General features: G+C 36.0%; 3 protein-coding genes across 12 annotated transcripts; 1 reads left to right on the forward strand and 2 right to left on the reverse strand.

Moving 5' to 3' along the window:
* Window positions 1-22,259: 22,259 nt before the first annotated feature.
* On the reverse strand, window positions 22,260-24,891 carry LOC133778144 (uncharacterized). Its single transcript, XM_062217980.1, has 2 exons — window positions 24,436-24,891; window positions 22,260-23,132 (listed from the first exon to the last, which is right to left on the reverse strand). Exon 2 carries the CDS (start codon window positions 23,127-23,129, stop codon window positions 22,446-22,448), a length of 684 nt encoding a protein of 227 aa, XP_062073964.1. The 5' UTR covers window positions 23,130-23,132; window positions 24,436-24,891; the 3' UTR covers window positions 22,260-22,445.
* Window positions 24,892-25,245: 354 nt separating this feature from the next.
* Window positions 25,246-27,214, forward strand: LOC133778145 (large ribosomal subunit protein eL15y). The gene is made up of 4 exons (XM_062217981.1): window positions 25,246-25,346; window positions 25,965-26,131; window positions 26,508-26,705; window positions 26,813-27,214. Exons 1-4 carry the CDS (start codon window positions 25,343-25,345, stop codon window positions 27,056-27,058), a joined length of 615 nt encoding a protein of 204 aa, XP_062073965.1. The 5' UTR covers window positions 25,246-25,342; the 3' UTR covers window positions 27,059-27,214.
* Window positions 27,215-27,282: 68 nt separating this feature from the next.
* On the reverse strand, window positions 27,283-49,130 carry LOC133778142 (DNA mismatch repair protein MSH4). 10 transcript variants are annotated; one of them, XM_062217975.1, is made up of 25 exons: window positions 48,885-49,130; window positions 48,488-48,610; window positions 47,357-47,560; window positions 47,196-47,231; window positions 46,985-47,097; window positions 45,794-45,839; window positions 34,942-34,988; window positions 34,689-34,796; window positions 34,403-34,478; window positions 33,638-33,731; window positions 33,410-33,555; window positions 33,222-33,307; window positions 31,346-31,485; window positions 31,102-31,241; window positions 30,957-31,007; window positions 30,187-30,250; window positions 29,855-29,998; window positions 29,697-29,764; window positions 29,465-29,523; window positions 29,035-29,191; window positions 28,862-28,914; window positions 28,691-28,789; window positions 28,189-28,303; window positions 27,983-28,105; window positions 27,283-27,620 (listed from the first exon to the last, which is right to left on the reverse strand). In XM_062217975.1, exons 2-25 carry the CDS (start codon window positions 48,491-48,493, stop codon window positions 27,456-27,458), a joined length of 2,340 nt encoding a protein of 779 aa, XP_062073959.1. In that variant the 5' UTR covers window positions 48,494-48,610; window positions 48,885-49,130; the 3' UTR covers window positions 27,283-27,455. The 10 variants fall into 10 exon arrangements, 7 of the variants coding, with proteins under 7 accessions (XP_062073959.1, XP_062073958.1, XP_062073957.1 ...); XM_062217974.1 differs by lacking the exon at window positions 48,488-48,610 and having other exon boundaries at window positions 33,659-33,731; XM_062217973.1 differs by lacking the exon at window positions 48,488-48,610.
* Between the last annotated feature and the right edge of the window lie 22,959 nt (window positions 49,131-72,089).

The following is a 72,089-nucleotide window of genomic DNA, read 5'->3' on the forward strand; positions in this document are numbered from 1 at the left end:
TTAACGGTAGTAGAATATGCTCAGCAGTTCGACAGATTAGCCAAGTTTGCACCAGAGTTGGTTCCAACTGACTTTATGAGGCTGACCAAGTTTGTTAGAAGACTTAGACCAAAGATTGAATTAGGGGTTAAGCTAGCAAACCCAGGAAATACTACCTATGCCAATGCTCTGGAAACGATAATAGAAGTAGAAAGGATTCAGATGAATGTTCGTAAGGAGAAGAGGGATTAAATGATGGTTCCAGACCAAAGTCTTTGCCTTGACCCAGGGAGGAGCCCATGCTAGTAACAAGCAGTTATAGGTCAGAATCCTATCCTCGATAGTATATGTTCTAATATCACTTGATTTGGGAGTAACATACTCGTATATCTCGTTAGGAATGATAGAGAATTAGACAAACCTTGTAGAACTAGGTTTGTAATCGAGTTGCCTTCAGGCAAAGTAGTTCTATCATCACGAATTATACGAGGCGTACCAATCAAGATTGAGGACAAGGAACTAGAGGGAGACCTGATAAAACTGGTGATCAAAGACTTCAACGTCATACTAGGCATGGATTGGCTAGCACGGCATGGCACAACAATCGACTGCAGATGCAAGAAGGTGACATTCGATACTCCTAACGGCCAGAAACTATGTTTCATGGGACAAGCTTCAGAACTACGCACCCCGTTAGTGTTATCTCTCAAAGCTCAGAGAATGATGCCAAGCGTTCTTAGCCAGCATCACGAATGTGGAGAAGGAGACATCACTTAAGGTTGGAGATGTTCGAGTTATACAAGAATTTCCAGAGGTATTTCCCGATGACTTGCCAGGATTGCCGCCAAATCGAGAAATAGACTTCACGATAGAGTTAGTACCAGGCACCGAGCCTATCTCTAAGGCACCATACCGGATGGCACCTACGGAACTCAAGGAGTTAAAGACGCAGCTACAAGAACTCCTAGACTTGGGTTTTATTAGGCCAAGCCATTCACCATGGGGAGCTCCGGTACTATTCGTGCAGAAGAAGGACGGAAGTATGCGGATGTGCATAGACTATCGTGAGCTGAATAAAGTAACAATTAAGAACAAATACCCACTACCTCGGATTGATGATTTGTTTGATCAACTCCGAGGCGCGACTGTATTCTCTAAGATCGATCTACGGTCCGGGTATCATCAGCTCAAGGTAAAGGGAGAAGATATCCCTAAGACAGCCTTTAGGACTCGTTATGGACATTACGAGTTCTTGGTTATGTCTTTTGGTCTTACTAACGCGCCAGCCGTGTTTATGGACTTAATGAATAGGGTCTTCAAAGACTATTTGGATAAATTCATCGTTGTGTTCATTGACGACATTTTAATTTACTCCAAAAACGAAGTAGAGCACGAGGAACACTTAAGGTTGATTTTGATGCGATTGAAGGAGCATAAACTTTACGCCAAGTTCAAGAAATGCAAATTTTGGCTTTCGCAAGTGGCGTTCCTCGGGCACATCATATCAAAAGACGGAGTTGCAGTAGATCCATTGAAGGTAGAGGTCGTGAAGGATTGGCCTAGACCAAAGAATGCGTCAGAAGTAAGAAGCTTCTTAGGGCTAGCAGGTTATTATAGAAAGTTTGTAGAGGGATTTTCTAAGATAGCCACTCCACTCACCAACCTGACCCGGAAGCAACAAAATTTTAACTGGAACGATAAGTGTGAAGAAAGCTTCCAGTTGCTTAAGGATAAGCTTTGCTCAACACCAGTACTTAGTGTCCCAACACCCAACGACAAGTTCGTTGTCTACTGTGATGCATCAAAGCTAGGATTGGGATGCGTGCTGATGCAAAACGACAAAGTGATAGCCTATGTCTCACGTCAGTTAAAGGAGTATGAGCAACGCTATCCAACTCACGATATGGAGTTGGCAGCGGTGGTCTTTGCGTTAAAAATCTAGCGCCATTATCTTTACGGAGAACGGTGCGAGATTTACATGGACCACAAAAGTTTAAAATACTTCTTTACGCAGAAGGAGCTCAACATGAGGCAGCGCAGGTGGTTAGAGTTAGTAAAGGATTACGACTGCGAAATCTTATACCACCCGGGAAAGGCAAATGTAGTTGCCGATGCACTCAGCCGGAAAAGCTATGGGAATTTAGCAGCCTTATCCGGAATTGAAAAGCCGTTACAGCAGGAGCTTATCAATGCCGGAATAGAAGTGATTGTAGGCAAGCTGGCTAACTTGTCTATCCAATCGAATCTGCTAGAGGACATACGAATTGGTCAGGGACATGAAGACACACTAGCAGCACACATGGATGTAGTCTGAGAAGGCAAGACTACAGATTTCTCAATATCCAGTCAAGGTTTATTGAGATATAAGGATCGGTTATGCGTGCCAGATGATCAAAGTATTAGAAGATGATACTAGAAGAAGCGCACAATACCCCGTACTCAGTTCATCCAGGGTCTACCAAGATGACTCATGACATCAAGGCAGTCTATTGGTGGCCAGGGATGAAGAAGGAGATAGCAGAGTATGTATCTAAGTGTCTTGTATGCCAGCAAGTGAAGGCGGAGCATCAGCGGCCTGCAGGATTATTGCAACCGCTTAGCATACCAAAATGGAAGTGGGACGATATAGCCATGGACTTCGTGACGGGTCTGCCAAAGACGAATAAGTAGCATGATTCTGCTTGGATAGTCATAGATAGACTAACCAAGTCGGCTTATTTTCTGCCTGTTAAGACTTCATATACGGCAGACCAATATGCAGACATCTACATCCAAGAGATTATACGATTGCATGGAATCCCCAAGACAATAGTGTCAGATAGAGGATCAGTATTTACGTCAAGATTTTGGAGAAGCTTACAACACGCTATGGGTACTAAGTTAAGCCTTAGTACAGCTTTCCATCCTCAGACAGATGGGTAGTCTGAGCGTACAATTCAGATCTTAGAGGATATGTTACGCGCATGTGTACTTGATTTCGGAGGATCATGGATCAAGTACTTACCACTGATCGAGTTCTCGTACAACAACAGCTACCAGTCGACAATCGGAATGGCACCTTATGAGTTGCTATATGGAAGAAGGTGTCGATCACCGTTGCACTGGGACGAGGTAGGAGAAAGGCAGCTTCTAGGGCCCGAAGCTGTTAGACAAGCACAAGAAGCGGTAGCGCTTATTAGACAGTGTATGCTTGCTGCTCAAAGCCGTCAGAAAAGCTATGCGGATGCCAAGCGACGCGATGTGGAGTTCCAAGTTGGGAATCAAGTCTTCCTGAAGATATCTCCTATGAAGGGTGTCAAGCGGTTCGGGAAGAAAGGAAAACTTAGTCCCTAATTTATAGGTCCTTTTGAGATATTGGACAAAGTGGGAGCAGTTGCGTATAGATTAGCCCTACCGCCAGCTCTAGCAGATAGTCACAATGTGTTCCACATCTCGATGCTGCGTAGATATGTGTCAGGCCCATCTCACGTCCTCAAGTACGATATGATAGCACTCCAGAAAGACTTGAGTTACGAGGAACGACCGGTTAGCATCCTGGATAGAGGGATGAAGCAGTTATGGTCCAAGAGTATTCCAATAGTCAAAGTCCTATGGAGTAATAGTTCTGAACAGGAGGCAACGTGGGAGTTGGTGGATGACATGTTAGCCCGGTATCCGGAATTGTTTGATAAGTAAATTTCGGGGACGAAATTCTTTGTAGTAGGGGAGAATTGTAGAGTCCCAGAATTTACTTAGCTAGTTAGATAGTAGTAATAGTAGTAATAGCTAGTATTAGTTGTAGTATGTTTGTTACTGTGGATTTTTGGTTCAGACCGGGAATTTTTTTGGACACTCATAGTAGTACTTGTAGATTTTCTAAGTTTAACCTATAGTTTAAGAATATTAATTTTAACCTAAGGTTTGATTAATATGACTGATATTGATGATGATATTTATTATATTATAAGGTTTAGATAAACCCAATAAGATAGTAACACTTGTCTTATGTATGATTATTAAGGAATTATTATTTTAATGATAAAATAAGAGAAATATAAGACTTAGTATTCACCAAAATCTGATAGGAGCATGATAATTGTCACAATTTTATTTATTTGTGAATTAGGTTGTAAATAGATTTTTCGTAACTTTAGGGTACTGTAACTTCCGACCTGTTTTTGACCCAGTTATATTAGGAATTTAGAAAAATAATATTTCTTAAAAGTTGTAGATAATTTAATGAGATTTCTAACGGTATAAAGAGAGTCCAAATCGGAGTTCTACAGCGTCAGATATGTTGATTTTACTGAAGGGGAGTTTAGAGTTACGAGATTTAGGGAGTTAGAAGTTAGGATTCTATTTGTTTTTATTATTTTAAAAATCAAGCTTTGAATCCTTAAATCTCTCTGAAAAATTTGAACAATTCCTAAGCCTTTAGCTGAAGGATATTCAAATATTTTCAATTAAATTTATTATTTTTATTCAAAGCTAAAAAGAAGATTTTTATTTCTAGAACTCTATAAATAGGACCTAGTACCCAGTCATTATTCACATTTTACTCTAAGTTCAGAGGCTGCAAGATTGCTAGGAGAGTGTGAGAGTTAAACACCTGGGTTGGGGAATCATAAGCTTGATCATCATAAGTTTATCAAACACTTTGGGAAGTAAGGTTTTATGGTATTTCGGTTTGAGGTGTAGATTGGTCTTACAAGTCTTTGAGGGAATCTAAGTTCTTAAGCACATAAGTTGTGGAGTGTTCCAAAAGTCCCAACTCAGTCCATCATATCCCGGTAACTTTGGTAAGGAAAATAGGATAGAATCTATATGTGTATTGCTTATGTTATCTTATGTGTTATGTTATGAAATATGATATGTTATGAATATGTTATGAATGTGTATGTTTGTAGGCTTGGGCTTATGCCCTATTTGACTAACAAGACCCCAAAAAGATTATGGGCATATGCCTACTTAGCTAGTAGGACCCCATTAATCTCATGGGCATAAGCTTGTTTAGTCTATGGGACCCCAAGTAATAATGGCCATTATAATAAGTGTGTGTATTAAGTGTTATGATATGTCTTTACGGTTATTATGAAATTTATGTTTATGACTATGTGTTAGATTTTCCTTGCTGGGCATTAGGCTCATTCCTTTTTGTTTTATGTGCAGGAAAATAGCTTTAGAGGCGGTAAGATTCGTGACGCTTAGAGGATGTGTATCGATGGTGAATGGAGTCAAGGGGCCGAGCGTTATTCGATTCGAGGATGTAGTCTCATTTTACCTCTTTATGGTTTTATATGTATTTTCCGCATTTCTTATGTAATTATTTTCATTTAAATCATGTTTTTTTTTAAAGACAATGGGATCCCATATCCTTCTTAGTATTCTATTTTGTAAGTAACTCTTATTTTCACAAGTTACTCAATAAAATTATGGTATTTCCGCAAAATTGTAAGTTTTATGTATAGTTTCGTTAATGGTCCAAATAGTCTAGAGTAGTGGGTCATTACACAGTATGTTAAATTTATAGAAGGACAAATTGATTATGGTGCAGTGATAAATCGTTTGTGTAAACTAGGATCTCAATGGGTTATGTCTAATGGTCAGCCTCATCATTTAAAGAAAGCAAATATGACAAAAGAAGCCACTGCTTGGACTTATTTTGTGTGTGCCAATCTTCTTCCAGTTTCTCATTTATCCTCTATTACTACTGAGCGTGCACTACTTGTTTATGCCATTATGGAGGGGTACACAATTGATGTCGGCAAAGTGATTAATAGTAGCCTCAAACGATTTGGACGGGGAAGCACAACAGGAGGCTTGGGGCATGTTGTAGCGCACCAAAAAAATTTTTTTAGATTATTTAAATTTTTGTGATTTATTTTATTTAAATGTTAAGTGTGATGAATTGTTTTATTTAAGTGTTGTTATTTTATTTGGTTGATTATTTGTTTTATTTGATTGTTTATTATTTTATTTAATTGTTAGAATTGTTTGGTATAATCTTTTGAATTTAAATTTGTTAATTGTTTGTTTGGTTAATTAATTTCATAAGTGAATAATTGTGTAACATGTTTATTTTATTATTAGTGTTACATTTTAGATAAGTGTGACAATTGAGGTAATTATGTGAGATTTGGTTGAATGCACTAAGGTGCATGGTAGATAGTGATGCACCCTAGTGATTTAGTGTGTGCTAGTGCATGGTAGCATGGTACACATGTGTAGATTTTCTACACACTTTATATTTCCTTATTTTATATTTTATTTGAATTAATTTATAAAAAATAAAAATAAAAAATAAAAAAGGGAAATGGAGAGGTTTGGACGTGTGAACCTAAATGGGAAAGGAAGTGATCATCTTTATTTTTCCACCTATTGTGATATAATTAGATAAATATGAATTAAGATAAATCTTGGAAGAGAATAGGAAAGTTACCTTTTTCTTTTATTGAGTCATTATGGGAAAATTAGGATAAAGAGGGAATGAGAAAAATGGAAGAGCATTATGCTCTTGGGGCTACCGAATTATAGAGAGAAGAGAGAGAGAGAGGGGGCGTGACCTAGAGAGAGAAGGAGAAGAAGAAAGAAAGGAAGAAGAAGAGGAATAAAGGGTTCAAGCTAGGGTAAGGTTTTTGGTTGTTTTCCTTATGATTAATCTAGTATTATGATTGGGTTATCTCTAACCTTGTTCATCTTCTTCTCCATCTTGATTATTCAAAATATACAACCCCCTAGGGTTTGAGCAAGGAGGATTATTGGACTCTTGGTTGGATTTGATTCTTGATTTTCTATCAAGAAGAGGTATTGAAATCCCCCCTAAATTTTGTGATGGTTTTGATGAATAGATTATTAGAGGGATTATGGTTAAAAGGGGATTCATGTTTTGGGTAGAAAAAAAAATGGGTACTTTGTGTTCTTGATATCTTGTTGATAATAAGTTGTTTGATTTGCATGAAGGGTATCATGGTTTAATGCATAAAAGGGTTATGATGTTGATTTTTCTATGTATAATGATTAGTGGTAATTTATGAATGCAAATATGGGGTTTCGGCCTAGGCATACCTAAGGATTATCTTGATAATTTGTTTGATGTTGTATGATTTTCAATATATTAGATCCATGTTTTAGGACCTATGTAATATGGGTAAGATGATAATTGGCAATCTTGATATTTGGATCCATGAAATTTTGATAGGATGCATGTTATATTGTGAATGAATAAATTATAAGATGCATGAAAATAATGATAGAAACATGTTAGGTTAATATAAAGGCATATGTGAATATGGTGCTTATGAATTAATGTATGTTACCGTTATGGTTATTGTTGTTGGATTTCATGTGTAGATTCAATGGAATAGAAAAAGATGGTTTTATGAGATTTCATGTGAATATGTTAGTAATATTATAATCATGTATATAATAAGAGTATGATGAGATTTTGGACATGTATGATTTTATGTGAAATTTTTGGGATAAAAGATGAGTTTCATGAGGAATTAAGCTTGCTGATTTTTGTAAATAATTGGGTAAAAGTTTGATAAAAAGATGATTTGCATGCATAAGTAATTTCCTTGATGTTATGTTAATTTTATGAAATTAAAAAGGGGATTTTAAGTCTCATTAAAATGATATTTTACTCAAATAATTACCTACAGAATTTTTATTGATTTTTGAGAAAATATGAGCTTTTAAATTGAATATGGTGATTTTTAATGATAAAAATAGTTGCTGGAATTTTTGTAAGAAAATATGAAGTGAATTTCACTAAAATGAATTTGATGAGTTTTTGGAATAAATTATTTTTCCTAAGTTATGGTAATATTGAAAAATGGTATTTTTAATGGTATGAATGCATATTTTGATAAGTTATGATTTTTCCTTTGTTTTGATTGAGAAAAATATTTAGATTCTATTTATTTGTGATTTTTGGAGAAAATAAATGGTGGCTGAAAGTTTGTTTTGAAAAGGTTAAAAATTGTTATTTAATTGTCACATGTGGATTTTGTTACATAAAACTAAGTCTTAAATAATTTAAATAAAAATATATTTTTCCACACTTAAAAATATATTTTTCACATCATTTATGTAACACAATGATAAAATTTATTTTTCTAAAGAAACATATTAAAAGTAGGCATTTTAATTAAACCCAAGCTTTTTGGTTAATTCTTTGTAATTTGAGATTAATAAATGAAAATGTCACATATTTTATTTTTGAGCTAAAATAAAATAATGTTTTGAGAAATTCAATCAACTTAGAAATTTTAAGAAAAATAAAGCATGTAATATGTCTATTGATTTTAAAATAGTAAAAGTAAGAAATGTAGAATTATCGTTTTTTTGAAAACGTCTCTATTACACAATGTTCCCACGTATGCATGTTACATGCAACTCCACTTTTACGTCCAAAATTATGTTTAATATTCAACTATGTGGTTTTTATAAAATGATCATGCATGTAAAATGGGTAAAACGAGCATTATTCTTTTATGGCGATAATTGCATGTTTTGTGTAACTGATATTATGTGTGCATGGCCCATGCACACATGAGTTGTGTGGAAGGGCAAAAATAGAAATTTTATGAACCTAAGAAATGTTATTTTGATTATGATATAGGCTCGTTGAAAGATTGTGAAAATTCTTAGCTTGGACCTGAGGTAAGGAAGTTAGATAGATTCTATGATTTTATGCTATGAATGGTAAGATTGTTGTATGAATGAATTGTTATGAATTATGAATGCCATAACGTGATGATATGTTGAATGTGATATGTGTATGGATGTTAGATACATTAAACAGATTACGATGTTAGATACATCAAACAGATTACGATGTCAGATACATCGAACGAGTTACTAAGGACATTGAGACGTAACTCCTAGGGCGGACGCGCCGAGGTTATTCAAGGACCAGTGATCTCCTGTTTACCTCATAGGGTGACATGGACAACTAGCGATCCATGCTCATCATGTATGCTGCATGTTTGTAATATGATGATATGTCATGATTATGTTATGATATGATGATATGTTACGATTATGTTATGATATACCATGATGTTTTAGATGAACGTTAGTGTTTGTTTTTGTTGTATTCTTACTTGCTTATTTGTTTGTACTTCCTTACTGGGCTTTTAGCTCACCCCTTTACTTTCCTTCCAGGTAGCAAATAGGATTTCTTTATGGCACGCGTGGTGACGTGAGGAGTTCTTTCATCATGGAGTGTATGGCGTGGGGTAATCCTATGGACGAAAAAACGATCAACGTAGAACGCCATTTAAATCAAGTTTTGTTTTTAAGAGACTTCCTAAATTATCAGTGGGACTCAGTTATTTAATTTTTGGTTTCTTTGAACTTTGCATAAAAATCTATGTTTTATTTTAAAAACTTGTGACGCCAACTTGCATGGTTTTAAACAAGTCCCCCTGAGACTTTGATAATGAATGGTATTCTTTTATAAACTATGTTATGCGAATGTTTTGTAAGTATTAGTCTAGGGCGTTCTTTACACATGTAACCACTATGACCTTCATGTTAAGCCTCTACCTGTTATTACTGCTGCTATGGTCAATGAATATGGTGAAGAAACTTCCAAACGGATAGCAAGAGCTAATTTATCAGGTGCCATACCAGAGGAGAATGAAGAAGAAGAGGTTGAACCTATGGCAGAGGATTCATATCTTCCTATCAATCCCCCTATAGATCCATATATGCAGTACTTGACTCAACAAAATTCCCATATCATTCTACAAAAAGATTATATATATTGACAAAATTTGCATTTGATGCAGTACTATGCACATCGTAGTCAATATGATGCGGATCATACTAGTCACGTCAACTCTTGGCTTACTAGCCTTAAAATTGAAACCTCAATGCGTAAATGACTTAAAATTTAAACCATTACGCTTGTGTTATATTTAAACAACTAATCTTTAATGTTAAACCTCTAGGATTTTATATCTTAAAATTTGAACCTCTAGATTTAAAAGATAATCCAATATCCTTAATAATTAAACCACTATGCTTTATATTTAAAACTATAACACTTAAATTAGAATGTTTATAATTTAAATTATGACTCTTAAAATCTTAAACTACAAGCCTAGAAATTTAAACCACAAGTTTTAAATTTTAAAGTACTACCTTTAAAATTTGAACCATTATGCTTAAAATTTAAACTACTAGCCTCAAAATTTAAACATCTAGGTATAACTGTTAAACCATTAGCCTTAATATTTTAACAGATATACTTAAAGTTTAAACTAAAACTCTTGAACCATTATATGTAAAATATAAAGCAAAAATACAAATATTAATAATACAAGGCTTAAAAGTTAAACCACAAGTATTAAAAATTAAACTATCATGTAAACCACTAGTCTTCAAATTTAAACAACTAGGCTTAAAATTTAAACCAAAATTCTTTATTGGTTAAAAATTTAGACAACAAGTTTTGATTGGCAAAAAAAACATTATTGATAAATGTGTTTACTACGCACCGCGGCCCATATATTTGCGAGTCGCGGCGCGCAGTTACATCAAATTGGCATTATTTTTCTCGCCGCGGCAGGGTAATTAGAGTCCCAGTTCAACATTTCCCCATAATATTGATTTCAAAATATCATTTCTACCTCATTTTGAAATCTTTTTATATATATATATTGTATTTTTTAATTTGTTGTATGAAGTGTAGCGATTACAATAATAAGTAACACTATCGAAATTTAAACCATGATACTGTAAAATGTAATCTTGAAGGATTAAAATTTAAAACACAATTCTTTAAAATCTAAACAATGACAATTTAAAATTTAGGCTTAAATCATAAACATACTCTCTTTAATCTATATAATGTAATGTGTGAGTCTAATCCGAAATCTTTATAATTTTAAACCAAATGGCATCAAATTTTGAACCACAAGGCTAAATGTCATCAAATTTAAACCACAATTTATAAATTTTTATCCATTTAAGCTTAAATTATCAATCAAGTATCTTTAAACCCCTAGGATTGAAATTTAAACCACTAAGCTTTAAATTTAAACCACAAGGCTTAAAATTTAAACCACTTGCCTTAAAATTTAAACCGCAAGCCTTAAATGGCTTAAAATATGAACCCCTAAACTTAAATGGCATCAAAATTTAATCCACAAGGTTTAAGTTCTAATCCTTTAGGCTTAAATCATAAACATACTATCTTTAATCTATATAATGTAATGTGTGAGTCTAATCCAAAATCTTTATAATTTTAAACCAAATGGCAACAAATTTTGAATCACAAGGCTAAATGACATCAAATTTAAATCACAATTTATAATTTTTTATCCATTAAGCTTTAATTATAAATCAAGACCATTTAAACCACAATGTTTTAAATTTAAACCACTAAGCTTTAAATTTAAACCACAAGGCTTAAAATTTAAACCACTTGCCTTAAAATTTAAACTACAAGCCTTAAATGGCTTAAAATATGTACCACTAAACTTAAATGACATCAAAATTTAATCCACAAGGTTTAAGTTTTAATCATTTAGGCTTAAATCATAAACATACTATCTTTAATCTATATAATGTAATGTGTGAGTCTAATCCAAAATCTTTATAATTTTAAACCAAATGGCAACAAATTTTGAAACACAAGGCTAAATGACATCAAATTTAAATCACAATTTATAATTTTTTATCCATTAAGCTTTAATTATAAATCAAGACCATTTAAACCACAATGTTTTAAATTTAAACCACTAAGCTTTAAATTTAAACCACTTGCCTTAAAATTTAAACCGCAAGCCTTAAATGGCTTAAACTATGAACCACTAAACTTAAATGGCATCAAAATTTAATCCATAAGGTTTAAGTTTTAATCCTTTAGGCCTAAATCATAAACATACTCTCTTTAATCTATATAATGTAATGTGTGAGTCTAATCCGAAATCTTTATAATTTTAAACCAAATGGTATCAAATTTTGAACCACAAGGCTAAATGACATCAAATTTTGAACCACAAGGCTAAATGACATCAAATTTAAACCACAATTTATAAATTTTTATCCATTAAGCTTTAATTATATTCCAAGTCTCTTTAAACCACAATGTTTTAAATTTAAACTACTAAGCTTTAAATTTAAACCACTAAGCCTTATATTTAAACCACAAGGCTTAAAATTTAAACCACTTGCCTTAAAATTTAAACCGCAAGCCTTAAATGGCTTAAAATATGAACCACTAAACTTAAATGACATCAAAATTTAATCCACAAGGTTTAAGTTTTAATCCTTTAGGCTTAAATCATAAACATACTCTCTTTAACAATTACGTTTAAAATTTAAACCACTAGCCTTTCAATTTAAACAATTAGGCTTAAAATTTAAACCAAATTTCTTTATTGGTTAAAAATTTAGACCATGAGTTGTGATTGGCAAAAAAAATATATTAATAAATGTGTATACTGCGCTCCGCGACCCATATATTTAAGAGTCGTGGCGTGCAGTAACATCAAATTGGCATTATTTTTCTCACCACCTGCGCGTCGCGGCTCTAATTTCCATAGTTCTTGTGCGCCGCAACAGTGGAATTAGAGTCCTAGTACAACATTACCCCATATTACTAATTTCAAAATATCATTTCTACCCCATTTTGAAATCTTTATATATATATTGTATTTTTAATTTGTTGTATGAAGTGTAACGTTTACAATAATAAGTAACACTATCGAAATTTAATCCATGATACTGTAAAATGTAATCTTGAATGATTAAAATTTAAAATACAATTCTTTAAAATCTAAACAATGACTATTTAAAATTTAGAGCACCTGTCACAAATGACAAATGTAATTCTTGAAGGATTATCTGTTGCTTAACAAATGACATTTTATTTTATTAAGATGTAAATCACAAAGATGAAAAATGTAAAACACTAATCATAAATTGAAAACTACTGGTCACAAAATGAAATGAAAACACATGAGATTTAAAAAATTGAAAAAAATATATAAAACATTAACACATTTAAGAAATTTTAAAATGAAAAAAATTACTTGAAGATTTATGTTCTCATATTTAATGCGTTACCCTTCTTTTAGAATTGGTTGGTTTTTACAATTCTTTCTATTATGTCCCAATATTCCACAATTTCCACACTTGATTGTTCGAACATGCTTGGAAAATTCTCCTGTTGATGGAATTATTTTTTTTCTTACGACGTCCTCGTTTTACTTTGAATTTTGGAGCTTTCATGCTATCTTCTTTAATTTCATCTGGGACACTCCAATCAACTTTATCTGGAACAGGATTAATTGAACCTGCATATGTCTCTTTCAAAATAGAATTTCTATACCAATTTGAGCAAAATTTGTACGTGTACAAGTACTTGCTTTCAATTGCTGCAATAGCATGTGCACATGGAATTCCCTCTAGTTGAAATTCATTACATGTGCACATATTTTGTTCCAAGTCAACATGTAGTGCACAAAAAAAAAAATTTAGTTATTAAAATTTTTGTGTTTTATTTTATTTAATTGTTAAGTGTTGTGATTTATTTTTATTTAATTGTTAAGTGTGTGATTATTTTATTTAATTGTTAGAATTGTTTGGTAGGATTTTTGTGAATTTATTTGTTAAATGATATTTATTAATTTATTTTGAAAATGTGATTATTTGAGTTTTGGTTGAATGTACTAAGGTGCATGGTAGATAGTGGTGCACCCTAGTGATTTAGTGTGTGCAAGTGCATGGTAGCATAATGCACATGTGTAGAATTTTCTACACATTTTATAGTTTCCTTATATTAGATTTAATTGATTAATTTATAAAAATAAATAAAAATAAAAAGGAAGGGGAAACCATGAGTTGGACATGTGTGTACTGGGAAATGATATTGGATTTTTCCATATTCTTCTTTAAGAAAATAAATTAAATTTGAGGATAATAGCTATTTTGGGTAAGGTGTGATCATATTCTTATCATCTATCAATTTTAATAAAATCAAATAAATAAAATTAAAGGGAGATACTATAAAATAGGAAACTTACCATTTGGTGTGTTAGACTATTTTTGGGCCATTTTAGAATAAAATAAAAGAGAGGAAAAATGGAGAGCATTATGCTCTTGGCTGCCGTGTGTTGGAGAGAGGAAGAGAGAGAGAGTGGCGAGCTAGAGAGAGAAAGGGGAAGGGGCTGCCATTTCTAGAGAGAAGGAGGAAAGAAAGAAGGAGAAGGAGAAGAAGAAAAGGGTTTCGAAAACCCTAGGTATGTTCTAATCTATTGGTGTTTTAAATATTTGGATAAGAGTCTTCTCTTCTTCTCTAATCTAAGAATATTTTTTGGTTTTCTTTCTTTGGTTGTATGGTGTTCGGAAAATCCTCTACAGGTGTCAAGGTTTCTCTTGCTAGAGTATTCTTGATTCAACAATCAAGAGAGGTAATGGTTTTTCTTAACCTATATCGGTTTGATGAGTCTATCCTTGGTGTTGGTTTTGTGGTGTTTAATGGTTTGGTCAATATAGGTTGGTGATGAGGTGATTATGTTTTGGTTTTATTTCTCATGAAAAGTATATGGTTTGTTAAAAAGACTCATGTGAATGTTTGGGAGATTATGTGTTTGATGAGATTTATATGAAGGTTGTATTTTATGTTTATGTTGCTATGATCACTTTAAAACCATTGATTTATGTAAGGATATGCAAGAATGATGATAGATGCATGCTAGGTTTCATGTGAATATAGATGAGAAATTTGTGATATTTTGTGGTGAATCTTGGGTGTTTCGGCCTAGGGGTGATGTTCAAGCATGATTGTTTTCCTTGTATGTGTTTAAAATCAATTCTGATTTCAGAAATATGATAGGGTGTATATGAGATTATGTATCAATAAATTATGGTATGCATGAAAAATGATAGGAACATGTTAGGTTTAATATAAAGGCATATATGAATATTGGTGTTTATGTTATTAATGCATGTTGTTATTATTATTTTGTTGGGTTGCATGTATGAACTCATTGGAAATAGAATAAGGTTTTGTAAGGTTGTAATTGAATATGTGTTAGTTATTTTTCTTTGAATTATTTGTATAATAAGAGCATGTTAGGATTTGTGATTTATTTGTGTTAATTAGACATGTATGATTTTGTATGAATTTTGTGAGGCATGAGGTAAAAGATAAAATTAATGATGATTATGCTTGCTGATTTTGTGATTAATTGGTGAAAAGATTGATGAAATAATGATATGCATGCACACTTAAAATGATATTTTTTGCTCAAATAAATACCTTCAGTTTTTTTTTTATATATTTTGATGAAACATGAGTCTTTAAACAAATGGAATGGTGATTTTTAATTATAGATATGATTGCTAGAATTTTTGTTAAAAAAAATGTGTGAAGTGTGTTTTAATAAAGAAATTTGATTAGTTTTTTAAATAAATTAATACCCTAAATTATGGTAATATTAAAAGTGGTATTTTTAATATAATATAGGTATTTATTTTATTAGTTATGATTTTTCTTTATTTTGATTTAAGAAAAAATGTTGAATTTGATTCACTTGTGATTTTTGATAAATTAAATGGTGGCTGAAAGTTTAGTTTAATAAGTTTAAAATAATTATTTGATTATCACATATGAATTTATGTTACATAAAATTAAGTCTTAAAATGATTCAAGCAAAGTATTTTTCCAACACCTAAAATTTATATTTTTCTCACATCAATTATGTAATTCTATTAATTTAAATTAAATTGATATTTTCTAAGAAAACATGATAATTATAAGTATTTTAAATAATTTCAAGCAATTGATATTTCTTTGTAAATTGGAAATAATAAAAGGATTTATTACGTATATTTTAATGGTTAAATAAATTATTTTTATAAAAATAATGTCTTGAGAGATTTAATCAACCTAGTAATTTTAAGAAGATAAATAATAGTAAACAAAGCGTGTAACAAGTTATTATTTTGAAAACGATAAAAGTAAAACGCGTAGAATTATCGTTTTAAACGCCACATTTACGCAACGTTCCCACGTATGCATGTTGCATGCAAATTCACTTTTACGTCCAAAATTATGTCTATTATGCAACCATGTAGTTTTTATAGAAAAATCATGCATGCAATATAAGTAGAATGTGCATTATTCTTTTACGACCTTATGTGTAACTATGCATATTTGTATGTTGTGAGTAACTCTCACCATGTGTGCATGGCCCATGCACACATGAGTTATATGAATGGGCAAAATATTGTCTATGTGAAGCTAAGGAATGTTATTTTGATTATGGTATAGGCTCGTTGAGAAGTTGTCGTTTTACTTAGCTTGGACCTGAGGTAAGGAAGTTAGATAGAATTTTATTTATTTATGCTGTGAATGGTAAGATTGTTTGTATGAATGAAAGTGTTATGATGCTATGCGCTATGAATTATGAAATGCTTTAATATGATGATATGTTTGGATTGTATGAATGTTGTATGCTGTGAATGGATGTTAGTGTAATGAACATGACACATCAAAAAGGGGTTGTTAAGGATATGAAGACGTAACCTGAGTTACTAAGGATATGACGACGTAGCTCAAAAGGGCGGACGCGCCGAGGTTATTCAAGGACCAGAGATCCTGTTTACCTCAAAGGGTGACATGGACAAGTTAGAGGGCTATGTTCACAAGGAAATGTTTATGATGATGTTATGATGTTTATGATATGATGATGATATTATGTTGGTGAATATGTTTATGTTTACCATTATGACAATGATGCTATGATGTACAAAGATGGATGAATATGTTTGTGTTTTGTTGTGTTTTGCTTGTTTGTTGTTTGTACTTCCTTTCTGGGGCTTTTAGCTCAGCCCCTTACTTTCCTTCCAGGTTGCAAATAGGTTTCTCTATGGCACGCGCGGTGATGTGGGGAGTTCTATCGTCGTGGTGTGTATGGTGTGGGGGCATCCTATGGACGAGAAACGATCAATTAAAACGTCATTTTTCTTTTAATAATGTCATGTTTAATGGGATTTTTCAAACTTATCAGTGGGACTTGAATTTTTGGTTGTTTTAGAACTTTGCATGAAAACTGATATTTTCTTTTAAAACTATTGGGCCCAACTCGCATGATTTTAGCAAGACCCCACTAGGATTTTATATTAAGTGGCTTTTCTCTCATAAACCTATGAATATGTGAATGTTTTACAAAGCATTAGTCTAGGGCGTTTTACACAACAACAAACACTCGATCACCATATGTGACAAGAGATTTCATTGCATCAATTGCATCTACCTTTGAAACAATTCAATTATTAAGCAATAGTTTTAAAAGCCAAACAAAAAGTAAATAAATGTGACTTTAATAACGTACCTTCATTCAAAATGCCACATCAAGTTTGATCTCCATTTCATCATTTTCCCATTTTGTCACTTCAATAAATTGGGTGATTGCTACTTCTTTTCTTATTGAAAACCATCTTTGAAGCATCTCTCTTACAGCTTCTATTAATGACGTTATAGGCAATTCTCTCGCATGCACAATTGCTGCATTTATAGATTCGGCAATGTTACTTGTAAGAATGTTATACTTTTTCGTTGGAAAGAATGGTCGAGCCCATCTTTCTGGTTTGCTTGCAAAAGATAAGTGGTCATTTCAGGGCTAATTTTCTGTAATTCAGCCATGGCAGAATAATATTCTTGAGCTAGTAGGCTCTTGAAGCAGTTTTGAATATGGCATGCACATGTAATCCCCTAAACTTAGTCCTTAGATTTTGCTTCAAATGATAAAGACAAACTACATGGTATACAGCAGGATACACTTGTTCAATTGCATTTTTTATGATTTTTTGCCTGTCAGACATTATGCACAAGTCTTCTCGATCTCCTATTGCTTCTTGTAGTCTTGTAAAGAACCATATCCATGCATTGTCATTTTCTGAATCCTTAATTCCAAAGGCAAGCGAAAAATTTGATTGTTTCCATCTTTAACACAAGATGCATATAGTGTGCCTCCACATTTTGTCTTTAAAAATGTTCCATCTACCACTATAACTGGTCTATAGTGTTTCTAGCCATCCAATGAAGCACCAAAAGCAAGAAACATATATTTAAACCTATAAAATTTTAAAAACAAAAAAACAAGCAATTTCTAGAAATGTAAGGTATGGATTGTGAACAATAAAGCCCTGAATATAGGAATGCAAAGCATAAATATTATTCATACCTGTTTTCTTCATCTTTATCTACTCTTGTGATAGTTCCTGGGTTGGCCAATTTTAGCATATGCAAGTATGAAGGTAACAATCCATAACTTTCCTCATTTGACCCTCTAACATCATCAACTGCAAATTCTTTTGCTCTCCATGCTTTATTGTACGTTACACTTACCCCATATTCATCTCTCATGTCTCGTATTATTTGCCTTGGTCGGTAGGTTGAACTTAGGTCACGAAACTTCTCTTTGAAGTAATTACTGATGACTTTTGCACTTGCTTGTCTATTCTCGAATTTTCTATGATTTAAGGAGCATGTGTGCTATTTATGGTACTTGATAACTCGAAAGTAGTCTGATAGTTTTGTGCTTCTTGCACGTATATGTAACGACCCGGATTTTCAAGACTCAATAATGCGGAAATATAAATGTTTTCATTTAACAAAATGTCTCAAAAACCCGTATAAAAATAAAACTTTTTAAAAAGTCGTATGGCCATACTTAACATTTAGTTACAAACATGTTTTATAAACATTAGAGTGAGCCTAGTTTAGGAAAATTACACAACATTTCCAAAAATAAAAAGGCTTCCCAAAAGGTCGGTCCACATGTACATTTGCAAGGAAGACTCTAGCGCTCACTGCTCTGCCTTGCCCTTGCACTTACCTACAACATGAAACAACTAGGTAAGCGAAAACGCTTAGTAAGATCAACTTTTAAACAAAGCATATAGAGAATTAGGGTTCCGGACCCATCCGGACCCTACACAATCAATTTCAAGAACGCTAAAGCGTCTTGGAAAACTTATGGTCATGCCTGATAACCAAGGATAAATTAATTCATAACTAGATAAAAATCCTGCACTCAGAAAATCCCAGAACAAGCAGATATATTATATCGCAACTAATTCTTATCAACAATTATATCCCTGCACTCAGAAAATCCCAGAGCAAGCAGATATATTATATCACCATATAATTCGAGACCAACGCTCGACAATTTCCAACAATTCATGCGTAACGCGCCCTCCAACATTATTGCTAATCTGTAAAAGAGAACCGAGTCCCCACACTAAGATCTAGCCAATAAATATTCTCATCAAGGGTAACTATCGTGTTACCTAGGGCATCGCTACTTATTCAAGAGTGTAATCCAATTTACACGGTTTTATGGAGACTTCTATGTTAATCAGTGGTGCTGGTGAGCAGTTGCCCCTAGGGTGTTCAGCCTCACTCAATCTTGGCAACCCCTAGTATCTCTAGGCACTCTCACTGAATGGCCAATATATACGGCTGCTATCCGGGAATAACTTATCAGAGCACTTGCTCGGATTCTAACCGTCCAATGATTAAGTAAGCATGAGGGCCCCTAGGTCCCATTTATCTTGGCGCCCCTAGGTTTAACCAGCTTATCCTCATCTCATGGCCACTCGTCGCGGTAATGAACCGGACATAAATAAAATCAAGCAGTATGACGGGGATCAACCGTCTAGGATATGACGGACTTCTACCGTTCATATTTTCTAAATCAGCACTCACTAGACTAACGTCTCTAAGCAACTTTCTATGACAACCTATATATGTGCATGTATCCCTATACTAACATACAAGACAATAATCATTTCATGTTGCAGCCATACAATATAAGTTGACTTACTTTGAGTCCTTAGCGCTCAACACGTTTTCACCCTCCAACGTTCAGTCCAGTTACGCTTAGCCAATACTGTAGTTATCCATACAGTATACTCGGATTAATTATGGCACTCATAATTCATTATTATTATTTTGGGCAGTTTGGTCATTTTAATAAAAGTCATTTGTAAGGATTTATAATCCTTATTTGGTTTTAAACCTATTAAGGAAAGTCATACAAAATATTAGAGACTAAACCCTAAGTCTTGGGGAGACCTATCCTAAGGTCTCGATACCTAGGCTCGGGTATCACAATGGTATTTCCCACAATCCGCTAAAAATCTTATTCTTTCAAGGTATCGCTATTAACCCGCACTTTCGACTAGTTGGTTAAAATATGTAAGATTTTAGCCAGTATTATATCCAGAAAATACAAATAAATTCCTTAATTATTTTTAAATAAAATAAACTCTTTAAATTTTCCTTTTATTTTTCTTAAGGTTTTAATATCTAAAAACCGATTTAAGAAAATTGCCTAATTTGTCTTAATTAGGAAAACCGTTATAAATTTCTCATCTTGACTAATTAATTTTCCAAAAGCAATTAATCAATTTTTACTTACTAGAAAAATAATTCATTTAATTATTTTCTCAAAATATAGGGTTTTAAACCCTCTTTTAATTTATTAACTATTAATAAATTAAATCTCTTATTTTTATAAAGAATAAAAACTCTTTAATAAAAATAATTCATTTAAACTCAAAGGGGTAATTTTAGTGAGAATATGATTTCAAGACTTACCAATTTATATCTTGAACTAAGCAAAATTTTACTTTTTACCTTATGTTCCAAAATCTCATTTTTACACTAAGTGTGAAAAGCCTATTTTTCACATTTTTAACTACATACTTTGTTAGTTCATAACTTGAAATTTACTTATCCAATTGTTACCAAAATTTCCCAATTCCATTTTTGTTATGCCATTTAGGTCTTTGTAAAATCTTAGGTCAAAATGAGCATTTTTTATTGGTGAAATCATTTTCCAACAATGAGGTAAAAATGACCTTATTTTCAAGTCCTTATTTTTTCCAAACTTTGACAGTTAATAACTTTCAAACCGTTTAATATTTTGTTACCAAATTTTACAGTGGACTAATAGGTTATGCCAGAAATATGTCCACAAAATTTTAGAAAAAACTGGGTTCATTTTCCCTATACAGTGGCTGTCCAAACTTGGTTCCGAAAATAAGAATACGAAAAAACAGCTTTTTACCTACACTTTGAAATAGCATAACTTACTCATTTCTAAACATTTTTTAGTGTTTCAAAAGCTCAATTTTATGTACTCAATCTCAACAACATCACAGTACAATTTAATTTTACAAAACCAATATACAGTGGCTGCTTGACCCCTTGGAAGTCACAGCTCAAAACATGTTTTGTTTTAGGGTATCCTACAAAACCCTTGGGGGTTTTGGTTCCCATTTTCAAAAATCAATACACATGCATCATAAAAAATATTAAACAACTACCATAACCTTATTACATCACCAACAAGAAACTTTAAGCATTAGATATACAAAATAATGCTTAAAACTAAAAACCCTACAACAAAATCATCAAAAGTAAACTTTTTACCTCTTTGGTGTTCTTGCTTAAGGTTTGGACCTTCCTATAAGCTTTGACTCCTTCAAAACCTTTCAAAAACCCTAACCAACTTCCCCCAACAACATAGGTAATTAGCTATTTGAAACTCTATGATTAAAACTTGACAAAAGTCTAGATTAATGAAACTTTACCTTAGGGAAAACTCTTCCTAGACCAAGACTTAGCTTCCAAGTTTCTTTGGTGTTCTTGGGGTTGAAAATGGAGAGAACACTTGAGATAGTCTTCAAAAATCAGATGAGAGTGAATGAGGGAGGGAGAGTGGTCGGATTTGGGGGTTAGAATGGCTCACACAACTCTTCAAAATATCACAAAACACTTGAGTGCTTTTCTACCCACTTGACTTCTTAATTAAATGGGAGTTAAACTTTATAAAATTGGGTTCACACCACTCTAAAATAGCACATGGCCGGCCACCCTTTGCCATATATGTGATCATTAAATTTTTTTTTTTTTATAAATGTTAATAAAAGTTTCATAAGAAGAAAAGTCCAAATTGGCTTTTGACACATTTTTTCACTCTTATTAAGTTTTAATCCCCAAACTTAATATTAATTAATTAAATTTAATGTCTCTCACATTTAAATTTAATTAATCACATAATAAAATTTAACATAAGGTCCATTCATGGAATAAAATTCCCCATTTCGGCAAAATTAGGCATTTACCACAAAATGCCTTAAAATTTCCATTTTCTTTTAGGTTTATTATTTTTGACCAAACTTTAACTTTTATGAATGTATTTTATGCCCAAAATATAATTGTCATGATTTTTCGTTTATTTTCCGAGATTTTTACCCGATCAGGGTTTTTGTGTCGGTCCAGGACCGAAAGTCTTATCTTGACTTTTAAAATCACAAAATTCATATTTAGGCTAGCAATAACTCATGGAATACTTCCAAACAAAAATATAATATTATTTAAAATAATATTCTTAACCCGGGGGAAAAAATCCCGACCCGAGTCGTTTAAAGGTACCCAAAAACGTAGGACGTTACAGTATATACCAGCCACAATTGTCATCTATGAATTTTGCCCAAAATGCCTCTGAACATGATTTTTCAATCCTATACTGAAAGTGTTTCTTGATGGCGATTTTCGCAAGTGTATATTTTAGATCAGTCTTATTCTTGAAAACATAATTGACTCTTATGTCTTCAATCTCCATATTTGGCAACACATGCAGAGGTGATTGAGCTTCTTGCCCGTGTTCCGTAATTTTGTGGGATTCTTGTGTTGAGACGCTCCTTATCTTACTAGTGCTTGCAGTAATCGTATTGGGGTATGTGATAGTCAAAGTGTGATTTGTTGCATTGCTTGCTAAAGCAGTTGGAATGCTAGCTTCTCTTGGCAAAGAAAGGGTTTGGTTTCCCTGTTCTACTTCAACGATGAGAGGACATTTTTTCAACTCTTCCATAGTCTTGTTCAAGTTTAGATAGACTTGTAAATTGTCATCACTTTCTATCTTCATTCCTTTGCTTGTATCCATTTTTGCATCAAAAAGCATATTTGTTGAAATCAAATTTTCATTCAAACTGAGCTCTTTGTATATCTTTTCTACCAATTCCAAGTACTTAATATCCTTTTCCACCATCAAAATTTTGACTTCATGATCAACATATTTGTTGTTTGCATTCCATCTTCCATTAAAAAATATATGCAAGATTATTTTGTGCATTTCCTGCAATAAAAAATAACACAACCAAGTGAGCTTATTCCTTGAACTTAGATAGAGTTTTTTTTTTTAAAATCAATACAACATACTTTTTGCATTAATTCCACTCAACTTAAGGCAAACACATTTTTGCAAAACTAGGTCTCAATAATATTTGTGACGCAATAAGAAGAATCAAACTAATGCAAATGATGTTTAGCATGAAGAGGTTAATGTTATTTTACAACATAATTTAAACCACAAACATTCAATGGCTAAAAATTTAACCATTAGTTTTATAATTTAAACTATTGGACTTAAAATTTAAACTTCTAGACTTAAATTTTAAACCACAAATCTTTAATGTCTTAAAATTTAAACTTTTAAGTTTAAAAGTTAATCCACTAGCCTTATTTTTAAAATTATATGCTTAAAATTTGAGTCTATGACTCTTAAACTATTAGGTTTAAAATTTGAATCATGACTTTTTAAAACTTAAAATAAATTCTTACAAATTAAAACCAGTGTTACAATGTTCAAGAGTTGAATATAACAACCAACAGAAAACATGTAAGAAACAGTTATAGGCAAAGCCATTGAGTTGCAGTCCCATTAGCTCACATATTTTATATATTTGTTAATCACAAGAATAATGCTTTTGTTCTGTATAAAGTGATCTTTTCTGTATTTGTGTTCTAAGTCAATATTTTCTTCAAGTTCTATTCTTATGCATTTAAATTTTATACCAAGAGGACATTTGTTAGTAATAAAAACATGTTGATTTCTATTCAATGTCTTATGCATAAAAAAATGGAAAGAAAGAAGTAAATGGTAGAGGCTGTAACCATAAGAGTATCTCCTCTTGTGAATGTAAAAGCCAACTAGATACCTGCCACCAACTAATCCGACGATGATAGGTTGTCAAGGAGTAGCTATCTAACATGAAGAACTTGCTCAAGGCCAAAGACAAATAATTGAGTTTCATTTGTATTGAATTTTATAAATATATGGTGATGATGGTATGATGACAACTATATTCATTATGTATAAGAGAGATATATATCAAAGACATTTTCACAAACACATGGCATACATCACAGTATATACTGTAAGAATTTATTTTGAATCAAGATGCAACCAAACATACATTAACAAAGGCTAACAATAATCATTTATATAGTACTGAAATCTAAACATATATTAAGCATAGTTCACGTGAAAAAGCAATCTAATGAAATATTAATAACATTCTACACAGATACACAAGACATTAATGAACCAAACTTCAAATAGCTCTTATGTCAATATCTCAGTAAAAAAAATCCTATACCTATAACTATACCACTAGTGGAGGCGCGGTGGAGGCGTGGTGGCTTCGTGGTGGAGCTGTGGTGGCGGAACCGTGGTTGTAGAACGTCGTAGAAGGTTATGGTGTCAATGACTCTATTGATGGCAATGGCAAAGTTGTGGCGGACATGTGGTGGCGTTGTGGTGGAGTTGTGGTGGCAGAGTGCTGGTTGTGGAGGCTGGGATTGATTGGCAAGGTTGAGAGAATGGTTATTGTCGTGGGGTACAAGGTTAGAGAAAATGGTAATGGTCAAGGGCATTTTTGGAAGTGTGGGGAAAAATGGGTAGAATTAAACAAAATATAATTAGAGGGTAATTTTAGTTAACTAATCATATAACTGGCTAATTTTCAACAAATCCCTAAATAATAAGACACTATAATATAACCTAAAAGTAAAACTATATTTTTAAAAATAACTATTCATCATCTAAAAACAATCAAAATTAACCAAAATGTATTTGAAATAGTACGATCTAAAAATGAAACTTTTTTATGACAAAGTAACCAACCAATATATCATTATCATAATTAACTAAAATATTACTTTTGAAACCCTAAAAAAATGAAAAATATGAGATTTCGGAATTTTTTATATTTTAGGTATATTATTTTAGAAATATAATATTTTATAATGTGACAATGTATTTTTGTAAATAAAATTTGTTAAGGTGTCTTTGTATTTTATGAATATTTATGAAAAATTCCCATTTTGTTACTGTACCCAGATTTTCTAATGGGCCAGGTTTACGTTGCGGGCTAAAGTTTATGGCCCATATTTAAAGTCCATGGCCACGTTCTACCTTTATAAAGCTCAAGTTCTTCTCAAATCCGAGCTCTCAGCGAAGCGAAAACCTCAGCCCTACTGCGTGCGCAGCTCATTTCTGATTCAATGGGTACCTTTTCTATCTTGTTCCGTCTCCTTAAACCCTAAACTCATTTTGATTATAATATTTGTTTCTAGCTGGAAATTGTACAATCCAGAGTTTGATTTGTGTGTGTGTATATATATATATATTTTAGAGAATATGTTTTCAGTGTTGCCGAACTTTTATCAAGAGATGTGTATTGGCTATGTCTGAATGATTGGTTTTTACATAATTTATTTTCTTACTGATAAAACCAGAAAGTAGCAGAACATAATGAATGATGAGGTTTCTTGTTTTTATTCTCATTAATTTTTTAAAATGAAGAAAGAAGTTGGGTCAGTTAATAGTTTATGCACTGGAGCGTTTTTGCAGTTAGGTTCGGAGGAAAAAGAAGAAAATAATTTCTCAGATCTGTTTATTTAGTGGCATTTTAGAGGAACTAAAATTCAACGAAGGTTTTAGTTTAACGAGTTTATTTATTTATTTTTGGTATTGATCTCTGTAAGATGCCATGGTGTTTTGTGCTAGCAGACTTTCAACATGTGTATTTAATTTATGCGTGAAGTGCAAAACAGCAAGGGCATTTTTCTTAATTTGAAATTTTAATGTTTAAGTTATAGCTTCTGATTGAGTTCGGTGATTTAGGGGCTTATAAGTATGTTTCGGAGCTATGGAGGAAGAAACAATCCGATGTGATGAGATTCTTGCAGAGGGTAAGGTGTTGGGAATACCGCCAGCATCCTTCCATCGTCCGAGTCACTAGGCCAACACGCCCAGACAAGGCTCGTCGCTTGGGTTACAAGGCCAAGCAGGTATTTTTGAGAGTTCGAATTCTTGAAATTTCATTTAGTGTGATCATGTTAATTATCAAATATAAATGCCCAGCTTATTCAAGATTGTCATTGTGTTGATCTGAATGATGGGTTTGTAGCTAGTAAGCTTGTTGTTTATGTTTTCTTTAACCGTGAAAACTACTATTTAATTTATTTTTTCTTTTAGCTCTTTAGGAATCAATGTTATTCTAGTGGTAATGTAGATATGTTGAAGGTTCTGTACTAGCTTTAGTTGTTGAAGTCCACCATAGTTGTTTTATTTTGGTGGTAAATCACTTCATTGGCTTTGGAACTAGTTTTGTGTTTGCAGTCAAATTATTATTTGGTTCTGAAACTATTTGATTGCTGATGCTAGGGGTTCGTTGTTTACCGTGTACGTGTGAGGCGTGGTGGAAGAAAGAGGCCAGTCCCCAAGGGTATTGTCTATGGTAAGCCCACAAACCAGGGAGTTACTCAATTGAAGTTTCAGAGGAGCAAGAGGTCTGTTGCTGAGGAACGAGCCGGACGCAAGTTGGGAGGTCTCAGGGTTCTCAATTCCTACTGGATCAACGAGGTCAATTTTTCTACCCTTAAAAGGCCTTGAAAAGAAAAGTCTTATTTTTTTTTCTTTTAGATGTTCTTCTATCTGTATTTTTGTGACTGAGTATAGTGTTGATGCAGGATTCAACGTACAAGTACTTTGAGGTGATATTGGTAGATGTTGCCCACAACGCAGTCCGTAATGACCCAAGAATCAACTGGCTCTGCAATCCCGTTCACAAGCACAGAGAGCTTCGTGGTCTTACCTCTGCAGGCAAGAAATTCAGAGGTCTGCGTGGAAAGGGGCACAGGAACCACAAGAACCGACCTTCCCGCAGGGCAACATGGAAGAAAAACAACACTGTCTCTCTTCCGCGTTATCGTTGAATTTATCAGTCTTTTTGGGTCATTTTCAGGACAATTATCTCGAGAACGTTGTAGTTGTTATGTTGCGTTTGAAATTTTGGAGATTGATATAAATACTTGAGTCATTTTTCATTTGAATGATTTGCTATCCAATATAATATATTAGTTTTTATGGCATTTGATTGGATAATTTTTTTTTATTTATACCTTTAGACGACATTTATATCAGTTATTATCTGGCCCTATTTGAAGCAATTTTTCCAAGTTTTTGCAAAATTAAAGAGGTATTGACATAGTTTTCCAGATCTACTTTGTCAAACACAATATTCGACTTAATTGTGCATTGCTGACCCTTTTGCTAAGCCTGAAATACAGCAGTTTGATAGTCTTCGAGTTGCAACAGCAATTTTACTGAGCTCTAAAGCTTTCCATTGATATAGCTCTCTTTAAGATTACACAATTCTTGTCTGATTGAATCCTCGTCTTGGCTCGAAAATTTTAGACATATAAGCCGTTGAGCAACATGGTAAGCCATTTGGATTGGATGATATTGCTGGCAGTTTACCTCCATCCGCTTCTTTTCCTAGACATCGAAAAATAGGTCACACCAATCAATCTTAAATTACATTCCGTTATCGTATAAGGCGCCTTCATTGATAAAATCAGTCTCGTAGTAAAAGAAGCTTTACCATGTTTTGCTATTAAAAAGTAATATCGTGTAATTGAGCTTTTCATCGCAAAAGGACAATCAGTGCAAGTCATGGTTTATGGCACTTTTCATAGATATTGATTCATATCGATTAAAGCTAATCTTATCTCCCATGTTCCAGGGTCTCTTAATTTTGGTACCAGTATGTTTTAGAATCGAAGTACTTGCAATGCAATGATTTTGAAAATTGTAGTGAGCATTCTACTACATAAACAGATCAAAAATAAAAGATTCACCTTTTCAGTTATTCTGGATGTGATGTTCCTGGCCGTCTCAACCACGGAGCTTGGTAAGCCTGCCACTTCTGCTAGTAGAAGTCCATAGTGCGGTATATGTCTTGGTCCATCTTTGAGATCAAACTACGTAAGTGGAAAGACTTTCAGTACGGAAGATGGCCAAAAAAATCAAAGATTACAAGGGAAAAAAAAAGTTGTACACTTACCTTAAAATCTAAACGATTATTTCTGATGTCAACATTAAAGTGAAGAATTTTCACATTCGGGTAAATGGTCGCCAGTTCTGACAAATTCTCCATATGAGTAGCAAATATTGTATACCTAAATTATATCGAGAAGATGATGATAAATTATAATGCAGAATTCAAAGACATGGTTTCGTTTCTTTTATATAAAAAGACTAAGATGGTCCCCAGAATCAACTTGTTTTTGTCCCTTGTTGCTTGCCCCTATTAAATTAAGAATCATCGAACCTCTATAGGATCATTTCCTGTAATGCTCTTACTTCAAACCACATTTAATTAGAAAATTGGTTTTGATTCATAATCATTTCGAGAAAATAATATTCTATTTTGAAATATAAATACAGTAAATTAATACTCTGGAGATTAAGAAGTAACAACCTTTATCCATAAAAAAACTATTCAACATCTGAAAACTTAAAAACTCACAGATTATTGGACAATAGAATTGAGTTTATGGCATTACGCTTTCAGTGACAAAAGATACTCGCAGCAGCTCCATGCAATTGCAAATCCATCAATTGAAGACGTAGCCCTTCCCAGTTCATCCATGACAATTAGACTCCTGTACCCACAATAACATTAGTACAAATGTTGCATATTTGGATTGTCAAAATATTGTTCTTAAGATCAATACCTTTGGGAAACATTTTGCATGACAAAAGCTGTCTCTTTCATCTCTGTCATGAACTGTAAAACCCAGATAACATGATGACAAATTCCTAGATATTCTTGTTATTTACTATTAAGGCAAAATGAACAAAAGGAAATAGAGAAACTATTTTTAAAAATGGAGGGAGGAAATTTTACCGTACTAGAGTTTGATTCCAGATTATCTACATTACCCATCCTAGTAAATATACGATCAACAACTCTAAGAGTTGAGAAGCGGGCTGGAATGTAACAACCAATCTGAGCAAGAATAACTATAAGACAGAGCTGCTGAAGATATGTGCTTTTTCCACTCCTGTAGCAAACAATAATAACTTAACCTCAAGTAGAATGATATTTTATTCACTATGTGTACTTTTACCTTCCTTATGTGTACTTTTCTATCCATGTCATAGGACAAGAAAAAAAAAAGTGTAAATATTTCATTCACTATTTTTTTTTTGTGTGTGTGTGTGGGTGTGAATACGTGTTAATTGTATATTCAACATATGCTGATTGAGAAAAACTAATTAGTAGTCTGTAGCAGAAAGAATAGAATCTGAAATAGCTTGAAATAAGCATGTCTTACATGTTAGGGCCCATGACAATCACCATGTTTGATGCCTCTGATAAGAAAATGTTGTTGGGCTGCAAAATACGAACTTAATCATCTTTATATTTTTTTTTCCTTGAATAGAATATAATTATTTCCCTCATTTGAAAAATAGAAGAAAAGACAGAAAGCACATGATAGCAATGCCATCTACTTCGGTAAAACTAAGAAAACATGTCAAATCACTGAAAAGAATAAAATTACTTACAACAAAGTCATTGTGTATGCTCTCTAGAATTGGGTGTCTTCCAGCATCAATTGCCATTGGGCCATCATCTATCGGCAAGCATGGTTGAGTCAGAAACTATTCCAGTTCCACTCCAAAAATGACCAAGAATCATTGCTATATAACAGCAAGTAACTTGCCTGTGAATTCTGGTCTAGTATAACGATCAACAGGCTTGGTAGAAATTGCATGAGCAAAGGAATTGACTATCATATCTAATAGGCATAGGACCTCCGCAAGCAGTGTGAGCACAGAAATATCCTCTCTTATGGCATCTACTAGTGCTGTATATGTTATATTACCATTGAACTTATAAACTTATAGAGGCATTAGAATAGTTAAAACATACCAGAAAGTAGAATCAAATGCCCAGGGCGTAAGAAAAACTAAATTCATACACTAATTTGTCCAAAAAATTTATGTCATCAATTGCCTAAGCCCTTCGTGCTTATTAAATTCCTTAAAGCCACACCTTCAAGGCAAAGTTCTGTTCTTGTATAGCATTCTGAAGCCGCTGACTTGTTTCTAACATTAAGCTGCAAGTTTCATGAGCAAAAGATGACTGAAATATGAATATACAAGTTTAGTATTTTGTTGATTAATATATATCATGCTCTTAAAAATACATAAAAGAACGATGGACCTTGTAGCACACCAAGAATACCATATATTTTCTAAAAGTCACAACTAAACACCAAACAATTATTCTTATTTTTGTTTATAGAGAAAAAGAACAAGAGATCTACTGTTGAACTCAACTCATCAAGAAACACTGGAAATTAATGGATATAAAAATGTTATGAGAACCAGAGTGTGAAAGCACTCAATAACATGGTACTCTATGGCAGAAATCATATCTGACTAATTGGAGTGTGTTTCATAAGATTGATTCTTGAATTTGCAGAGATGGAATGTCATAGAGAATGGTAATCCAAGGTTACAGACAAATGAAGAGAGAACTTCACAAAATTAAGCTACATATCAAATTCACCAATGCTGTTCATTTGAATTAGTTAGGTAGCAACCCTGAAAATGATCATAAATCGCAAGATTTGGTTTGACTAAAATTTTGTTGTGGGCTGTGTGACAGCTATTAATGTCACTACTCTATTTTTGTTAAAAGGTTTTATTTTAGTTAAGGCTCATTAACAAAAGCACGCATTTGATTTGATCGATACTTTGAGACATAATAGATTTGTAAATGACTGTTGCCAGGATAGCTCCTAATAATCAAATACTTACAGAAGCAAGCTCTAGAGTTGAGCAACGTATATTATTCCCATGTTTCATGACCTGAGATATAATGTTTAGAAAGCCGATCAAGAATTAGGAATAAATAACTCATGAGATATTAATTGATATAATATGCGAGAAAATTTATTGTAACCTGAATGAACTGGCTGGGAAGTTTTCCCTGAATATCTTTCTGCGGAATGCTAAAGTAGAACCCATGCCTACTGTTAAATGGGAGTTTTAAATTGGGCAATTTGAAATCTTGACGGTACTTGTTAGCAAGGTTATGAATAGCTGTCAGTTTTTTATCAACTAGCTTTAGTTTGGGTAAAAGAAAACAAAAAGCAGATAAAAGAAAAAGAAAATAATAGTCAAAATTAAATATGCATTGGAAGAACCTTCGCTAGTATCACAAAATGATCTCCTGGCAATATCCAAAAATCCATCAATTCCAGCCTTGACTGCAAAACACTGCTGCGTGCGAGCTACAAAAGGAACCCGTGCGTGCAACACATCTTCATCAATCACCTCTCCAATCCTGAAACAGAAAAGCTTCTCTGGTCATTCAGTGATGTTCACAATGGTCAAAGGGGACATCAAATGCAGAAATTATTTAGATACAGAACTGAAAGTTAGTAAATTTCTTCTACAGAGCACAACTGTAATTAAGGACAATTGGGCTAGAAAAAAATGTTGAGCGCCATGGGTTCTTTGTGCTCATCAAAATCATAATGCAAATTTGGTCCACGCACACAGGTGGTTGGATAATATTTGATACCAGCTGAAGCATCAAATATTAAATCAAGAAATGGTATTGAAAATCAAAGAAAAATGTATGAACAGCTTGCCGGGTCTGAAGTGACCTCCTTTTTCACATCACGAATGAGATTTTGTCTACACAAACTTAATGCTTGCTGAATAGATATCCTTTTCTTGTAAGAGAAAAAAAAATATTATGATGATTGATTTTAACATAGCTTCAGAAGGAGTAAAATGTGGCAAAAAAAAGTGTTTAGTGTGTATCTTTATAAATATATGAATAAATAGCATTTTTCCTCCTTGAACTTTTGACACTACCAAATTGCGCCCCTAAAATATAAGGCCAGTTAAAATTTTTCCTGAACTATTGATACTATTAAATCGTGACCCATGTTATGATTTACATAAAATAATTAATATTTTTACTTCCGAACTTTGACAACTATCAAATTGTGCTTCCTTTAATCATAAATATTTAAAATCTATTTTTCTATTAGTTCTTAAAATAATTTAAAAAAATTATTGAAAAAATCAATAAAAGACTAAAATTATTTAAAATTCCTTTTAAGTACATTTAAGTTTTAAAATATTTTTTAAAAGAAAAACCAAATTGTTACAATTAAACAAAAAATATTCCCTTCTTCTTCTTTTTTCTTTTTTATTAATTTTTCTAAGTACTTTCTATTCTTTCATTTTTCCCCCTAAAATCATTTTAAAAATTAAATATATTTAAAATATTACAAATTTAAAATGTACTAATTTTAAAATAAATATATAAAACTTTATTAATTAAAAACATCAGGAAAAAAATAAAAGAATAGAAAGTAATTTAAAAATATATTAAAAAAGAATAAAAAAAGAAGGGAATATGTTTTTTTTATTTGTAACAATTTAGTTTTTTTTTTTTAAATATTTATAAACTTAAATGTATTTAAAATGAGTTTTAAATAATTTTACTCTTTTATTGAATTTTTTTTAATTTTTTAAGAATTAATTAGAAAAATAGATTTAAAATTTTTATAATTAAAGGAGGCACAACTTTGTAGTTGTCAAAGTTTCTGAGTAAAAATGTTAATTATTTTATGCAAATCATAACAAAGGGCACGATTTGATAGTTTCAATAGTTCAGGTAAAAAATTTAACAGACTGTATATTTTAGGAAACACAATCTGGTAGTGTTAAAAGTTCATATGTAAAAATGCTATTTATTCTAAATATATATATAGAGATATTATATTTATATAATAGTAAGTTTATGTAGTAAAATAGGTGAGTGTGAGTGCTCTTGGAGAAAAATTTCTCAGTAAAAGCAAAAATTAGCTAAGCATACTGAATCCTTCTACCTATGGATGAACAACTTGTGTCACTGTCCTCACACTACACCAAGAATATTCAGGTCTATGATTTTTACCCTAGAAGTCAAATATGAAAGAAACACATATGAAGTCCCAATTACTAGAACATTGTATGAAAACAAAATTAAACGATTCGACAATAGCAGCTCAGTAAATGTACCTCTTTCTGATAAGAGCGTATTTCTCATTTTCACAGACAGACTTGTAGATATTTGCAAGAAGAAAACTCTTGGCATCCTTAAGTACCTAAGAAGTTAAGAAGAAACTAATAATTCCGAACATCTTACAGTCTTGGGTTTTTCTTTTTTTGGTCTGGGTGTGTATGGGTGTAGGAATATTAATACACACCTTCGAGAGCAAAGGCAAGGCATCCAGAGCAGTTTTCAGAAGAATAACACTTGATATTAAAATTTGACTCTTTCTTGAAAAATCAACACCGGAGACTTTGTTTGTAACTTTCTTTGGCTTGAAGCAAAAGTGACAAAGCACCTTATCTGAAAGATGAACTTAGAATAGTTACCTATAGATATGTGAAAAGAAGGCTAACTTTCAAGAAGATTACATACATATCTTCACCTTCACGTTTCTGTGTCTTACCAGTCTCTTTTGGAAATTTACGTAGAACCTGGGAGAGTCCAAAGAAAAGCTGTTCGTTGCTTGTCAGTTCATCCTACGTCATATATTAAAAATTACAGTTATGAATTAAAAACAAGCTTTTGTAGGTTTCATCCCTTTTATTGTGTCATGCAGAAGCCATCATCTGCGGTCTAAAAGAAAATAGAGTGGACAAAAGTGAGGATGTGCATCTTGTTTCCTAAATTTCCATTCTTGGACCATTGTTAGTAAATGTGTTTCATCTTCTCCACCATACTTCAGCTTCTAAGAAGACCGACAAAATTGTTACAGACCGTGATAGACAAAACTTGAGGTGCAACATTATGACCATTAAGTGCACAATTGCCAGCTCTTAAAACCCTCTTTACAGCCTAAACATGGAGTAGTAATAAGACTTGCGCAGTTACAGAGATTGAACTTGGAAACTTGTTTTTCTCTTAAAAATACTATTTTTCTTAAAAGTTTATGTTAGTAGTAGATGGACAGATATTACTTTTTATATTCTAATAGATAGTTCAGACTACTTGATGACTGGTTATAAGTCTTTTGTAGTTACCGAAATTGAACTAAAGACAATCTACTCTATCATCTTCACCATCTTAATACACTACTTTTCTAGAAAGTAATAAGTTAATAAGGGATGAACTAACATTCGTTTTTATTTAGATCATCTGTGACCTTTAGTAGCACAATAAGAGAATTTTAAATGCCATATTCAACACTAACCAGGCAATCTAGACGTGCATTGATAGTTTCAATATCTTTTAAAGGCTGCAAAAGGTTGGCACGAAGTAGTCTAGTCCTGAAGAAGAAATTCAATACCACTGTTAAGCATAATCTACATAATGAACACTAACTTCTATACAGAATACGAAATGCCAATTTCTGTAAAGGCAGAAACCCCAATTTGATCACATATCCCTTGCTCAAATTCTGATGCAATACCAAGAGCTAGGAAACAATATGTAGGAAAACAGTGTTAAGACATGTATCAAACATCATATATAAGTACCCTCCAATAGTTTTTGTAGTCTTAAGCATGTGGAACAGACTTCTTTTCTTATTGCTTGTGCCCCACAATGTAGAATGGAATGGCTCAATGATCTCCAAATTTTGGACGCTGCCATCAAATTAAAGTTTAATGTAACTAAAAAAGACAATTTTAAAATTTAATGTCAGATAGGAAATAATTTTTAACATTTTCTAACTTCATGAAACCGATATAACTCTTTAAAATAAATTTCAACGAGTGAAAGAAAGAGCACCTAGTGGCATCAATATTCATATGATCAAAAGATCCATTAAAAGTGACCTAGAAAGTCACAGTTGCAGATGAAAATAAATGTTAGAATTTTCAACTAAAATAAATAAAGAGGAAAGAAAGATGAAAGGATTACACGGTGGAAATGATGGAGCTTTATATTAAATAAGACTTTCCAAAAAACGACATCAACTGGTTATACTAAAAAGTAGACTAGTTTAAAAACTCTCAAATTCGTAATAAAATCAACAAGACCATTATCCATCAAAGTGATAAGATTTTATTCAATGAAAAAGTGGAAAATGTGAGCTTTATCGTGAGACATAAAATTCATTAGCTTTTGCATATATATACATATTTTATTATTATAAGAAAATATTATAAATAATAAGGGCTTAAAAAGCAAAATGAATGATAAATTCCCAAAAAACAAAATTAACACTAGTTATACTTAAAATAGATTTGCGTAACTCCTAATCCTTAATAAAATTCACAAGACCGGTATCCACACATGCATTGCAAAGTCTTTAAGGGTGGTGATAAACGAGTTTTAGACTTGTTTTGTTTCGTCTTTTTAGGTTCTATTTTAGTTAATTAGGTTGTTTTGTGCGGTGTTACGCTTGTTTTTATGTTTGTTTGGTTTTAAGCATTTAATGACGGGAGGGAGTGGAATGAGGAGAAACGTGCTTAGCTGAGAAGAAATTGGCATATTTAACATGAATGTGATATTTGGAATAGTCCGTGGATTAGCCAAATAGAATTAGAAAAATTAATTATTGGTATTTAATTGATAATTCTCATGAGAACGATCTTGACTTAATCACTCTATTATTTGTAACGAATACATATACTTGCATACTGAAATTTCACAACATGTGGTAAAGAATAAAATTAAAAATATATATATTATAATGAAAAAAAGAAAGAAATATTCTTTGAAAAAAAGACTTTGTTAGAAGAAATGAGAATTGTTTGTTGGTAATGATTCTCTTTCATGTTTACTAAAATGAAGAATGGGAGAAGTTGGTAGGGTAAGAGGGAAAAGAATGAGAATGTTTCTCACCCCTCATTACCCTCAATGGCTTGTATTTCTTTTTTATTATTTTTACAAAATCAAAAGACACTTTGGTCCTTCAAAAATCTATCTCACCCAAACATTACTATATATATATATATATATATATATATTTAATCAAAAGGGACAATGAAGTCCATTTAAGCATTCCGGTTATGTTTCCACGTTATGTAAACAAGATAAAATTATTTTGATTCCCTCTTTCATCAATATAGTAAGCAACATAATATGATAATTCTAATTCATCTATATTTTATTCTCATTCATTTCTCTCTCTTTGCATATATCAATATCAAGGTGGATTGGGATTTGGTAGACTAGAAGTAAAAAATAAAGCTTTTCTGATGAAATGGAGAGTTCCTAAGGAGTGCAAGTCTCCATGGCACAAGGTTATGATGAGCAGGCATGGTGTTGCTGATAGAGGTATTTCCAGATTTAGCAATACTATCCTCTTCTAAAAATAAAAGTATTAAAGAGTTATCTGTTGAGGGTGGAGTGGGATCAATTACTTGATACACTCTGATAGTATATCACAGAAAATATAAAACAAGAATGAGGAAAATGAGAGAGAATTTTATTGAAATAACAAAGAACAATCCAGGATATTTGAGAGACCTGGTTTCTCTCCAAGAGCTAGCGCTCAATTACACAAAATCAGACATGCCTAACTCCTCATTCTCATCCCTTTTTATTCCCCTGACTTACCCAAACACGCTTGATCCCAAACAGGAAACAAACCCAAAACAGAAACTATTAAAATAGAAATAGCCATTAAATAAAAATCAAACCAAATCACTAAACTTCCATAAAGAATTCAACCAGCCATTGACCATTAATTGTGTTTCCTCCTAGCATAGGTGTACCGTATAGGAGGTTTATCATTACTCGCCGCCAAAACTTTTACCTTGTCCTCAAGGTGAAACTGAGGAAATTGTTGCAATAAGGTGTCGTAGTTCTCCCAGGTGGCCTCAAATAATGGCAGGCCCTTCCATTTGATTAACACTTCCAGTTTGTCATTGTTGCGAACTCCCAACACTTCAGATGGTTCCACCAGTAATTCCAGATCAGGATTGAGTTGCGGAGGTAGCACTGGCGAAGAGTGAGTGACCCCGTGAGCCCGACAAAGTTGAGAAATGTGGAAGACGGGGTGAACCGAGGAAGTAGCAGGCAGTTGCAACTTGTAGGCCACCTCCCCTACACGAGCCAACACTTCAAATGGTCCATAAAAACGAGGAGAAAGTTTCTCATTGCGCCTAGCAGCAAGAGATTTCTGTCGGTAAGGCTTGAGCTTAACAAATACCTTCTCCCCAACCACAAGCTGCTCATCACTGCGTTTCTTGTCTGCAGAGTCCTTCATTTTGTGTTGAGCCCGAAGCAAATGCATAGTAAGATCGTCTAACTGAGCATCTCGTTCTTCCAACAACTCATCCACGGAAGATACTTGAGTGGTTCCTTGCTTATAGCGGATAAGGGCAGGAGGGTCACAACCATATAAAATTTTAAAAGGAGTGTGTTGGGATGTTGTATGAAAGGAAGTATTGTACTAGTACTCTGCCCACGGCAGCCAGCGCCACCAAGAACGGGGCTGTCAGAAGCATAACATCGTAAGTACGTTTCTAAGCAACGGTTCACCACTCCTAATTGTCCATCTGTTTGGGGATGATAGGCCGTGCTATGGCGAAATTCCGTACCTTGTAACTTGAATAGCTCTTGCCAAAAATGACTCATAAAGACCTTGTCTCTGTCTGAGATGATAGACGAAGGGATCCCATGAAGACGCACTACTTCCTTCAAGAACAGTTCAGCCACTGTACGAGCAGTGAAAGGATGTTTTAGCGATAGAAAATGAGCGTACTTGCTGAACCTATCCACCACTACCAAATCGTATCCATTCCATGAGATCGGGGCAGCCCCTCTATGAAATCCATAGTCAAAGCATCCCAAACCAGCGAAGGCAAAGCAATGGGTTGTAATAACCCAGCAAGGGACAGATTCATAGTCTTATTCTTTTGACAAATTTCACACTCACGTACCCATTTCGCCACTGATTTCCGCATCCCTACCCAATAAGAATCAGCAGAAATTCTCTTGAAAGTCTTGTCCTCTCCCGAGTGGCCGCCAACAGGAGAATTGTGGTACACTCGTAAAATGGTAGAAACGAGGGAACAATCCTTCGACAACATCAACCGCCCTTTATACAACAATCTGCCATGGTCCAAAGAAAATCCAGCAGCTCTTTGTCGTCCTTGCTGCAAATCAGAAGTAAGTTTAGCGAAAAACATGTCCTGTTGCAGCTCTTGTTGCAAAGCCTCCCAATCTATGCCTTGAGAAAGCAGCAGGTTCTTACATTCAGCTGGTAGATTGACCCTCGAAAGTGCATCTGCCACCCTATTACCAGCCCCTGGTTTATATTGAATATCAAAGCTATAGCCCATGAGCTTGGCCATCCAACGCTGGTACTCCGGAGCGACTATACGTTGTTCTAGCAAAAATTTCAAACTTTGCTGATCCGTACGCACCTCAAAGTGCCGTCCCAACAAATAAGGACGCCATTTCTGGACAGCAAAGACAATTGCCATCAACTCTTTCTCATAAATAGGCTTGAGACGCGCTTGTTGACCCAAAACTTGGCTATAAAAAGCTATTGGACGCTGCCCTTGCATCAAAACAGCCCCAACCCATACCTCGAAGCATTGGTTTCCACCACAAAGGGTTGATTGAAATCTGGAAGTGCAAGTACTGGAACTTGAGTCATTGCACGTTTAAGAGTCTCAAATGCTCCCGTCGCTGCCTCATTCCATCCAAACCAATCTTTTTTAAGTTGTTCCGTCAATGGCCATGCTATCTCACTATATGCTTTGACGAACTTGCGGTAATAGCCCGTGAGACCCAAAAATCCCCGCAAAGCCTTGATGTTTCTAGGTTCAGGCCATTCTAACATGGCTTGCACCTTGGACTGATCCACCGCGACCCCTTCCCTTGAAATAATATGGCCCAAGTAATCCAACTGTTCACGAGCGAATGAACACTTCTTACGATTGGCATAGAGTTTGTGTTGAGAGAGTAGTTGTAGTACTGTGGACAAATGGCGAACATGATCGTCGAGACTGCGACTATACACGAGAATGTCATAAAAAAAAACTAAAACAAAGTGACGAAGATGAGGGCGAAATACCTCGTTCATCAAAGATTGAAAAGTCGCCGGAGCATTGTGATAGCAATACAGAATAGATTGCAAATAAAACAGTAGGAAAGATAGCAAGAATTTGGCCAGAATTATCATTCAAATTACCAAGAATTCGAGAGCTTGGTTCTCTCCAAACAAAACAGAAAATTACACCAATTTCTCCTTGCTCAATACATCAAAATTACTCAGCTATATACTCTGGCCTATTTTACCCCGTGTACCCTCCTACACTCAACGAGAATTCTCATAACTAACTGGCTGACCTGTCCTCTCTTTTATCCCCGCTCTCCTAGCGTACACGTAATTAATAGGAGGTCTATCATTACCCCCCGCCCAAAGACGCACCTTGTCCTCAAGGTGGAAACTTGGAAATTGTTGCTGAATTGTGGCAAAGTCCTCCCAAGTGGATTCGCATTCAGGAAGGTGTACCCACTGGATCAAAACCTGTGGCTGTGTTCTGTGAGTTCCTGGTCGAATGTCCAACACCTTCTCGGGTTCCAGCAGCCATTCCATCTCAGAGGACAGATTCATAGGGAGCTTAGTTGAAGATTGGAGAGGACCCAACGCTGGCCGAAGTAGAAAAACATGAAAAACTGGGTGGATCTGTGCATCCGATGGTAGCTGAAGTCTATAAGCCGCACCCCCAATGCGTGACAGCACTGGAAAAGGGCCAAAAAACAGCGGACCCAATTTCTGGTTTTTTCTTTTAGCCAAAGTGCGCTGCCGATAAGGCTTGAGCTTCACATAGACTTTATCGCCCACTTGAAACTGAATATCTTTCCATTTTTTATCCGCTTGATGCTTCATCTTCTGCTGAGCACGCTGGAGATTCAGTTTTAATAAATCCAAAACCTCATCCCGAGCCTGTAAATTCTGTTCAACTGCTGAAACAATTGTTTGGTTACCTTCCAGCCGTATTAAAGGTGGAGGATCTCTGTGATAGAGAGCTTTGAAAGGTGTCATACCCGCTGAGGAATGATACGAAGTGTTGTACCAAAACTCAGCCCATGGCAGCCACTTAACCCACTGTGTAGTCTTCGTACTCACGAAACAACGAAGATATGTCTCCAAGCATCTATTGACGACCTCCGTCTGTCCATCCGTCTGTGGGTGGTACGCCGAACTCCGCTTAAGAACAGTCCCTTGCAATCTAAACAGTTCCTTCCAAAAGAGGCTCAAAAATTTTTTGTCACGATCTGTCACAATAGATTGAGGAATACCATGTAATTTGGCAACTTCCTTAACAAAAACTGATGCAACGGTGGTGGCTGAGTATGGGTGCCGAAGTGGGATAAAATGGGCATATTTAGAAAGGCGATCCACCACAACCAATATCGAGTCAAAGCCATTAGATTGAGGCAGTCCCTCAATAAAATCCATAGAAATATCATCCCATACTTGCTCCGGGATAGGAAGAGGCTGAAGTAAACCTGTTGGGGATTGCGCCAAATACTTATTCTGCTGGCACACTGAACATTCAGCAACATATTTCTGTATATCAGCTCGCATTCCTTGCCAATAGAAGTCGGCAGCTATCCGTTGAAAGGTCCGAAACACGCCAGCGTGACCCCCTACATTACTGTCATGGTATTCCTGCAGCAAAAACTGAATGAACGGTGAAGAGGATGGTAAAACCAACCTGCCTTTGAACTTTAAACAGCCTTGTTGATAAGAGTACCCCGTACATGACTTCCCTGCTTGTAGGTGCTGGATTATCTTAGCTAACAGTGGGTCCGTGGCAACATGAGATTGTAAATCAGCAACAGAAATCAGATTTGGGACTGAAATTGCTTGGCAAGTTACCTCTGGCAGCACCCTCGATAACGCATCGGCAGCCTTGTTTTCTAAACCGGGCCGATACTGAATCTGAAAATCATACCCCAGCAGTTTTGTGAGCCATTTCTGGTGTTCAGTGGCGACCATACGCTGCTCCAATAAGTACCGTAAACTCCTTTGATCAGTTTGAACAATGAAATGTCTCCCAAGTAAATATGGACGCCATTTTTGGATAGCGAGGACGATGGCCATGAGTTCTCTTTCATAAATTGACTTACCGCGAGCTCGAGGGGACAAAGCTTTGCTGAAATACGCAATAGGCCGCTGGTTTTGCATCAAGACAGCCCCAATACCTGTGCCGGAAGCATCTGTTTCAACCACAAACGGTTCTGAAAAATCTGGCAAAGCCAAAACTGGAATATCACACAGAGACTGTTTCAAACCATCAAACGCTACCTGTGCCTCTTCGTTCCAGCCAAATGCATCTTTTTTTAACTGTTCTGTCAACGGTTTAGCGAGCTGGCCATATCCTCGAACGAACTTTCGGTAGTATCCAGTTAAGCCCAAAAATCCCCTCAGCTCCTTAAGTGTTCTTGGCGTGGGCCATTGGCGCATGGCAACCAATTTAAGGGGGTCGGCGGACACCCCCTCTGTTGAAACAATGTGGCCTAAATACTCCAACTGTGACTGGGCAAATAAGCATTTCTTTTTGTTTGCAAACAGCTGGTGTTGGCTGAGGCAGTTTAAGACAATATCCAGGTGTTGCAGATGAAGTTCCATGGAGGCACTGTAGATCAAAATATCGTCAAAAAAAACAAGCACAAATTTTCTAAGAAATTCACGAAAAACCTCATTCATTAAGGCTTGGAATGTAGCTGGAGCGTTAGTCAAACCAAAAGGCATGGCTAAAAATTCGTAATGTCCCTCATGCGTGCGAAACGCTGTCTTTTCAACATCCTTAGCTGCCATGCGAATTTGATGATAACCCGACATGAGATCCAACTTAGAAAACACTTTTGCGCCATACAACTCATCAAGAAGCTCGTCAATGACTGGAATGGGGAACTTATCAGCAACGGTTTCCCGATTTAATGCTCTATAATCCACACAAAACCTCCAGCTGCCATCTTTTTTCTTTACCAACAAAACTGGGCTGGAAAAAGGGCTCGTGCTAGGCTGTATAATTCTGGCTTGCAGCATTTCCTTAACTAATCGCTCAATTTCATCTTTCTGGACCTGTGCATAGCGATAAGGACGAACTGAAATTGGACCAGCCCCCTCCTTTAAAGTAATCTTGTGCTCATGAGAACGTTGCGGTGGTAATCCTTCCGGCAAATAAAAAACTGGCTCATACTTCAAATAAAAAACTTTTACACGTAATTAAAAGGAGGTCTATCACATTGGTGAGACCAAATGGCATCACAAGAAATTCATAATGTCCATCATGAGTACGAAAAGCTATCTTATGCACATCCGAAGGCTGAACACGGATTTGATGATAGCCGGATTTCAAGTCAAGTTTCGAAAAGATTGTAGCGCCATGAAGTTCATCCAACAACTCATCAATGACAGTGATAGGAAATTTATCAGGGACCGTTTCACGATTCAAAGCGCGGTAGTCGACACAAAATCGCCAACTCCCATCCTTTTTACGGACCAACAACACAGGGCTCGAGAAAGGACTTGTACTGGGTTGGACAATGCCAGCAATCAACATGTCCTTTACTAATTGTTCAATTGCATCCTTCTGTGCTTGTGGGTACCGATAAGGACGTACGTTGATCGGTGATGTGCCCTCTCGCAGGGTGATAGAGTGTTCCCGACCTCTCAATGGTGGCAATTCCAGTGGCATCTCAAAAACATCCTGAGCTTCATGCAAAACCATAGCAATTCCAGCAGGTAAGTCGTCCTCCTTAGTCTCATAAATCGAAGCCGCTCCAAGTTCAATAATCAGCCCCTCATCGTCATGTTGGAACGTGCGCATCATGGTTTTGAGGGAAACTAGTGTCTTGTGCAGCGTTGGGTCACCTTGCAAAGTCACTGATGAGTTCCCAATTGTAAACTTCATAGAATGAGACTTCCAATTGATATGGGTGACTCCCAGAGTCTCTAACCATTGAATACCCAAAATCATATAAGTACTACCCAATGCTAAAAGAAGAAAATCCTCAATTATTTCAACTCCTTGTAAAGTCACAGCCACTCCTTTGCAAATTCCCTGGGTTTTAGTAGCTTGGCCAGTGCCCAATACAACCCCGTAAGGTGTTGTCTCCGTAACAGGAAGCTGCAAGGTTCGAATGAGGACAGTTGAGATGAAATTATGGGTTGCTCCACTGTCTATGAGGACTACTATTGGCTGAGAACCCACCTGCCCAACCAATTTGAAAGTTTTTGGAGCCGTAAGTCCCACCACAGAATTAATAGAGACCTCCACCACTCGATTCTCAAGGCCAATTGGCTCTGAATCTTCATCTCCCAGAACAGGTTCATCACTGGTCTCTTCAAGCTCATCATGGTCACCATCTTGCAACAAAATTACTTGCAGCTCCCTTTTCTTGCAACGATGACCAGGAGAAAACTTCTCATCACATTTGTAGCATAAGCCCTTGGCACGTTTGAGTTGTAATTCGACCTCAGATAGTCGACGAAAGCCAGAATTCTCTTGAGCAGCGATCGTACGAGAAGAAAGTGGCTTGGGTGATGGCGATAAAGAGGTACCAGACAGCTGACCTAGGTTGCGTGAATACTTGGGACGTTGGGCCAGCAACTTTGTTTCAACTTTTTGAGCTAATTCCATAGCTTGCTCAAGCCCATTGGGCCCGAAAACAGCAACTTCATACCCTATGTCAGATTGTAGCCCATTAATAAAAGTGGATTCCAAAACCTGTTCTGAAATGCCCTCAAGTGATGATGCCAGTAGTTCAAATTGTTTACGATAGTCACGAACAGAACCAGTTTGTTTAAGAGCGAGAAATTCTCGATACATCGAACCAACAGGAAGAAGTCGAAACCGTCGTATCATTTGGTTCTTCAATTCGTTCCAAGACGTGAAGGGCCGACGTCAATTCTCCCATTGAAACCAGATCAGCGCCTCTCCTTCCAGGCTGATGACGGTTGTCTCTAAGCTCTCGGTATCAGTCATACGGTGAATAGAAAAATACCTCTCTGCCTTGAGAATCCATCCATCTGGATTATCACCGTCAAAGGACGAAAGCTCAATTTGCCGTGGTCGAATATCCCATCTCGGGGTGGCCGGTGGATGTCGCTGTCCGCCGGAATCCCAACTACTGCCCCCAATCTCAACTAACTTACCCCTAGGTAGCACTCTTGCCGCCTCGGCAACCCCAATTGCTGTCCCAGAAATCGAAGACTGCTCACGTCCGTCCACAATATTCTTTGGTCGATGGTCTTCCCGACGATGCATCAACTGATCCAAGCGACTAACCACCGTGGCCATTCCTTGTTCCAACCCAGGTAATACTTTCAATTTTTCTGTGACAGCAGCCTCCACTGTTTCCATACGAGTTTCCATCTTAGTAAGAACCATGAATTCGAATCTCAGACGGCGCCACATCACAGAAAATATAAAACAAGAATGAGGAAAATGAGAGAGAATTTTATTGAAATAACAAAGAACAATCCAGGATATTCGAGAGACCTGGTTTCTCTCCAAGAGCTAGCGCTCAATTACACAAAATCAGACATACCTAACTCCTCATTCTCATCCCTTTTTATTCCCCTGACTTACCCAAACACGCTTGATCCCAAACAGGAAACAAACCCAAAACAGAAACTATTAAAATAGAAATAGCCATTAAATAAAAATCAAACCAAATCACTAAACTTCCATAAAGAATTCAACCAGCCATTGACCATTAATTGTGTTTCCTCCTAGCATAGGTGTACCGTATAGGAGGTTTATCATTACTGTGGCCAGCTGGAATCTTCATTTCAGACGAAAATTAAACGATAGGAAAGTCCCTAATCTGATGGAGCCTGCAAAGGTTAGAGAATTCTTCATCATGTGCTGTGTTGGAGGAGAGAAGGGCTTGGATTCCAGACAGCACTGAGATTATTTCATGTGAGTCAGCATTCGAAAGTTTAAATTCAAATAGTTCAGACCTTGAGAAGGATTGGGCAAAAGCTATATGGAAAAGTTGTGCTCTATCAAAGGTTAAAGTTTTTGGGTGCTTCTTGCCATGGGAAGATTAAATGTACGTGAAAAAAAAGGCCCTACCAAACCTTGTCTCCAAATTGGTGCATCTGCTACAGAGCAGATGAGGAATCAATTACCTAAAATGGAATGTTCCCTAGTCTTAAAATTGTGAGCTAAGCTATTCAAGGAACTTAGTACATGCTAGTGTATGCCACAACTTTGTACCCAGTTGTTGGCATGTAAGTAGAAAGGGGATAGTTGTGCCTCATCATTGTGGACAGCAACAATACTGGCCATTTTTTGGGTTGTGTGGTTGGAAAGAAATAGCAGAATTTTTTATGACAGAAGAAACAGAAGAAAATTTGGGAAAAGATAAAATTCTGGGTAGCAACTTGGGTTTACAAATCCAAAGGATTTGAGGGATTATTCTCTATCTAAGATTTAAGTAGAGAATGGTCTAGTTTGTTGCAACTTTGCTGTTTTTTCCCCTGCACTTTGTTTGTCTTTTTGCTGCTTTCAGGTTCATGTTATCATCTATGAGATTAAAATGTTCCTTTTACTTTTTATTTTTTCTCATTGATTAATACAGAGTTTCGTTTCTATTCCAAAAAAAAATTACAAAAAGTTAATTTGAAATGGAAGATGCATCATTAGACACATACCAATAAAGAGTGATTTGTGACGATGAGTCCTTTCTCAACTTCTATCCTGTGGATTATGCAGTCAATTAATCACTATTTTTTAAAAAGTAACGATTAGTTTAGAAGTTAATATTAACAACAGAGAAAAAAGGCAAATATGCCAAAAGCATTTTGATAAGTAACAGATGCATACACTCGAAGTGAACAATACAAAAAACCTTAAGAAATAAAAACTTTAAGTATATTGGCATGTTCATCTTTAGAAACCTACAAGTTTGGACTTAAGAACCTTTTGTGATGCAGACTGGGCTTTAAATCCTGATGACAGAAAATCTACTTCAGGTTATTGTATTTACTTTGGCTCAAATCTAGTTCCTTGGCCATCCAGTAAACAAAACACTATTTCTAGGTCTAGCACTGAGGATGAATATCACAGCTTGGCTAATGTGGTGGCTGATGTGACATGGTTACAATCCTTATTTTCAGAGCTTAAGGCTCAAATGTTCAGTGTACAACAATAAGGAGTGACAACTAGAGTACTGTGATGCTCACAACTAACCCAGGTCTACATGCCAGAAACAAATATATAGAGTTAGATTTTCTTTCGTGTGAGAAAGGTGGTGCAGAAAACTTAAGTGAAACATTTGCCGTCTCAAGATCAAATTGCAGATGGATTGACAAAGGCCATATCTAGCTGTCGAATCAAATATTTTAGACACAAACTTAGAACTGACAATGTTTTAATTCCAAATTTGAGGGGGCTGTTAGAACTGAGAGTTAGTTATATTGATTAGGGTTAGTTGTTATGTTTCTGTCACGGGTAAGTTTCAGTTAGTTGTTACTACCTTACGTATATAACCAGCCATATGTACTATGCTAAGATCAATAAATAGAATCATATCATTGACTCAACTTTTAATTATGTTACACCATTTCAATATGGTTCGCTCAGGACCACAATTTTGCTCAAACTATGCCTACCTAACAATTTTGCTCACTTTCTTAACTTCATCAGCACTTTCTTCAAGAAAATGCTCTGTTTGAATTTGTTGCCATATTGTTGCCAATTTTACCTTCTCAGTTTAACATTAATATGTCAATTATACTGAATTTCCATTATATAACTGGGGCAAGAAACTTTGAAGGGAGTGAACTACAAACACCTAAATTTTATGGCATTATATTCTGAAACGCTAAACATCAGGAAAATACCACTTGATAGTAGCAGCACCAGCAGCCAAACACAGATAATATTGCTTGTAATAAGTATCTAAACCAAGTGCCGAAGGCTCCTTAGCAGCTAGATTTTTAATCAGCACAGCACCCTGAAATACATACAGACAACTTAGTTCTCAGGACACAATGATACAAATGTTAGCATCCAAATTTATAACCATTAAGAGATAGTAGCATCCAGCATAACCTTAGTGTCATCAAAGCAACTGCGGCCCATTACAACCTGCAAAAGTGACCCCTATAGTTTATTTTTTCAAAGAAGTAGCATTTGCAAGAAACCACGGACAAAGCAGAGCTAATTGTAGAGAGAGAGAGAGCTTGGAATTCTAATGATGAAGGAAACATCACCTTCCTGACTGAAGCATAAAATCTATCCACCAATTCAGAAACTCCAACCATGCCCTCCGGTGCCAGCTTGTTTGGGGGAACAATGATCACCATTGGATCATAAAAGTGCACCAGCGTTTTTGTATTCTGATATGAACTGCTAGTCTCAATATATTGAGAAAGATGCAACGAAGCTGACCTTAAGTCAAAAGCAGCTACTCCAACCTGTCAGGATTAACATTATTAGTTTGTACACAATAATTCCACTACTCAACAGCAATCAGGCTTTAGCTGGAAGTACCCTAGATAATTATTATTAGCTTACATTTGTAACATATTGACTTACCTCCCTCCAAATGATATACCAATTCTTTTTCTTTTTTGTTTTTTTTTTCTTTTTAAAAAATCCAAACGAAAGATGGGGAAGGAGGGAAAAAAACAAAAAAGAGCAACAAAGAAAGTTCTGAAGTAAATAAAAATATATTTGAACAACTTCTATCTAGTTCAACTCAACTCTTTATATAACATGATTTCACAACAGCTCCAATTATTAGAGTGTCCTAAATGGAATATGTGTAAGAATATTGAACTATTAATAAGAACATGTGTAACTCCAGTCTAATACGAATCATATTCACTTTTTTTTTTTCCTTTCTAATCACTAATTTAAGCTTCATTTCTAGCAGCTGCAACCCTCAACAACAATCAGACTCTTCTAATTGATGAAGAACTTCATACGTCTTTAGAGACACCAGCTATTCCTGTTGAGTTTTTCTCTCATATTCTTTTTACTGTATGCTACGATGTCATTTCAGACAGTACTCAATCAATCCAAACATTTATGGATCGTTCATGCTTTGCCTGATTTTCATCTTACAGGAGGAGGTACCTAAAGTTGTGGGGTAAACTATGTAAAACATGATTAAATACTAACTGCAGCCTCTATTAATACAATAAACTAAGTAGCAATGACTTAGGATGCTTATAATTATTTATATTCCACCATATATCAATAACAACCACATAGTAGTCTATTTAGTATCAGAAAGGTGACATCACAAACCTAAATCTACAGAAATTTTAAAAGATGCTGCTTCGCACTGTATATAAATTGATTCTTTTATAATATCATAAAGTGGATAAATTACTTACGCACATAAATGAGCCAATTTTTCAGGCGCAAATAATCATCATCCGAGTTTCCATTTCACAACCAATTTTACTTTCTTCGATAATAGAAGAATTATCATAAAGTGCCGCAACTTGCAACGTAATCTTCAAACCACCAAATGCTAAAAACTTCTCAGAATCATGTAAATCAAAGCTCAATGTCCTAAGCTTTATTACTTTTTTCTTTCTTGAACAACTTGAGAGCAAAATATGCCTAAATTCAAGTTTCTGATGATATCCTCATTAACGATCCATTTGGCGAATCAGAATCAAATAATTTTTCTTCTCAAAATCACTGAATATGATAATCAAAACACTGATCTAACCAAACAGATACAAAGTCCTAGAAACTAAAAGCAAAATTGTGATTATACGGCACCTCTTTGGCTCTGTTCTCGATTAGACCGATCACGAAGCTTGATTTCTCTCCTGCGTCGTCTTCCATGGCTACAAGCTTCAAACAACTTTTAAACTGCCCGGATGCCTCGAACGCAGCTTATATATAAGTTACCCTTCAAGGTGCTACGTTGAGCGAAGTGCGTACTCTCCTTAACATGCGCTCGGGATTTCTACCAATGCTAGCATCGTGGAACAAAATGGCGGGAACACCCTGAAATTCCCGCAAGCTTAGGGCCTGTTTGGCATTGTTTTCTGTTTTTTGTTTTCAAAATTTTGTTCTCAGAAATGAGAACAGAAAACTATTTTTGTAGTTTTTAAAAAATAAGAGGTGTTTGGTTAATGTTTTCTAAAAACAATTTTTTAGTTTTATTTTTTTTTAAATCTTAAATAAAAAAATTAACAAATATATTTACAAAGAGAAAAATATTTTAAAAGTTTGTAATAAATAATGAGATAAAATAATTTAAAAGAAAAAATGATGAAAAATAAGAAGTAAAGTTATGAAATTTTTTTTGAGAACAACAGAAAACAACTTTTTGTTGTTCTCAAAATTTTCTGTTTTTTGTAACTTTGTTTTTAAAAATTGTTTTCTGAAAACAATGTCAAACACCCCCACTTGTTTTCAGAAAACAATTTTTAGCTTTTAAAAACAAAAAACAGTTTTTTAGTTAAGGTGCCAAACACCCCCTTAGTTACTTTGGTACCATTTTAATATATATATATATATTATTTTGGGAATTTACAGCTACCTTGTCTTTTACAAGCTGTAAATTTGGTAACTCTAATACTAACATTACTAGTATGAATTTGCAAAATCAGTTCCAAAATCGGAAGAAAAGGGTACTCTAAACCCTCAAATTTAGTCGGAAAGGTAACAAATAGCTACATTCTCGTGAATAATAAAAAAGTCTTCCTACACCCAAATTTCGAAATCATTAAAAATGAGCCTTGAAATATAGGGTGTAAGTTCAAAAATGTTGAGTAAGGGTTCAACACATGTTTCTTGATTTGTTCCAATTGGCGATTGAGCACCAGTTAGATTTCGAGTGTAAGTTCAAAAATGTTGAGTAAGGGTTCAACACATGTTTCTTGATTTGTTCCAATTGGCGATCGAGCACCAGTTAGGAAGGTTCGAGCTTAGGCATCAAGCTCAAAATGATGGAACTTCTCCGAAGTCTGAGTGCAATTCGAACATTCATTGCAAGCTCGAAGAGGTTGATCTCCGATGGTTAAGCTCGATGAAATCACTGGCTAAGGATGAGGTTAACCAGAATGACGAGTTCGTGATGTTGGTCGATCTCAAAAGTATGTAAATTGTATGTTCGAGGTCGATATCCAATTTGAATGCAGTTGCTGTTAGAGAGTCCCTATTCCATGGGGATTTGTTGTAATCTGATAATAAATCTTGATTATCAAGGAATATTACGTGATTAATATATTTAATTATATGTATTTCAAATTTGAATTATAACTTCTCGAAATAAAATAAAAGATATTTTGTTAATCAGTCTATAAATAGACTGAAGAATTTCATTTGTAGATACGCACAATTTGGTATTGAGAAGACTGTGCTAAATTGTTTTGTAAAAGCTTTAAGAGAATTCCACCACTCAATAATATTGACTCGTGGACTAGACATATTTTAATTGTTGAACCACGTAAAATCCCGATTGTTTTGATTTATTTTTTTATTCTGTGTTTAGTGCTCTTCAAATTTAAGTTGACGAAAAACGATGTCAACAAGTCTTAATTTGCAAAATTAGAATAAAATGGTAAGCTGAACTAACAAATGATAATGTTGATGCAACAATTTTGATCTTTTTTCTGGAAGTACTTTCTCCAAGCTCGCTCGTTCTTTGATCTTCTCCGATCAAATTAGGATCTCCAATAACTGTTGAACCGCCTGGGGTACCTGCAAACATAATCTGCTTACCAGCACTTTCTTCGATGCAAACTTCTTCCAATTCGTCAAGTATTGATTGTGGCTTGTCGTACTCTTCCTTGTCTTCTATTTGTTTAAGATGTGTGAAATAAATAGTTATTTTTTATACTTTTAAGCTTATAAATATATAATTAGGAAGAGTGATGTTTTCTTTTTGTTGTTATTTTTATTTAATTTCTTTTCTTTTTTTGTGTTGTTGTGCGTTATTGAATCTTTTTAGTTTTTAAGAGCTGAAAGTAGGAAAATAATGAATTTATGCATGAATTGTCCAAGGAAAAAGATGAAAAGTAAATTGGTTTCTAAGTTGTTTTGTGTGTGCTGAAATTTTAGATTTTGCTGGAGCATTTTAGGATTCAAGTGGGGATTTTCAGCATATAAAGAAGAGACACTTGGCATGTTATTAATTGAGTTGACAAGGAGTGATGATGTGGCAAAAATCAGAGGCAATAAGCTGCATTTTAAAGCATTTTCTAGAAGAGGAAAAAAAAGACAAAAGGAGTGGCCGAAAAATAGAAACAAATGTGGTGGGCCTTCTAATTAGGGAAAGATTGGGGTATTCTAGCATCATCAAAAGAAAGGCAACCACCATTTTAGAGAGGATCCTAGAGCTGCCATTGTAGATAGAGTAAGAAGAGAAATGAAGAAAAAGAAATTACAAGCTTGAAGATGAGGAAGACAAGATTATTGATTCATCATCTCTGGTTTGTTTTCTCCTCTTTAATCTCATTTAAGTTTGTAATTTCTTTAGATTTTTTTATTTAAATACCCATGGGCTGTTTTGATTTTGTATTTGTGTTTCTTAAGTTAGCCATGAACTAAATCTTTTGAGGCTTTAATTATTGATGAACTCTATGTCTTAGTTTTAAATTTTTAGCACTTTATTTTTAGCAAAAATACCCATTGTTCATTCAAGTGTGCTTAATGATGAATTCTTGTTGTTGTTTGGCCATCAATGGCAAGATGATTAGTTATATTTATACTGGGAAGTTTGAATATAATGGGTGAACGTGAATGACACAAGTAGATAATCTTGTTAGATTATGTTTCGTGAATAGCATAGGAATGTATTATTTGTCTTGTGTAATAATTATGAATTGAATCCTTAAACTTGATTGGCATAGGAATATGTTTAATTAGGTGAAAGAATTAATACCATAGGGATTGGAAAAGTTCTATGAACTTATTTTGAATTCTTGTTAACTTTGGGAATTTTGCTGCAGCAAACGTTACTGGTTACTTGACATAAATGTATTTAATAGTTCAAGCCCACTTCACCAAATTGAATTTCTCTTGCTTTTAGATTGTCATCTTAGTTTATTTCAAACATTTTTAATTTACTTTTCATCACTATTAAATTGTTTGGTAATTGATTTGTGCGCAATTATTTGCTAATTCAATCATTGTGGAGACAATACTCAACTTATCATTATATTACTTGTTGACTATGTACACTTGCACATTATTGATCAAATTAAATCACAACAAGTTTTTGGCGCTGTGCTGGGGATTGAATTTAGTGTAATTTGTGTGTTAAAATCAATTGCTTTTCAATTTGGTTTGGTATTTTTCATTTGTTTATTTTTATTTTTCCTTGTTTTATTTTACGCTTTTGTTTGTTGATTTCTTGCGAGGTACTTGAGATGTCTCATATGCAAGTCCTCATGAATTTTGTTCAACACGACTTAGAGCCTTTATAGAAGGCATGGTGGAGATATAAAACTTTGCTAATGAGGTTCCCATACCATGGTTTGTCCAAAGAGTGTCAATTGGAGGTCTTCCTCAATGGGTTGAATGCCACAACAAGATAATAGGTAGAAAGAGGCACCACCAATTTCTACCAAGTATCCGTGGATGAAGCCTATTGGGTGTTGGAAGATATGGCGGAATACAATGAATGGTGGAATTGAAATTGTTCAATGACCAACCAAGGGTGGGAGCGCAATTACAACAATATTGAGCTAACTTTTAACAATTGCACTCAATGACCAAATGAGGAAAATTGGGATAATTTTCAAGAAGTAATCATAGAAGAGGAACCTCATCAAGCGGCTCAATCAAGCTCATTGGAGGTATTGATGATGGAGTTCCATTAATGGTTTGTGTGCGTCCATGCTTAGTTGCATCGGGGTACGCTCGGGGTTGCTCCACTTCTGGGTCTGGACGCATTTCTTGCGATTTTGCACGATGATCAGCTGCCCTGGGCGGATAGCAAGTTGATGATGGTGGATTTGAAACCAGAAATCCAGATCTATCACAAGGAACATCGTCATCAGTCGACTCGATCATGACGATGGGAGCCTCGTTTCGTTCAATATTGGGTCCACTTTTGTCTTGAATTTTTTGAAGTTCTGCGTTTTCTTTTTTCATTTCGGCAATTATTGCCTCCATTTTAGTATGTGCCTCTTTTAATGTTTCGATGGCTTTGTCGGACTGCTGCTGACTTACTTCAATCAATCGGCATATCTTGTTGACCTATTCAGTGATGTCGCCAGTGGCTGAGGCTGTGGAGGTTGTTGTTATTGTTCCGTTAATTTTTGGTGGCATGGCTTCCTACTCAATCGACTCTCTATTTCACAAGATTCCGCTCTTTGGGAAAATATCATCTTCTCAAAAGAATTCGAGTGAAACTGAGAATCGATTCTTGATTCTGTTCCTTCCCACAAATGGCGCCAATTGTTGATGCAACAATTTTGATATTTCTATGCCTGGAAGTACTTTCTCCAAGCTCGTTGGTTCTTCAATCTTCTCGGATCAAATTAGGATCTCCGATGACCGTTGAACTGCTTGGGGTACCTGCAAGAAAAACACTCTGATGCTTTAGTCAGGATCCTCTTTAACAAATCTCCCTCCCCCTATTTATAGGAAAAAACCCAAATAAATCAAGGTAAGGAAGACTCCCTGATTGGCTGTTGCATAACAAAATTTCTCGTTTAAAAGTGCACTCTTATAGATCCCTTACGCAGAGGCCAATCATAGGACTCGCCTCTGACTTCATGGCCTCTACGCATGTCTCACCTCTGTGCGTGTTCTGCTTTTGTACTTTGTGGCTTCTGCACGTTGTTCCCAAAAACGTACCGTTTTACTTATTCACAAAAAGAAACATTTTTGGGTCAAACATTTTAGGCCTAACAAATAGTAATAGTTATATTCTCATGAGTAATAATGTATCATTTTATACATACAGATTTTCAAATTACAAGATACCCAAAACACAATGTACTATTTTATATCGATTTTCAAATTATGAAGTATTTAATGATTATTGTAAAAAACATAGAGTACCAAATTATACTTTTTTAAAACATAGGGTACTAAATAGGTTGTTGACCCACAAATTGGCCAACGACATTGAGTCAAATAAACTATATGAAATGAATATTGAACTTAAGAATAATCAACGAATAATAAATGAGACACATATTTATAGTGGTTCGGCCCTGATAGTCAGTAATTACCTACGTCCACTTAGTACTCTTACTAATGTAAATCCTCCAAAACATGCGATCAGCAAACTAGAGTCCACTGAGTTTCACAATTTAGGAAGAACGATTCAAGAACGTGTATAACAACACTCGAATCTTGTTAACTCTCTCCCAATACAGAATTACAACCTAAGGAATAATGAATCCTTGGGTCTCTATTTATAGACTCAAGGACGTACAAAGATGGGTCATGGGTCTTGCGTAACTTGTACAACAAGTAATAATAAAATAATATGTAAATAATACACTTTACATTTGAAATAACAAATATCCCGCAAATATCTATAAATTTTACTAACTTTTAAGCTTTAACTGTGTTCCAATGAGTAGCTCTGGTCGCATGTCTTTTGACCAACTTCTTTTCTTGTTGCTCTACATAACTCCTGCACTTGTCTGGTAGAATGTTTCCTTCTCCTGTGTGGCCGTGGGTCAACCAGTCTTCCATAAATGGCTTGTCATGTGCCTTTCACGCATCTTATATTTATGTCACATCATCATGCTAATTTTTAGGGAAACATTTTCCTCTCAAGTTTATTATGATGCGATCAACATTAAATAAATTTACTCGGCTAGTATTCACTGACCCGTCACGTACAATTGTACTATTACTTCCTAGAAAAGGTAAATTATCATGATTTTACAGTTTCCAAAAAAGGTTTTGACGGCTTTGCGTTTTCCAACGTTCCAAAACCCTCTTTTCTCGTATGAATTTTTAGCTACCCTAATAAGTATAAATAGGCTTATTCCATTTCCTTCATTTTTTACCTTAACTTTCTCTCTCTTCAAGAACTTCCAAAAAAAATCAAGCACTTTCTGATCATCTTGCGACAGTTTCCAAGAACTTTTAGACGATTTTCAAGCGATTTCTTTAGCAATCCTTAGCCCAAGTAAGTTTTCGAGCAACTTCATCTATTTTGTAGCAATTTTCTTGCATTTCTACTAGGAATGATCTCTTTTTGGTAAATGTCATATTGAAGTTCTTGATATGTTCTTGAGGATAATCATTTATACGAAAAAAAATGTGTATAATTATGGGTTTAAATGAGTGTTTTAGGCAATATTTAGGAGTGTTAAGACATTTATAAAGGGTAAATGAGGGTATAATTACTGATTTTGGGTCCAAAATTGAAGTAAAATTTGATTTTTAGGTTTTGGAAAAAATATGGGTTTTCCCTACCTGTAATGAAGACGAAAAATTTTCTCGAAAAACCTTTTCATTTTTGCTTTTTGATCGGTTACATTCACAGCTCGTAGGTTTCATTATGTTTCTATATACTGCTGGTCGTATAAGAGTTTAACTTTTATCCACGAGTAACATTTATTTTCTCTTTAGCTTTTCCTTATCTATTGGTCATAGATTCTCACTTCCCCTTCTTCTTCTCAGATATTCATGCACGATTCCTGGGGAAGTGAGAGGCCAATAGATGAAGACCTCCTAAATTTGTTGTTTGTAGGCACCGAGCAACCTACTTTGCCCATACCACAAGTTCCACCACAGCCAATACCATCGACCAGCTATCCCAGACCAAATCCTTCTTTTAACTGAACCAGAAGAAAACCACAAAAATCCAAACCATCCATGGCCCGTGTAAAATAAGTAGCCCAAAAAGAGAAAAAAACTTCTGATCCTCACATTGGTCAGCATGCGACTAATGCTGAGGGTCCTTCGACCAACTCCCAGTCCGTAAGAATCAAACAACCTCCTGAACTGCCCTTACCCATGCCTTTGTAAAAGAGGGCATAAAAAAAGATGTACTCCAGTACATCGCCCCTCCTAGCGTCATATCGAGTAGGATGGTGGCCAAGTATCCCAAGAAGTATGGCTTTCCAGGGATTACTTTATATAAGCCAACACCCGACCAAAGGGAAAACATGCCTAGTGGCACTTATAGCGCCTGGTTGAGGTACCATATCGAGGCAGGGGCAATTTTGCCTCTGCACGATTTTTTTCGAGGAGTGGCTTTTGACATCTCCTAATTCCAAATAACCCCAAACGATTATAGAGTGTTACACTCTATATTCTTTACCACCATAAAAAGTGCTCTGAGCCCACTCCCCACGAAATCAACTATTTGTTCGATCTCAAATCCAACCCCAACCAAAATTATATAGGGTTCTTCCATTTTTACCATCAGGAATCCGCTCGCACATTCCTAACCAGTATAAAGCGTAACGTCCCAATTTCCCTAATAAGGCTTAGTGCCTTAATTAGGGGGCCAGGAGGGCAATAATTGAATTAATTATGTGCATGTTTATGATTATATGAAATATATGAGTTATATTATGATATGACTATATTTGCATGGTTAGGGTATATTAAGCATGCATGTGGGCCTGTTTCTTATTAGAATGACATTTTCATAATGTTGACCCGTTAATGGCATATTTGTAAATATATGCGTTTTATGATTAAGACCACATTATTTTGTGGATATTTTTGGGTTGTTTGGCACGAGACGATCCTAGCGAGCAAAGTAGCAGTTTAGTCACAACAAGGAAAAATACCCGGCTCGGGGTGAACCTATGGTATGATGGACCCAAAATGGGTATGTTTTAAATATTTATATCGAAAGCGCACGAATCGTATAAATAGTATAGAGTTCGTGTAAGCAAGGACGTCGAACCTAAAGGAGTTGTCTAAAATAAAAAAAAAGAAAACTATTTCAAACCAACATTAATAAACTCTAACCTAGCTCCAAAGATTGATGATGGGATATTGTGACAAGAAAATTAAATAAAGACATAATAAAGAAATTAAAGACAATATATATAACTAAATTAATAATTGTTAAACAAGATGGTAGAAGAAAGATTATTAAGATAATAGAATCCACAAAATATAACTTCAATAATATTTATAAGTACATTGATTCCCAAGTTTTATTAATAGTACAAATTAATCAAACCATCACTTATTCAAATTAGATATTCTATTTAAGCACAAGTTATTATAGAAATATATGATTTATCTTCACTTTTTAAGATATAATTTCAAAGTATTTAGTGTGAATCAACCTAAAGAAACAACAAATAAATCAATGAATATTATTTATAAGGCAAAACATAATATTTTTGTTCTAAGCATTTGATGTGCACAATTTAATGGCACATCTTAATCAAAGAATATTATGATTTTGCACTAATGAAGAACAAAGTGTAAATATGTGCTAACGATAAAAAATACATGATATTTAAGATGAAAGAAGATATTTGAAGAAGAAAAATCCATAAACTTTGTTGCACAAATGGGAAATCAACATACAGAATAAATACTATCTAGTTACATATTGTTTCATCATCACCTTAATAATCTTAAAAAGATTAGAAACTCATAACTAGAATAGAAACTACGAAATAAAGAGAATACATACTTGAAAAACACTAAAATGGAGGAGAGAATTGGTAGAAAAGATGATGGTAACCAAAAAATTAAGCCCCCCAAAAATGGTATTGAAATTACATATTTATAGCCAAAATGAGATTATTAAAATAATCAATTTAAATTAATTAAATTGATTATATTAATTAAATTAATAATAATATGAAAAGTAGGGGTAAATTCTAGGGTGTCATGATGAAATTTGTAGTGAAATGTGTAGAAAAATTGGGTAAAAATGTGGCATTTGAAGGACAGGGGGACAAGGAGACAAAATGGGCTCAAGAGGAATGGGAAGGTGGCTGGTTGGCTGCTGGTGGCAGGCGGGCCTGGGCTTCTGGTGGGCCCATGGGAGGTAGCTAGGGGCTGGAGAGGGCAGGCGGGCTGGCTTCGGGTTGGGCTTGGGTGCAGGCAGGTTGATGCGTGCGGGCCTAGGGGCTGGTGAGCCAGGCGGCTGGGGAAGGCAGCGGGTGGGCCTAGAGGTGTCGGGCCCATGTGGAGGCTTGGGGACTGCTTTCTGCTGGGCCGAATAAGGCATGGGCCTAGTGCCTTTTTTTTTGCTTATTTCCTCTTCAAAAATGCCATAATTCTCCTTTCATGACAACTTTATTTTCTTTTCTTTATTTTTCTGCTTCAAGCACCACAAATGCAATAATTTTCCTACAAAATAAATTAAATCATAATCAAATAATTTCAATTATAAAATGAGTCATAATAATTAGTTGAAAATATTAATTAGAACTTAATTTACTTAATCATTTAAGCTCAAAAGTGCATCATTTTACTTCTAACTTAACAATACTAATTTTAAATAATTAAACTACAACATATTATAATAAAATATCTATAAAAACATATAAAAATCTATAAAAATTACAATAGGACTAATAAATTCAAAATTACTTAAAAACTCAAAGACTAAGCAACAATTAGCATAAACAATGTGGTAAAATAACTCTATTTTGTAGAGTTATCACACCCTCAAACTTAAAGTTTTGCTAGTCCTCAAGCAAAAGAAAATTTACACAATTTTTTTTATTGGTGATGTCTTAAGTATTTCCTCAAAAATTGCACAATGATAATAGCTCTAAAAGACTTATGAATATTGTAGCGACCCAAATTTGCTAATAAGGCTTGGGGCCTTGATTAGCGTGCCTGGAGGGCAATAACTGTTATATTATATTAATATATGTGAATTTAATGAATATGTGATTAGAGTGCATGTTTAGGCGATTAAATATGCATGTGGGCCCTGTTTGGTTGTTAGGGGCATATTTGTAATTTTAGTTCGTTGAGGGCATAAACGTGATATTTGTGATATGATAGTGATATATTTGTGATGCACGTTCCGGGACGGTCCTCGGGAGCTGTTTAGCTAGGAAAGTCATTATGGGGACAAATACCCGGCTCGGGAGGGGCCTAGGGGTATTTTGGGAACATTATAACTTGAATATGAGAATTATTGAGAAATGGTTAAGGGCACTTTGGTAACTTGGGTAACTATAGGTAACTCTTGAGAATAGTTACTTTAGGTGTGGAAGTGGTATTCTTGCAAGAGGATGGGGAAAGGTCTAGGTTGCCCTTGAGGATTAGCTAAAAACCAAGTTAGAAAGGAGGGCAATTGGGTCATTTGGCCTTAGGAGGGGATTAACTTGGCTGAGAGGGGTTAGTCACGTTACTTACACTTAGGCTATTCAGGAACTTTTTGTTGGAAGTATAGAGAGAACCAAGAAGAAAAAGGAAAGGGGAGGAAGGGCTAGTTCTTGAGATCAAGGAAGGAGTTCAGGGCTGAGTTTGGGGCAGCTAGAGTCAAGCTTAGGCCAAGATTGGTCAAGAGGTAAAGCATCATCTCTGAATCTTAGTTTGTTTCTAGAGATTGGGTTGAATATTGAAAGTTGGGTTTTGGCTTGGTAATTGTGGAATTCAGCTTGAGAATCAAAGGGAGTCAAGCTTGGAATTGGATTTGGAGGTGGATCAAGGTCGAATCCCCGTTTAAGGTAAGAATTTCATGCATCCTTGAAGTTGATTTCTGGTGTAGTTTAAGATTTCTAAAGGGTAGTTTAAGTTTTGTAAGTTCTGGTTTAAGTTTTATAAAGATTTAAACCAATTTGTGAATCATGGGTTTGAATGTGTATCTAGGCTTGTTGTTGATGTTTCTGAGTTGTTAGATGGTCTATTTGGGGTTTTGGATTGAATTTGAGACTTAGGTATGCTTTGGTATTGATTTGGGAGTGTTTTGGCTCGGGGAAACGTTGGGAAAAACCCAGATTTCTGGGTTCGCGTAGGGGCGCCGCGACCCTGTTCTTCCATGCCGCGACACTAGGATGCATCAGGGGAAAGGCACCTCTTTGGGTGCCGCGGCCCCTCAGGGTTAGTGCCGCGGCGCTAGGCCATTTCTGGGTAGGGGAAAATTTCAGTTTTTAGGCTTTTTCCCAGGGGGCTCGGGGGATGCTTCCGCCACCTTGTGTGGGGATCCAGGAGGTCTCAAGAGCTCGGGGTTGGTTCCGGGAATTTTTTTTGAATTGGTTAGTAATGAGAGTGCTATGCATGTGTTGTGACTAGGTTATCAGCGAGGCTCGGGTTAGAGGACCGTGCTCGAGGGTTCAGTACTCAAGAAGCTCAAGACACAGGCAAGAAGTTGTTGTACTCAAGAAGCTCGAGGGAACGGCAAGGGGCCGAAAGCAGCGTTGAGCACGCGGAGTGCGAGTTACCAGGGTAAGACCCTAAAGGATACCTGGGATATCCTTACGGTGTAGACCGCAGCCCAGGGCCTGGTAAAGCGCTTGGGACGGCATGGCCGTATGTGTTTGGTTTGTTGGAAAATTTGTTATATGCTGAGTGGTTCATATGCGTATGTTATCTTTTTATGTGAAGTTTTCTTGCTGGGCTTCGGCTCACGGGTGCTCTGTGGTGCAGGTAAGGGCAAGGAGAAAGTCAACCGACCATGAGTATGGAGAGCCTGAGGTGGCGCGTGTCTGGTCAGCCTGGCTGCCACGGCTAGGGGTATTTTTTTGAAGATGCTTGTAATGAACCCTATTTTGTTGTATAGTTGACTTTAAGCATATTTTAAGTTGTAAATATTTATAAACAGTATTTTGGGATCCCAAATGTTAACATTTTATGATTTTCAGTAAATAGAATTATTTTCAAAGTTTATGACTCTGTATATGGTTTTGTTACACGTTTGCCTTAAAACCTCCATTAGCGAGTTAAAAGCACATTTTAAACTCACTTAGTAACGACTCTAAGGTGGTAAGGCATTACAACTTGGTATCAGAGCGAGCCAAGGTTTATTGGTTCTGGAGATTGACCAAACATGTACGCTTGCTGCCAGTGACAAGCTCGACTCAGGGTTGGTTGGCATGATTGATTAATATGCTTGAATATGTGCTTGAATGCCCTGTTTGCCTGTTTATTTCATATAGAGCATGATGGATGAGTTAACATATGCATGATGCCAGGGCATGGCCCGTTGTGTTTTATATGCTATTTGTATGTTATGTGGATTGCTGTTTTTGGTTGACTGTTGTGATTGGGAGGTGGTGTTGGACTTTGTTATCATGCCTGATGAGCGGCGTCGTTGATTGCAGGCATACAATTGTGATGCCTCAATAATCATCTAGACTCCGCGGCAGTCGGGCCAAGGATGACAATCAGGGTCAGGATCCTCCACCTACTCCACAGAATTGGCAACAGATGCTTGCCGAAATGGAAGCAAGGTTGCAACGAACAGAAGAATAACTTCGACAGTTGAGGCAGCAGGCCCCTCCACAGGTCACTGGGCTACAAATTCAGCAAGGTGTGGCGCCAGTGCCGGTTCAGCCTGTGATGGAGATCAGGTGGGAACCTCTATATGAAAGGTTTAGGAAGTATCATCCTCCCACCTTTGAGGGTGGACCAAACCCACAGCGGGCAGAGTAGTGGATGAATATGGTTTCCTCTATCTTGGATTTCATTAGGGTTGAGGGAAACGAGAGAGTTGCCTGTGCCAGTTACATGTTTAGAGAGGATGCCCGCATCTGGTGGGATGTAGTGGTTTAGAGAAGGAATGTGGCAGTCATGACCTGGGAGGAATTCAAGAACATATTTAACAAGAAATATTACAGTGTAGCAGTTCGAGCTGCAAAGGTTGATGAGTTCATCAACCTGACTCAGAACCGGTTGACCGTGACAGAGTATGCTCTGAAATTTGACCGATTGGCGAAGTTTGCGCCAGATTTAGTGCCGACAAATGCGGCAAGGAGAGACAGGTTTGTGCGAGGATTGAACGTTATGATCGCCCGTGGTGTGAAGATCACTTTGGATCTAGAGACTACTACCTATGCCCAGGTGGTGGACAAGGCCCTTACAGCTGAGGGGGCCGAGGATCAGATCTGAAGAGAAAGCGCTGTTAGGCACGATGATAGGAGGACATCGCCTCCTTTTATTTGATCCATTCAGGGTAGTGGCCCCAGTGAACAGAAGAGGAAGGCCCCAGATTCCTTTGTTCCTCCTAGTTCTGATAGGAGGGCGCGGGGTGCTTTTAGTTGCCGTCAGGGCGGAAGTGACAACTGGAGGAGTTTCCCAGTGTGTCCTCGGTGCAGAATATGACATCAGGGTGAGTGCGGGATCATGGCCTGCTTTGTCTGTGGGAGTGCCAATCATTTGAAGAAGGACTGCCCACAAGTCAGGAAGGAGGAGCCGAAGCAGGGTGGCAGTCTCGCTCCTGTCAGAGTGTTTACTTTAACTCAGACTGAGGCAGAGGCTAGCCCCTCAGTTGTGACAGGTCAGATTTCTAGTGCTGGGTCTTTGTATACTGCATTGTTTGATTCGGGAGCTACCCACTCGTTTGTGTCTGCTAGGGTGATAGATCAGCTGTGTAGACCTAGTGTTATGTATGCTAGGGGTTTTTAGACTTTGTTGCCAATTGGGGAACTGGTAGTCTCTAGGAGATGGGTTAGAGCTTTACCAGTAGAGGTAGATGGTAGGGAATTGTCTCTTGATCTGATTGAGCTTGTGATGGATGACTTTGATATGATCCTAGGGATGGATTGGTTAGCAAGGTATGGGGCGACAATAGACTGCAAGCGCAGGATGGTGACTTTTGAACCAGAAGGGGAGGTACCCTTTGTATTCGTGGGGACGTCTAGTGGACTGCGAATACCTATGATTTCGGCATTGAAGGCTAGAGACCTGATGCAGGAAGGCTGCATAGGATTCTTAGCGAATGTTGTGGATATCTCTAGGGTTGAGTCGGTTGGACCAGGTCAGACTAGATTGGTGTGTGAATTTCCAGATTTATTTCCAGCAGATCTGCCAGGCTTGCCGCCGCAGCGGGAGATTGACTTTGTTATAGAGTTAGCACCAGGGGTGGAGCCAGTATCTAGAACACCTTACAGAATGGCTCTGGCAGAGTTGAAAGAGTTGAAGATTCAGTTGCAGGAGTTACTGGATTTGGGGTTCATCAGACCGAGTTTCTCACCATGGGGTGCTCCTGTGTTGTTTGTCAAGAAGAATGATGGATCTCTTGGGATGTGTATTGAATACAGGGAGTTGAATAAGTTGACCATTAAGAACAAGTACCCACTACCTAGGATCGACGATTTATTTGACCAGTTACAAGGAAGGACAGTGTTTTCCAAGATTGATCTCCGGTCAGGTTACCATCAGTTAAGGATCAAAGAGGAGGACATACCAAAGACCGCTTTCCGCACGAGGTATGGACACTATGAATTTCTGGTCATGTCCTTTGGATTAACCAATGCCCCAACATCTTTTATGGATATGATGAATAGGGTTTTCAAGGACTATTTGGATAAGTTTGTGATTGTGTTCATCGACGACATCTTGGTGTACTCCCAGTCAGAAATAGAGCATGAGCAACATCTGGGGCTGGTATTGTAGTGGTTAAGGGAGCATATGTTATATGCTAAGTTTAGTAAGTGTGAGTTTTGGCTACCGCAAGTTATGCTTAGACCAATGAGATGGTATTTCTTTAGTGACCAAATAATTCATAATATCAGCATACCAAGGTGTTAGGTTCATTTTAGGTTTGTTTTATGTTATGTTTTTAGTTATTTAGGATTGTTTAGCGCATATTTATGCTTGTTTTCTTCTTGTTTCAGGTTTTAATGGTCAATTACATAATATGGAGTGAAATGAGAAGAAACATGTTAAATATGATAAATAAGATGGATTTTGTGTGGATTTTGGAGTTTCAAGACATTATGTGTGGAAAATACTACATTGAAGAAGCTCAACACACGTCGTTTATGCTCGATAACGCAAGTATGAGATTTTAAGCCGCATTTTGACCATGATTTATTCATTTTCTGGAAATACTTCTAGAAGTAGAAGTTGTAGATATTTCTCTTAGCTTTCCATATCTTTTTAAATCATTCAATTCGGAGTTATATCAAAGGCGTTATGATCAAAATACGATGAGCTGACGCTTCAGGCTGTTCGAAACGAGTTTCCGTTCTATTATGGAAGTAGCGCTACAACGCTACAATAATAGTGCTACAGTGCTAGTGCACCAAATTTTGAGGCATTTTGGCACTGTTAATAGCGCTACAGCGCTCTAGAAGTAGCGCTACAACACTAGTTACACATTTTTTGCAGATTTTAGACGACTTTTTGAAGGGTAATTTGGTCTATTCACTTGGGAACATTGGAGGGCTATTTAAGGGACATTATTATGTGATTTTGAGAGGACTGGAAGTTTTATAAACCCTAGATAAAAAGAGTCTGCTATAATTATTTTCTCTGTTTTTGTTTTTCCTCTGAATTCTTAGGTTAATTTTATGAACAAGTATTCGCAGTTTATTTTCATCATGGTATTTATGAACTAATTTATTTTATCTAGGAATTAATGTAGTCACTGGGATTTCTATTTAAGTTTATTATGATTTTCTATTGATCTTTCTTTTCTATCTAATCTATATGATGTGTGTTTAATGCTAGTAAATACTTGATCACTATTTACTTGATTTAATGTTTTTGATTCAAAATTCGAAAGATGAGAATTGAATATGCTATCATTATATAGACATAGGGTGCATATTGGACGAAAGTACCTATATGACTTGTGTAGTAATTAGGTTTTCGTGTTTAATGCCTTTTATATGTTTAAGCATATCACAGAAATGTAGAAAACTTGCATATAGATTGAGATCTTATGTCTTGAAAAAGAATAGGAATCGAATAAATCAACCTGCTATTAGAATAGAAAGAAGAGATTTAGATTTGATTATTAAAATTAATAGGATGAACAGTTGATGAAATTAATTCCTAGGTTGTTTTTATTAAGTAGTGATTCATTGTTTTGTTTCCAGTTCTTTAATTTTGGTTCATAGTTTATAGGATTTCTTTTATTTTTAATTGTTCACTTAAATTTTAATTAACCAAATAGAATTCGAAAATCAATTAGTGGTACTTGGGAGATAGTCTCTGTGGGATGATATCCGTTCTTACGGAATTTACTACTTGACACGACTACGTATACTTGCGTACAGAAATTACAGATCACAAGGCAAAGAAGAAACATGCATCAATTGTTCATCAGGAAAAGTTTCAGTGATAGAAGTGGAATCATGTATAGTTTCAACAACTAGTCTAGATAAATGATCAGCAACAACATTTTCAGACCCCTTTTTATCACGTATTTCTAAGTTGAATTCTTGTAAAAGCGGGATCCAACAGATCAAACGAGACTTAGCATCTTTTTTCAATAAGAGATATTTTAATGGAGCATGATCAGAATAAACAATAATTTTAGACCCTAACAAATAAGATCTAAATTTCTCAAATGAAAAAACAATAACAAGCAATTCTTTCTCGGTTGTGGAATAATTTAATTGAGCATCATTAAAAGTTTAGCTAGCATAGTAAATTACATGAGGTATTTTTTCAAGTCTTTGTCCTAAGACAACATCTATAGCATAATCAGAAGCATCACACATTATTTCAAAAGGTATTTTCCAATCAGGAGGTCGAATAATGGGTGCAGTAGTCAAAAGATTTTTCAATTTATCAAAGGCAACATGACAATCATTATCAAAGACAAAAGTATTTTCTTTTCCAAGTAAATGGCATAAAGGCCGAGAAATTTGCTAAAGTCTTTTATAAATCTTCTATAGAAACCGGCAAGGCCTAAGAATGATCTAATTTCTTTCACACTTTTAGGTGGGGGAAGTTTTGAAATAAGATCAAATTTGACTTTATCAACTTCTATTCCCTCATATGAGATTACATGACCTAAAAAAATTCATTTTTTAACCATAAAATGACATTTTTCCCAGTTAAGCACAAGGTTTTTCTCTTTGCAATGATTTAAAACAAGTGAAAGATGGTGCAAACATTCATCAAAGGAAGAACGAAACATAGAAAAATCATCCATAAACACTTCAAGGAATCTTTCAACCATGTCAGAAAAAATTGAAATCATACACCTTTGAAAAGTCGTAGGTACATTGCATAACCCAAAAGGCATGCAACGATAGGTAAAAGTCCCGAAAGGGCATGTAAATGTAGTCTTTTCTTGATCTTCTAGGGCAATAGGGATTTGGTTATATCCCGAATACCCATCAAGAAAGCAATAATATGCATGGGCAGCTTAACGTTCAAGCATTTGATTAATGAAGGGTAATGAAAAGTGGTATTTTCTAGTAACATTATTTAGCTTTCTATAGTCGATGCACACTCTCCACCCCGTTTGTACTCTAGTAGGGATTAATTCATTTTTCTCGTTTTCGACAACTGTGATTCCAGACTTCTTAGGCATAACTTGAACTGGACTAACCCATTGACTATCAGAAATAAGGTAAATGATACCTATGTCTAATAATTTAATGACCTCTTCTCTAACTACTTCTTTCATATTTGGATTTAGCCTTCTTTGACATTCCCGAGAGGTTTTAGAATTCTCTTCTAGATGGATTCTATGCATACATATGGATGGGCTAATTCCTTTAATGTCTCCAATGGTCCAACCTATGGCTTCTTTATGTTTTCTAAGAACATCTAACAATTTATCTTCTTGTTCTTTATCTAAGGCGGATGCTATGATAACAGGTAAGGTTTCAAACTCTCCTAGAAAAGCATATTTTAAATTTTCCGGCAAAGGTTTTAGGTCTAACTTTGGAGACTTGAAAATTGATTGAATATTCTCCAGGGGTGAAAAAGGTTCAGTTATGGTATCATTTAAGGGCATAGACTCTAACAAAGAATTCACATCATTCATGGAATCATCAACATGTAAGCTCATACCAAAATATTTTTCACAAAAGTCAAGCAAGTCATTTCCATCATCTTCAAAAATATTCTCAAGCATGTTAACTTCATGCACTTCCTCACACTTAACCAATTTAGAGACATTAAATACATTCAATTCAACAGCCATGTTTCCAAAATATAATTTTAAAATGCCATTGTGACAATTAATGATTGCATTAGATGTAGCTAAATATGGTCTACCTAAAATGATAGGAATTTGAGCATGCACATTTTCCACAGGTTGAGTATCAAGAACAATGAAGTCAACAGGAAAGTAAAATTTATCAACTTTTATCAAAACAACTTCTATAATGCCTCTAGGAATTTTCACAGAACGATCGGCTAATTGAAGAGTTATAGAAGTAGGTTTTAGTTCACCAAGACCAAGTGTTACACCCAAATTTTGAGATAAGAGGTTATGACCCCGAAAGTTGGGCTCGTCATGTGTGAGCTCAAAATGTATGAAAACATCATATGGTCCGTCCGTAAAACCTCTGAAGTAAAACAACGACCTCGAGGATGTGTAACCTCGAATATTCTCTAAGCTCGCGATGGACAATAGTACGACACTCGAATATATCTTGTACCGATCGTCTTCAAGCGAGATAGCTCGAGCTTGGAAAATGCAAGCTCGTATGCGACAGCTTCGTCAGCGTTTACTTGTCTCGAGCATAGTGCGAAGTTTGGTGGCGAGCTCGTGATTGACTCATAGTCTTGACAGACTCGATGCCAATTGCTGATCTCGAAGAACTGATAAATCACCTGGGATAGCCCATTGCGTATGAACTTATTTATTGTTGTGTAATCCCAATATTTAAGGGATGGCATTTAATCTGTTATCCGTTCTCGATCCTCACGGGACGTTTCCGTGTATATAGGAGATAATGCATTTAATATAATTATTTCAATTGATATACAGAATATCTTCCCGAAATATGTGGGAATGAATTTTGCAACCTTCTCTAAATAGAGAAGGAATCACCACTTGTAAAGGAGGGGTTTTCGATTTATGGAGAAAAAGCTCTGGGTAATTCTTCTCTGAAGAATTTCCAGAAAACTCCAAAACTTAATAACATAGACTCGTGGATTAGGCAGAATTAACTGCTGAACCACGTAAAAATTCTTTTGATTCTCTTCATGATTCATTCGCTTCATTGTTTAATTGTTTAATTGCTCTACAATTTAAGTTGACAAAAAATAGCGTCAACAGTTTGGTGCTTTCATTGAGAGCATTAAGCAGTACGTGTGTGAGTCTAGTAAAAAAAGCCTCCCAGAATCAACAATGGTCGCGAATGATCCCAATGTTCATGAGGAGGAAATTTTAGATGAAGCTGACTACCCTCGACGCCCTGGAAAACAACCTATGATGAATTCGGACCCTGATGAGAGGAGTGGTTCATCTGACTCTCGAGGACCACCGGCCCCCAGGGACAACGAGGACATGTATTATAATCCTGAACAATATGTCCTGATAATGGAACTCGAAAATCGTCAACTGCGAAAGCAGTTAGCAGAGGCCAAGAAACGTAACGAGGAGTTGGCCAGATTGGCTGTTGAGGTACAGGTGGCTCAGGCCCCACCTCTGCCAGAGGCCCAAGCTCCACCTCCGTGGGACGTTCATGTTCCACCACGTAGGCCTCGTGGGTAACCGTGCAAAAACGCTGCCACCCGGAGAACGGAGCAACCTCCACCGCCAGCAGAATAGCCTGCTCCGTCAAGGCCCCGGAGAAGTAACCGGGCCGGAGCCTCTACTAGCTCAACTACGGAGGTACCGACTGAGGTAGGGAATAAAAAAGCCCTCAAGGAGGCTCGGACCCATAATCCTTGTAACGCGCAGAATGCTCCTGAACCAGTTCGAGCAAACTCGGGGCCTTCTAAGCCCCGTAATGGATGGCGGCCACCATCACCCATAAGGCACCCACCATCACCAATAAGGTATCCCTCACCAACTTGGAGAAACACACAACTGACTCAGGGTGATAGGGAAAGGCGAGCTGGGCAAAGACGTGGAAATGGGGTGACTGCTAAGGAGCATAGAGGTACCCAACCCATGAGAAGCCAAATTTCTCGGTCTCACACTATTGAGATGAGGCAACCGGCAAGGAACCCATCTCGAAACAACCGCGCAACGAGCCATGTCAGTGAAGGCTCGGGAGACACTAGGTCGGTCAGTATGTATGACCAGGGACGCATAAATACTGGGAATCGAAGGGATCACCCAGATTTACGAGAACACCTGAACCATAATCGGGGGAATGATAATCCCTCAAATCTAGATCTGAGGGATCATCTCAATGGACGCAAGAACCCTGTGCCAAGGCGCGAAACTGGGGTTGTGATCAACGATAACCAGTCCCCACTGTTTCAAGTCAGACCCCCCGTAGATCCAGTCCAAAAAAGGATTGAACAACTGGAAAAAGAATTCAGGCTCTTACAAAATGAATGAGGTCGTGATCGGGACGAAGAGTTCGATGAAGAACTCGAACCCTTTGCCCCTTATATTTCCAGCACCTCGTTTCCTCAGGGATTCCAAATTCCTCATGTCCCACCATTTGATGGGAATTCCGATCCATACCGTCATTTGGGTACATTCAACACAATCATGCGAGCGAGTAATGTGGGCTATGAGCTCAGATGCATGCTGTTTCCAGCCTCACTCACAAGGCCAGCAAAAAACTAGTTTGAGAAGTATAAGAGACATTCGATCGCTTCTTGGGATCAATTGTCCAGGGATTTCAAGAAGCAATTCAAAGCCATGGTCAGAATTAGGCCTGAGGCGTCTGCCTTGACCAATGTCCGACAGCAGCTGAATGAAACATTGAAAAGTTATCTCACAAGGTTTAATTTGGAAGTCGCCCGAGCTCATGATGCGGACGACAGTGGCCATTTAATGGCTGTCCGAGCCGGGGTAATTCCTAGAAGTCCTCTCTAGGAAGACATGCAGAGGAAGCACATAAGGTCCTTAACCGAGTTCAATCGACGAGCTCAGAGGTTGGTTAATGTAGAAGAGGCGAGGTCAGCATTGAATATGACCTTTCAGCCCATAACTACAACAACAAACACAAACTCTGCCTCAACCTCGGCGGATCCTACGACCACAAAACCCCCTGGGGACAACCCTTCTAAAAGGAAGAAGAATGAAGGGAATAATCCCGAGGTAGAAGGGGGAAAGAAGAAGAAAGGGGAAAGATATTTCTCCGTATACAAGGTGTATATCGAGCTCAATGAGTCTCGGGAGAATATCTACCTGGCTAATGAAAACTAGGTCCCTTTCAGACGTCCGGACCCCATGAGAAACCAGCAAGTGAAAAGAGACTCCAACAAATACTGCAGATTCCATGGAGATATCAAACATACAATCGATCAATGCAGGCAGTTCAAAGATGAGATCGAAGCCTGATCTTGAGAGGATATTTTAGGCAATATGTTAGAAATCAAAACCCTAATCAGGCTTCTACCAGCCAGAGGGTAGCTACAGCACCACCTGCCCAGAACAGTAACTCCCGAGCAAGGGAGGACGAATGACCCCCTCCAATTGATGGAGAAGATGTCATAACCATCTCGGGGGGACCACATATCGCATGATCAGGCAAGAACGCCCAGAAACGATATGTGAATGAGCTAAAAACTGGTGACGGGACTCCTTACGAACCTGAACCCAGAGCTCCAAAACAGCAAAGGATTGAATCTCAACCCATAACTTTTACTGAGGATGATGCGTCTCATGTACAATTCCCTCACAATGACCTATTGGTCGTCACCCTTTAGCTCGCGAATAAGAGGGTACACCGAGTCCTAGTTGATAACGGGAGCTCAGTGAATATCCTCTACAAGGCCACCTTAGAAAAGATGGGACTCACGCTTCGTGACCTTAAAGCTTGTGCAACGACGTTGTACGACTTTTCAGGAAAAAGGATTGCATGTATGGGATCCATCGAACTCCTCGTAACCTTGGGAGACTACTTGGACTTGACAACCAAGATGATGGAATTCGTAGTAGTGGATCTACCATCGGCCTACAACGTACTGCTCGAGAGACTCGCCCTAGTAGGGCTGGGGGCAGTTTCGTCTGTAAGGCATTTGGCCATCAAGTTCCCAACTTCTAGTGGCATCGGGACACTGAAAGGAGACCAGCTTGCAGGGAGGGAATGCTATAACATTTTCGTTAGAGGAAAGAAACAGGCAGGTGCACAAACACTTGTCATAATTCAGAATAAGGATGGGACAGTCTTCGAGATAGACGAAGAAATTGATCTAAGAATAGAGGAAATAGCTGATCTCGAGCCATTAGAAGAGGTCAAGCTCGAAGAAATAGACCCCCCGAAAACCGTAAAGGTAGGGAAAAATCTTCCAGAAGAAACGAAATAGCAATTAATTTGCTTTTTGAAGAAGAACCAGGATGTTTTCGCGTGGTCACATTCGAACATGGTAGGGATAAGCCCGAATGTGATAAGCCACGTTCTTAATATCAATAAGAGCTTCCCCCCAAAGCAGCAAAAATGAAGACTCCTGGACGACGACAGGAAGAAGGCCCTGAAGGAAGAGGTTGACAGGTTAAAGGCAAATCGATTCATACGAGATGCCTTCTACCCAGATTGGGTCGCTAACCCAGTGCTAGTTCTGAAACCTAACGGAACATGGCGAACCTGTATTGATTACTCAGACCTCAATAAAGCATGTTCTAAGGATTGCTTCCCCCTACCTCGGATCGACCAGCTCGTAGATGCCACAGCTGAGCATGGACTTATGTCGTTCATGGATGCTTATTCTGGATATAACCAGATTGCCATGCATGCCCTGGACCAAGAGCATACAAGTTTTGTGACAGATAAAGGACTATATTGCTACAATGTTATGCCTTTCGGGTTCAAGAATGCTGGAGCCACATACCAACGACTCGTAAACATGATGTTCTCCGAACAGATAGGTAATAACATGGAAGTTTATGTTGATGATATGTTAGTTAAATCTAAACATAACAATAACCATGTGGACGACCTCGAAGAGTGCTTTGTCGTGTTACGGAAGTACAACATGAAGCTCAACCCCCATAAATGTTCTTTTGGAGTATCATCGGGGAAGTTCCTAGGTTTCATTGTGAATGCCCGAGGAATAGAGGCTAATCCTGACAAG

The sequence above is a fragment of the Humulus lupulus genome, chromosome 5, assembly GCF_963169125.1.
Source record: "Humulus lupulus chromosome 5, drHumLupu1.1, whole genome shotgun sequence".
Classification (NCBI taxonomy): Eukaryota; Viridiplantae; Streptophyta; class Magnoliopsida; order Rosales; family Cannabaceae; genus Humulus; species Humulus lupulus.

Coding starts and splice junctions, on each gene's coding strand:
- LOC133778144 (XM_062217980.1), bottom strand. CDS start 23,129: ATGCACAAAATAATCTTGCATATATTTTTTAATGGAAGATGGAATGCA.
- LOC133778145 (XM_062217981.1), top strand. Junction 26,132..26,507: donor TGGGTTACAAGGCCAAGCAG/GTATTTTTGAGA, acceptor TGCTGATGCTAG/GGGTTCGTTGTTTACCGTGT. Junction 26,706..26,812: donor ATTCCTACTGGATCAACGAG/GTCAATTTTTCT, acceptor GTGTTGATGCAG/GATTCAACGTACAAGTACTT.
- LOC133778142 (XM_062217973.1), bottom strand. CDS start 48,950: ATGGAAGACGACGCAGGAGAGAAATCAAGCTTCGTGATCGGTCTAATC. Junction 34,797..34,941: donor ATGAATATTGATGCCACTAG/GTGCTCTTTCTT, acceptor ATTTGATGGCAG/CGTCCAAAATTTGGAGATCA. Junction 31,242..31,345: donor ATTTTGTGATACTAGCGAAG/GTTCTTCCAATG, acceptor AAAAACTGACAG/CTATTCATAACCTTGCTAAC.